Genomic DNA, 72,089 nt, shown 5'->3' with positions numbered 1-72,089 from the left:
CGTAGATCATAAAGTATGAAAAAGTTCCACATTTTTTTTTAAATTGATAAACTCATGTGGTCCTTTTCATGTGTCAACCTTGGCCATGTCACCCTAATGCTCATGTTGACCTTTTCCAGGTGTTGACCTAATGCATGTCCTAAGAACCGTATCCTGGGTCTGACAGTGTATTGGTAATGGTTATACATGCTCAGTGGCACTGGGCCTTGATCATTTTTAGTCCCAGGATTTGGATTTTGACCCTTAATCTTACCCTCAGTATATTATCACCTCTTACTCTCTTACTCTGTTATACTCCACCGTTTTGTCCTCAGCATCCCACCTTCTTTTACAGGTTGATGTCACATCTGTACAGAACACTATGGCACATTGTTGTGATGTATCACGTTCCAGCCTCTTACTCAGATGGTAAATCTCAAGAGTTGGACCTCGGTGGGATTTTGGTAAATGGAGATGTACTTATAGGGGGAGTTATTCCTCTTCACATTGACAAACAATACCCAATGGTTAACTTTCAGGAGAAGCCCCCACCGGACGTCTGCACAATGTAAGTTATACAGTAAGGAAGGATAATGTACATACACTACCTATGCATCGGAAATACAAGATTTACTTGTAGAAGTTGGTTTGGGATCAAAATCGTTTGCGGTAATGAGAACTTAATACAGTGTTTTCTTATTTTGTTTGTTAACAACACCTATAGTATTTCATATCTAGCTGTCTAGCTAAAAAAGTAAAAGAAGTTAACTTTAATGAACTTTGTGTTCTTCAGAGAGTCCTTAGACAGTCCAGTATAACTCGTTTTTGTTTGTTTGTTATGTGGAGATGTATTAAGCTTTATAGAGATATAATGTTGATTAAGTTGTCCAAAGAAACCAATCAGCATCTAACTGCCATTTCAAAGAGTGTGCTAGATTATTTACTTACGTTGACTGGTTACTTTGGGCAACTTCTCCACTTTTTCCAAGGTTTGATACATATCCACCAGTAAGTCAACAGTCTAATGGCACTAAGCAGTTGCTTAGTAGATGTCATTGATTACATCTATCCAGTTTTTCCAGCAGAGGAACATTCCCAAATCCTCATTCATTTTTGGTGTTAACAAGTGAACAGACAAGTATTGGGGATCAAACACTGGGGTTTATGTATCAAGCAGTGAAAAGAGTGGAGAAATGGACCAGAGGACTAGTTGCCCATAGCAGCCAATCAGCTCCAAGGTAGCATTTTTCAAGTATGTCCTATAAAATGATAGGTAGGAGCTGATTAGTTGTTATGGGCAACTTCTCCACCGATCCTCTTCTCCACTCTTTTCACTGCTTGACTCTGTACATCAACTCCACGGTTCTCTGCCTGGGAGACATCTTCCCAGTTTCCACCCATAACAGTCTGGTTGATTCCGTCCTTTCTCAATTTCAGGTTCCGCTTTGAACACTACCAGCAGTTCCAGGCCATGAGGTTTGCAGTAGATGAGATCAATAGCAGCCCTGACCTCCTCCCAAATACCACCCTGGGATTCTATGCTTATGATTCATGTGCTGTCCTGCAGAGGGAGATTGAGGGCACTCTGTGGATGCTCACGGGCCTTAATAAAGCCATACCCAATTACTGCTGTCTTCAGAGTCCACCTCTGACTGCCATCATCGGTCACTCATCATCCACTTACTCCATCCTTATGGCTCATATTCTGGGATTGTACAGATACCCACAGGTGAGGTTTAGTGGGCACTGTCCACGGTGCTGAAAGTCAGAACCATTCAGCACCTGTTCTCCTACTGTCTTCAACAGAAACATGGAACCACAACCGAGATCTCTATGCTGTTACAGATACAGTATGTGGACAGTGACATCATTTTGTGACATATACAGTTCAGAACTTTTAATCATAGAATAGGAAGAGGGTGTGGTATGTAAGGTCGATGGTAATCAAGTCGACAGTGTATAGGTCGCTCACAATTGGTCGGCAGGGATGCTAGGTCGACAGGGTCTGTAGATCGACATGTTCTAGGTTGACAGGTCAAAAGGTCAACATGATTTTTTATGATTTTTTGGTGTCGTTTTTTCTCCGTACAGTGACCGGGAACCCCAATTAGTGCACTGTGTCCCCTCGCATGGCTCGCTACGCTCACCATGCTTTGGGCGCTCTCACGTATTTGTGACGAGATGCAGACCCACACAGAGGCGCGTGTGCGACCGCCATTAGCCGCATCCATCGAGTATTATAAATTGTTTATTTTTATTTAAATTAGAGTTGTGCGTAGAGTGTCATGTTTTGGTTCTAAGTTCATCCTCATGTTTTGGTTTGCAAAGCCGCCCTCACACGTTTTAATTTTGGCTTTGGATCTGGGTTGTTTTTTTTTTAAATGGTAAAAAAAACAACTAAAATTGTTTCATTTTTTGCAATCCAAAACCTGAAATTATGATTTAAAATCTGAATACCGAACCATGGGAAGAGTAGAACCGCAACTCTGTTCTGTCCGGATCTCCTCAGGAGATCAGAATTGCAACTTGTTTCTTTTCGGATTCACAAACTTTAAGTGGGTTTCGGATTCCTGGAGAACCGAACCGCACATCTCTAATTTAAATCCAACCTTATGGCGAATGCATTATTCACTCATTTAAGCAAATGTCAGCAAAGTTTCTTTGTGCTTATGACCTGGCTTGGTGTTAAAGTATCTGGGTGTAAGAACATCTGGTGGAAACTTGGCGCACACACTTACTTCTGGTGCAAAGCATCCTTAGATGTCCCCGACTCAGTGTATGGGCGTGAATACAATCCATTTTATTTGAGGCCGAACCAACCTCACCCTCTTTTCTAAGTAGAAATATTTCAGGTAATCTTCCTGTGGGTCACAGTAAGCAAATGCAGCTATTATGTCCTACAAGCAGGGGTGGATGTCCATATGGCCCAAAGGGAAGAGCCCCGGTGGGCCATCGGCCATGCAGGGCCTGTTTTGTTTGTTAACATGTGAGGGGTGGTGCTACTGCCGTAGTTACACAGTATATCTGTAGTGCTGCCCGTGTGATGCCACGTCTACAAATTTTTCCAGGGCCAGTTTCAGTTCCCAATCCGCCCCTGCCTACAAGAGATCCTGCCACTTTATCAGCACCATTAATAAGCTCTTGATAGAGATGAGCTTTTATTGTTGCAGAGTGAGACACAGGGCTACAGCGGGCACTATTTCAGGGGCGATCCATGCATTCGCTTAGAGGTATCGGTATTGAGTTTCGCACCATACTCTGAATTGGGACCCATTTTGTCACTGTCTGTTGCACTCTGAGAACCCTCCACGTATGCAGAATATCTGTGCAGCTGCACATGGATCCGTCAGGCATTCCACCTCCGTCCGCATGCTGCGATCGAGCATGAAAGTCTGCCTACTGTATGTGCCCACGATACTCCCATTACACTACTACTGACTGCAACAGATCTGGGCGTTTGCAAGGTCCACGCCCAGTCACCACCCAGGTATGCCCATTTCACGGATAGTGTGGTCCGTGAAGGACGGATTATCCGTATGCACTAGTGAATGCCATCCATGTGATTTGCTGCATGCAGAGTTGCTGATTTATTTATTTGGTACGTGCGCAGTACGTATGATGAAAGATACAGTACATCAAGGGCTGCCAAGAGAAATCCTGGGCCCCGGTACAATAATGTCCTGTGGCCCCCTGCCCCCACTGGAGGGGGTGTGACCACAGCATGTTGAGGGAATGGCCACTCCTCTTTGGGGGCGTGTCTAGCACATCAGAAGCACCCACTTACAGGAGCCATGGCATGCCTCCCAGCCAGGGCAGTAGAGAGCCTGGCTGGGCTCCGGTGCTTTTCAGGGGGCAAGGTCTAATCAAAAGAGGCATGGACCTGGGCCCTCACTGGGCCCCTCTATCAGACCCCAGGTAATTTGTACCCTCCCTCTCTCGACGCCACTGAGTACATCCACATTGTCATCTGACTCCAACTCAGAATCCTCCTTTTATAAGTCTATTATACTCCATGTACTATTGGTAGCGGTTTATATGTGGTGGTACTTAAGGGTACACAGTGCCGGCACTTTTTATTTTTTTTAGTATCATTTTTAATTCTTATAACAAAGGTCCTAATCCAGACCTGATCACTGGCCTGCTAATTTTGCTGTCCTGCGATGAGATAGTCGCCGCCCAAGGGGAGTGTAAATTCGCCCGTGCAAGTGTGCGATTACATGTGTACGCCGTGCAAAAAATGTCCCTCAGTCAGCGGACAGCTGCAAATCCATTTGCACCACACTGACCATCTAATGGTTTTGCCACTGTGTGCAGTGTGTGCGCAGCCCAGGACTTACTCCTACAGTGCGATGAGAACAGGCTGATCGGGGCTGGAGCTGACGTCACACACCCTCCCTGAAAACGCTTGGGCACGCCTGCGTTTTCCCTGACACTCCCAGAAAACGGGCAGTTACCACTGCCAAACGGCCTCTTCCTGTCAATCAGTATGCGAATTGCTGTGCGATTGAAATTTTTGCACCAGCCTATCGCTGTTTGGGAATGCCTGTTGTTGTTTGGCGATGAGCGTGTGCATATCGGTGCATATTCATGCGTAGTCAATCGATAATTGCCCGTTGTGCACAGCAGCGATCAGGTCTGGATTGGGCCCAAAATCCCCAAAACAGAGAGAAACTATTGAAATCATTTCAGAAAATAATAAAATACAGGAAAACTCTTTGCGCTTATGCAGAGCGTGGAAGTTGCTACAAATCGTCTATCACCATGTACCTTTAGGTGAGCACCGGAACCTTTAGGTGAGCACCGGAACCTTTAGGTGAGCACCGGTGCCTTTAGGTGAGCACCGGTGCCTTTAGGTGAGCACAGGTGCCTTTAGGTGAGCACAGGCGCCTTTAGGTGAGCACCAGCACCTTTAGGTGAGCACTGACGCCTTTAGATGAGCACCAGCACCTTTAGGTGAGCACTGACGCCTTTAGGTGAGCACCGGCACCTTTTCTCTGAGTACCAGCACATTGCCACATAATTAAAACAAGCAGTTAAAGTGTGTGTGTGTGTGTGTGTGTGTGTGTGTGTGTGTGTGTGTGTGTGTGTGTGTGTGTGTGTGTGTGTGTGTGTGTGTGTGGGTGTTAAGGGTTAGATCTTTTGTGTGACTATGGTAATATTTTTGGCTTTTTTCCTCCATCATGTGCACTCCTGGCTTGCAGAATTATCTTCTAAGAACTGAGCATGCGCATATATTCTGCAGTGCGTTAAGTTGTTCACCAAAGTTGCGCCAACCTTTATTATGTAATGGCTTAATAAATGATGACCACCTCATACAATAATAAATATTGCCCCTATCATCATTTTTTTTTTTTTTTAAACACCAACAATTAATATTTGGCCTAATTTATAATGGGTGTAGTGCGTGCGGTGCTCCCAGGGGGCCCGGATCCAGAGGGGCCCACACAGCACAGCCTGCTCCCATGTTTAATCACTTATCTCTCCAAAGTCTCAGGTCGGTGCCAAAGCGGGGGAAATCACACAGAAAATGGTGCGGCTGCCATTTTTTCGGTGATTCACGCAGGCGCAGTATAGATTTGCCTCCGGGAACATGGCGGGTGCCATGTTTTCGGAGACCTGCACGGCACCGCAGAGAGATAGGGGTCTACACAGAGTATGCATATGGGCTCCATCCTCTCTTAAAACGTCACTGACACTAATGCACTAATATATGTAGGGGGTCATTCCGAGTTGATCGCTCGCTAGCAGTTTTTAGCAGCCGTGCAAACGCATAGTCGCCGCCCGCAGGGGAGTGTATTTTTGCTTTGCAGGAGTGCGAACGCCTGTACAGCAGTGCGCCTGCAAAGACATTTTGTGCAGAACAAGATCAGCCCTGTAGTTACTTATTCTGTGCGATGATTGCTGCGACGAGTGACACGGTAATGACGTCAGATACCCGCCCAGCAAACACCCGGCCACGCCTGCGTTTTTCCAAACACTCCCAGAAAACTGTCAGTTGACACCCAGAAACGCCCTCTTTCTGTCAATCTCCTTGCGTTCGGCTGTGCGATTGGAATCGTCGCTAGAACCAGTGCAAAACCACAAAGGACTTTGTACCCGTACGACATGCGTGCGCATTTCGGCGCATGCGCAGACTAGCCGTTTTTTTCACTGATCGCTACGCAGCGAACAATGGCAGCTAGCGATCAACTCTGAATGACCCCCTTAATAAGCAGATAATGTGCAAAAAATATGCAAATGCAAAAAAAATAAATTAGCCTTAATAGGAAAAAAATAAAACACAATGGCCCCCACAAGGAAAAAAGCACTTCGGCCCCCGACAGGTACACATTGGCCCCCCACATAAATAAATAAAACAAGTTGGCCCCAGACAGGAAAGTAAAACACTGGCTCCCGATAGGAGAAAAAAACAAAACACACTGTATATTATACCAGCTGCTGAGATGACCTACATATATAGGGGGTCATTCCGAGTTGTTCGCTCGGTAAAAATCTTCGCATCGCAGCGATTTTCCGCTTAATGCGCATGCGCAATGTCCGCACTGCGACTGCGCCAAGTAAATTTGCTATGCACTTAGGAATTTTACTCACGGCATTTTCATCGTTCTGGCGATCGTAATGTGATTGACAGGAAATGGGTGTTACTGGGCGGAAACAGGCCGTTTTATGGGCGTGTGGGAAAAAACGCTACCGTTTCCGGAAAAAACGCAGGAGTGGCTGGAGAAACGGGGGAGTGTCTGGGCGAACGCTGGGTGTGTTTGTGACGTCAAACCAGGAACGACAAGCAGTGAAATGATCGCAGATGCCGAGTAAGTCTGAAGCTACTCAGAAACTGCTACGAGGTGTGTAATCGCAATATTGCGAATACATCGTTCGCAATTTTAAGATGCTAAGATTCACTCCCAGTAGGCGGCGGCTTAGCATGAGCAAATCTGCTAAAATTCACTTGCGAGCGAACAACTCGGAATGACCCCCATAATACCAGTACAGGTGCCCATCACATTACATTGCCCAGGGAGCACCATTATATATTATATTGGCTGTGCATCCTGTCACATTACACCAGTATACTGGTGCCACTTGCAATATAGCAGCAAAGATGCCGATTATTTTACACAAACGTGGCTCCTAATAAAAATTTATCATGTTATATCATTACAGTACTGTGCAAAAGTATTAGGCAGGTGTGGGGAAAATGCAGCAGAGTAAGAATGCTTTAAAAAGTAGAAGTGTTAATAGTTTATTTTTATCAATTAACAAAATGCAAAGTGAATGAACAGCGGATAAATCTAAATCAAATCAATATTTGGTGTGATCACCCTTTGCCCTCTAAATAGCATCAATTGTTCTAGGTACACTTGCACAAAGTCAGGGATTTTGTAGCATAATAGGCAGGTGTATGATTATCCAATTATACCAACCAGGTGATAATGATCATCATTTTCATTTGTAGGTTAAAGCACAGGGCCTACTTCAGCATGGATGTACGATCCATTACATGCAGGGGGAACGCAGCTATGCATTCACATGTTTAGGGTAGCCCACCATGTGCGAATCGGAGCCTCAAAAAATTGATATGTCTGAGGAATAAAGGTTAGAGCTGGTTGCACCTGTGGTAACCAAGAACCTTGACGCGTTTCTCGGCCTATACTGCTGACCGTTTCTTCAGAAGAACTGATCATCATACATATCAATTATTGAGGCTCCGAGTCGCACCAGTAAGGGAACCCCGACAGACAATGCGGTTTGCTGCATGTTACAATGCACCCTAGCCGCTGCCTCCCCGGCTTAGTGCAGCTAAGTCTGATCAGCCATCCAGTCTGTGGACACACGGCTGGATAAACATCTTCTGAGAATGAGCTATAAAATAACCACTACCGGCACATTCACGGAGTGTCCGCTATCTAGCGGGGGGACCCCTACCCACTGTGGGTAAGATAACCTGCACGATTTGCCACACAAGTGGTTTCACCTAATATGGATGCCTCCAATTTGTGATTTCAAAATTGCTTATCAGTTCAAGACTATATATGATCTCACGTTTGCTACTAAGCTTATTTCACCGCTATACTCTAGCAGACAAGTGTTGCATATTAATCATTATATTTTTGAGAGCATTACGCTGTTTTCTAATTACAGCCCGAGAAAACCTATATTCTATTTTATGGTAATTTTATAACTGTATCTACTATATGCTGTTTAATGTTTTAATGTTTTAAAAAGTAAATTTAACATAATATTCTATATCGGCGCTCCCACTATTCTTCTTTATCTTTCTCCCACTCTTCTTCTTTATCTTTTTCACACAGGGGCTAGACCGCCCCATTATGGTGATCAGCTTTTAGAGTCTAGTAGGTCTGATTCATTTATTTCAGCGCCAGTTTTTATTCATTCATTAACTGAAACAGAAACAGCTGTGTAGGAGGCTTAAAACTGGGTGATGAACAGCCAAATTGCTACAAAGGTGAGGTTGTGGAAGACAGTTTCATGTCACAGGTCATACACCATGGCAAGACTGAGCACAGCAACAAGACACAAGTGGCAGCTGCTGCTATGCTGGGGCTGGCATTGAGCCCTCCGTTACACTGCAGACAGTGGGACTCTGGGAGTGAGGGCAGGTCCACGTAATGTCATGACACCACATCGTGGTTGCACGGTGCTCCTATAAGAATGTTTCCAGAGGTAAGGTAACAGAGCTAAGAGCCAGTGTTAGTGATAATAATACTGGTCTGAGCCTCTGCAAAACATTTAGCTAGAAGCCAACCTTTGTGATGGACCATGGATGGTCAGGACTTTGTGGGGCCTGTAGCAGGCCCCTTGAGACCCACCAGGCCTTAGACGGGTGCTTTGGCAGGCTTGTGGGAAATCCATGCCTGGCTAAAACATGCAGCTGTGGTCGCGGATCCTTCAATTATCAACCATCTGATGGTCGCAGAGAATGGCCGTGGGAACTGAGACCTGGGCACCATGTTTTCAGCTTGTGGGATCACAGTTGTAGGCTGAGGAATGCCCTGAAAATGGTCTCGACATGCCCGCATTTCTGTCGCCAATCCCTGTAACTACCCCCCAAATGGTCCCCGACTGTCAATCACTTTGCGAGGAAATCCTCACTGCTTGCGGCATCGCTAAGGTACCTTGGCGTGTGCGCAGTGCCTCGATAATTGTTCAACCCTGTAAATATCGGCATTGCGTCGATATCTGAAGCAGGACCTTTGCCTCTTTAATACAATGAGCAAATATCGTCGCTTTCTTAATAAAATTAACCATTAATGTCTCCTCCTAACATAATAACAAAATAATATTACCCCTATAAGACAATTATTAATGACATCTGACTGGGTGTGGTTCATAGGATCGACCACAGTTAGGTCGACAATCTTTAGGTCAACCACTATTGTTCGACAGTAACTAGATCGACAAGGATGATAGGTTGACAGAGTCTCTAGGTCGACATGGCCTAGGTTGACAGTTCAAAAGGTCGACATGAGTTTTTTATGTGTTTTTATTGTCGTTTTCTCTGTACAGTGACCGGAAACCCCAATTAGTGCACCTTGTCCCCTCACATGGCTCGCTTCGCTCGCCATACTTCGGGCAAGTTGCCTCGCTGCACTCGGCACAGGTTACTATTCACAATCGTAGTCCGCGTGGATCGTTAAGTATGAAAAAGTTCAAAAAAAGAAAAAAAATGAAAAATTAATGTTGACCTTTTGACCTGTCGACGTAGAACATGTCGACCGAGAGACCCTGTTGACCTAGAAATCCTGTTGACCTAGTTACTGTCGACCAATACTGGTCAACCTTATTACTTTCAACCTAGAGACCGGATCCCCATCTGACTACCTATTCAATACATAATGATTGCCACTCATTATAAGGGGATTCGGTCGAAGGTCGACACTGTCTAGGTCGACAATGTTTAGGTCGACCACTATTGGTTGACAGTCACTAGGTCGACATGGCTCCTAGTCGCCATGGTTCCTAGGTCGACATGTTCTAGGTCGACAGGTCAAAAGGTCGACATGACTATTTCACTTTTTTTTTTCTTTTTTTTTCTTTTTCATACTTAACGATCCACGTGGCCTATGATTGGAACGGTAATCTGTGCCCAAAGCATGGTGAGCAAAGCGAGCCATGCGAGGGGACACGGTGCACTAATTCGACTTCCCGGTCACTGTACGGAGAAAACGACACCAAAAAAATATGAAAAACTCCTGTCGACCTTTTGAACTGTCGACCTAGACCATGACGACCTAGAACCCCTGTCGACTTTCCAACCCTGTTGACCTAGTGCCCGTCGACCTATAGTGGTCGACTGAAACATTGTCGACCTAGAACCTGTCGATGCAATGATCCACACCCCATTATAAGTGCGTGATGATTGCTCTCCTCCTGATTGGATAGATTGCTCATAGGCTTTTTGAGATACTGTATCTCGTTGACACCTTATGTTTTTTTGCAATCAAATTAGTGACGGTTTTCTAGGAGTTTGCAAAACCATCAATTGATATATGTGGTGCTTTCTATGTCATGTGCAAAAAAATTGGGACAGCAATGTGCTATTTTCAATAGCCCCAGAGAACCTACCAAAAAAAAGAAAAAAAAGCGATTTTCCAAAACCAACACGTAGTTAATTTACATCCCATAGTGGGCCTAATACAGGTCCCGATGCTAAGTAGTGATGTGCACCGGACATTTTTCGGGTTTTGTGTTTTGGTTTTGGATTCGGTTCCGCGGCCGTGTTTTGGATTCGGACGCGTTTTGGCAAAACCTCACCGAAAAATTTTTGTCGGATTCGGGTGTGTTTTGGATTCGGGTGTTTTTTTTCAAAAACCCCTAAAAAACAGCTTAAATCATAGAATTCGGGGGTCATTTTGATCCCATAGTATTATTAACCTCAATTACCATAATTTCCACTCATTTCCAGTCTATTCTGAACACCTCACACCTCACAATATTATTTTTAGTCCTACAATTTGCACCGAGGTCGCTGGATGGCTAAGCTAAGCGACCCAAGTGGCCGACACAAACACCTGGCCCATCTAGGAGTGGCACTGCAGTGTCATGTAGGATGGCCGATTTAAAAAAATAGTCCCCAAACAGCACATGATGCAAAGAAAAAAAGAGGCGCACCAAGGTGGCTGTTTGACTAAGCTAAGCGACACAAGTGGCCGACACAAACACCTGGCCCATCTAGGAGTGGCACTGCAGTGTCAATCAAGACAGGATGGCACTTCCAAAAAATTGTCCCCAAACAGCACATGATGCAAAGAAAAAAGAGGTGCAAGATGGAATTGTCCTTGGGCCCTCCCACCCACCCTTATGTTGTATAAACAGGTCATGCACACTTTAACGAACCCATCATTTCAGCGACAGGGTCTGCCACACGACTGTGACTGAAATGACTGGTTGGTTTGGGCCCTCACCAAAAAAGAAGCAATCAATCTCTCCTTGCACAAACTGGCTCTACAGAGGCAAGATGTCCACCTCATCATCATCCTCCGATTCCTCACCCCTTTCACTGTGTACATCCCCCTCCTCACAGATTATTAATTCGTCCCCACTGGAATCCACCATCTCAGGTCCCCGTGTACTTTCTGGAGGCAATTGCTGCTGGTGAATGTCTCCACGGAGGAATTGATTATAATTCATTTTGATGAACATCATCTTCTCCACATTTTCTGGAAGTAACCTCGTACGCCGATTGCTGACAAGGTGAGCGGCTGCACTAAACACTCTTTCGGAGTACACACTGGAGGGAGGGCAACTTAGGTAGAATAAAGCCAGTTTGTGCAAGGGCCTCCAAATTGCCTCTTTTTTCCTGCCAGTATACGTACGTCTGACGTGCCTACTTGGATGCGGTCACTCATATAATCCTCCACCATTCTTTCAATGGTGAGAGAATCATATGCAGTGACAGTAGACGACATGTCAGTAATCGTTGGCAGGTCCTTCAGTCCGGACCAGATGTCAGCAGTGGCACTCGCTCCAGACTGCCCTGCATCACTGCCAGCGGGTGGGCTAGGAATTCTTAGCCTTTTCCTCTCACCCCCAGTTGCGGGAGAATGTGAAGGAGGAGATGTTGATGGGTCACGTTCCGCTTGACTTGACAATTTTCTCACCAGCAGGTCTTTGAACCTCTGCAGACTTGTGTCTGCCGGAAAGAGAGATACAACGTAGGTTTTAAATCTAGGATCGAGCACGGTGGCCAAAATGTAGTGCTCTGATTTCAACAGATTGACCACCCGTGAATCCTGGTTAAGCGAATTAAGGGCTCCATCCACAAGTCCCACATGCCTAGCGGAATCGCTCTGTTTTAGCTCCTCCTTCAATCTCTCCAGCTTCTTCTGCAAAAGCCTGATGAGGGGAATGACCTGACTCAGGCTGGCAGTGTCTGAACTGACTTCACGTGTGGCAAGTTCAAAGGGTTGCAGAACCTTGCACAACGTTGAAATCATTCTCCACTGTGCTTGAGTCAGGTGCATTCCCCCTCCTTTGCCTATATCGTGGGCAGATGTATAGGCTTGAATGGCCTTTTGCTGCTCCTCCATCCTCTGAAGCATATAGAGGGTTGAATTCCACCTCGTTACCACCTCTTGCTTCAGATGATGGCAGGAAAGGTTCAGGAATGTTTGGTGGAGCTCCAGTCTTCAGTACGCGGTGCCTGAATGCCGAAAGTGGCCTGCAATTCTTCGGGCCACCGACAGCATCTCTTGCACGCCCCTGTCGTTTTTTAAATAATTCTGCACCACCAAATTCAAGATATGTGCAAAACATGGGACGTGATGGAATTTGCCCAGATGTAATGCACGCACAATATTGCTGGCGTTGTCCGATGTCACAAATCCCCAGGAGAGTCCAATTGGGGTAAGCCATTCTGCGATGATCTTCCTCAGTTGCCGTAAGAGGTTGTCAGCTGTGTGCCTATTCTGGAAAGCGGTGATACAAAGTGTAGCCTGCCTAGGAACGAGTTGGCGTTTGCGAGATGCTGCTACTGGTGCCGCCGCTGCTGTTCTTGCTGCGGGAGGCAATACATCTACCCAGTGGGCTGTCACAGTCATATAGTCCTGAGTCTGCCCTGCTCCACTTGTCCACATGTCTGTGGTTAAGTGGACATTGGGTACAACTGCATTTTTTAGGACACTGGTGAGTCTTTTTCTGAGGTCTGTGTACATTTTCGGTATCGCCTGCCTAGAGAAATGGAACCTAGATGGTATTTGGTACCGGGGACACAGTACCTCAATCAAGTCTATAGTTGCCTCTGAATTAACGATGGATACCGGAACCACGTTTCTCACCGCCCAGGCTGCCAAGGCCTGAGTTATCTGCTTTGCAGCAGGATGACTGCTGTGATATTTCATCTTCCTCGCAAAGGACTGTTGGACAGTCAATTGCTTACTGGAAGTAGTACAAGTGGTCTTCCGACTTCCCCTCTTGGATGACGATCGACTCCCAGCAGCAACAACAGCAGCGCCAGCAGCAGTAGGCGTTACACTCAAGGATGCATCGGAGGAATCCCAGGCAGGAGAGGACTCGTCAGACTTGACAGTGACATGGCCTGCAGGACTATTGGCTTTCCTGGGTAAGGAGGAAATTGACACTGAGGGAGTTGGTGGTGTGGTTTGCAGGAGCTTGGTTACAAGAGGAAGGGATTTAGTGGTCAGTGGACTGCTTCCGCTGTCACCCAAAGTTTTTGAACTTGTCACTGACTTATGATGAATGCGCTGCAGGTGACGTATAAGGGAGGATGTTCCGAGGTGGTTAACGTCCTTACCCCTACTTATTACAGCTTGACAAAGGCAACACACGGCTTGACACCTGTTGTCCGCATTTGTGTTGAAATAATTCCACACCGAAGAGCTGATTTTTTTTGTATTTTGACCAGGCATGTCAATGGCCATATTCCTCCCACGGACAACAGGTGTCTCCCCGGGTGCCTGACTTAAACAAACCACCTCACCATCAGAATCCTCCTTGTCAATTTCCTCCCCAGCGCCAGCAACACCCATATCCTCATCCTGGTGTACTTCAACAGTGACATCTTCAATTTGACTATCAGGAACTGGACTGCGGGTGCTCCTTCCAGCACTTGCAGGGGGCGTGCAAATGGTGAAAGGCGCAAGCTCTTCCCGTCCAGTGTTGGGAAGGTCAGGCATCGCAACCGACACAATTGGACTCTCCTTGGGGATTTGTGATTTAGAAGAACGCACAGTTCTTTGCTGTGCTTTTGCCAGCTTAAGTCTTTTCTTTTTTCTAGCGAGAGGATGAGTGCTTCCATCCTCATGTGAAGCTGAACCACTAGCCATGAACATAGGCCAGGGCCTCAGCCGTGAAGCTGAACCACTAGCCATGAACATAGGCAAGGGCCTCAGCCGTTCCTTGCCACTCCGTGACGTAAATGGCATATTGGCAAGTTTACGCTTCTCCTCAGACGCTTTTAATTTTGATTTTTGGGTCATTTTACTGAACTTTTGTGTTTTGGATTTTACATGCTCTCTACTATGACATTGGGCATCGGCCTTGGCAGACGACGTTGATGGCATTTCATCATCTCTGCCATGACTAGTGGCAGCAGCTTCAGCACGAGGTGGAAGTGGATCTTGATCTTTCCCTTTAACCTCCACATTTTTGTTCTCCATTTTTTAATGTGTGGAATTATATGCCAGTATCAATAGCAATGGCCTACTACTATATTTACTGCGCAAAACTAAAATGCACCACAGGTATACAATGTAGATGGATAGTATACTTAATGGATGACGAGTGACGACACAGAGGTAGGTACAGCAGTGGCCTACCGTACTGCTATATATAGTATACTGGTGGACACTGTCAGCAAACTGCAAAACTAAAATGCACCACAGGTATAGAATGTAGATGGATAGTATACTTAATGGATGACGAGTGACGACACAGAGGTAGGTACAGCAGTGGCCTACCGTACTGCTATATATAGTATACTGGTGGACACTGTCAGCAAACTGCAAAACTAAAATGCACCACAGGTATAGAATGTAGATGGATAGTATACTTAATGGATGACGAGTGACGACACAGACGTAGGTACAGCAGTGGCCTACCGTACTGCTATATATAGTATACTGGTGGACACTGTGTCAGCAAACTGCAAAACTAAAATGCACCACAGGTATAGAATGTAGATGGATAGTATACTTAATGGATGACGACACAGAGGTAGGTACAGCAGTGCACTCTGCACTGTACTCCTCCTATATAATATTAATTATACTGGTGGTCCCCAGTCCCCACAATAAAGCAGCACACTGAGCACAGATATGGAGTGTTTTTCTTCAGGCAGACAACGTATACTGGTGGTCACTGTCAGCAAAACTCTGCACTGTACTCCTGCTATAGCTGCTCCCCAGTCCCCACAATTAAGCAGTGTGAGCACTCAGCACAGATATATTATGCAGCACACTGAGCATAGATATGGTATGGAGCGTTTTTTTCAGGCAGAGAACGGATAAAAACTGCTGGTCATTTATCAGCAAAACTCTGCACTGTACTCCTAACAGCTGCTCACCAATCCTCCCCACAATTAAGCAATAAACCAATCAACTTCTACAATAAACGGAGAAGACGCCAGTCACGTCCTCTCCCTATCATCTCCAATGCACGAGTGAGAAAATGGCGGCGATGCGCGGCTGCTTATATAGAATCCGAATCTCGTGAGAATCCGACAGCGGGATGATGATGTTCGGGCGCGCACGGGTTAGCCGAGCAAGGCGGGAAGGTTCTAACCTGCCTCGGACCCGTGTATACAAGGTGAAGTTCGGGGGGGTTCGGTTTCCGAGAAACCGAACCCACTCATCACTAATGCTAAGTGACTACAGTTACAATGTACAGATGTTGGATACATTACACATTGCACATGTGCAGTAAGGGTTCTGTGTCGTTGGGCGCATTAGGGCTGCAGGCATCAGTTGATTGTCAGTCTGTGTCCGTTTGGTGGGAGTGCCAAGGTCTGAGTCACCATCTTCTGATGGAGATTTCCTGGCCTGAGCGATGGAGCTGCGGCAGCCGGTCTGCGTAACCTCATGGGCTACACAGAAATGGATTGGCAATAATTACTAGAGATGTGCACCGGACACTTTTCGGGTTTTGTGTTTTGGTTTTGGATTCGGTTCCGCGGTTGTGTTTTGGATTCGGACGCTTTTTGGTAAAATCTCCATTTCGAATTTTTGTCGGATTCGAATGCGTTTTGGATTGAGGTGTTTTTTTAAAAAAAACTCAAAAACAGCTTAAATCATAGAATTTGGGGGTAATTTTGATCCTATAGTATTATTAACCTCAATAACCATAATTTCCACTCATTTCCAGTCTATTCTGAACACCTCACACCTCACAATATTATTTTTAGTCCTAAAATTTGCACCGAGGTCGCTGGATGACTAAGCTAAGCGACACAAGTGGCCGACACAAACACCTGGCCCATCTAGGAGTGGCACTGCAGTGTCACGCAGGATGGCCCTTCAAAAAATAGTCCCCAAACAGCACATGATGCAAAGATAAATAAAAGAAAAAGAGGTGCAAGATGGAATTGTCCTTGGGCCCTCCCACCCACCCTTATGTTGTATAAACAGGACATGCACACTTTAACAAACCCATGATTTTAGCGACAGGGTCTGCCACACGACTGTGGCTGAAATGACTGGTTGGTTTGGGCCCCACCAAAAAAGAAGCAATCAATCTCTCCTTGCACAAACTGGCTCTACAGAGGCAAGATGTTCACCTCATCCTCATCCCCCAATTCCTCACCCCTTTCACAGTGTACATCTTCCTCCCCACAGAGTATTAATTCATCCCCACTTGAATCCACCATCACAGGTCCCTGTGTACTTTCTGGAGGCAATTGCTGGTAAATGTCTCCACGGAGGAATTTATTATAATTCATTTTGATGATCATCTTCTCCACATTTTCTGGAAGTAACCTCCTATGCCGATCGCTGACAAGGTGACCGTCTGCACTAAACACTCTTTCGGAGTACACACTGGAGAGGGGGCAACTTAGGTAAAATAAAGCCAGTTTGTGCAAGGGCCTCCAAATTGCCTCTTTTTCCTGCCAGTATACGTACGGACTGTCTGACATGCCTACAGTGATGCTGTCACTCATATAATCCTCCACCATTCTTTCAATGGTGACAGAATCATATGCAGTGACCGTAGACGACATGTCAGTAATCATTGGCAGGTCCTTCAGTTCATGAAGTGTTTACTGCCGCTCCAGTCTTCGGCACGCGGTGGCTGAATGACGAAAGTGGCCCGCAATTTTTCTGGCCACCGACAGCATCTCCTGCACGCCCCTGTAATTTTTCAGAAAATTCTGAACCACCAAATTAATTGTATGTGCAAAACATGGGACGTGCTGGAATTTGCCCACATGTAATGCACGCACAATATTGGTGGCGTTGTCCGATATCACAAATCCCCAGGAGAATCCAATTGGGGTAAGCCAATCTGCGATGATGTTCCTCAGTTTCCGTAAGAGGTTGTCAGCATTGTGCCTCTTATGGAAAGCGGTGATACAAAGCGTAGCCTGCCTAGGAAGGAGTTGGCGTTTGCGAGATGCTGCTACTGGTGCCGCCGCTGTTGTTGCTGTGGGAGGCAATACATCTACCCAGTGGGCTGTCACAGTCATATAGTCCTTAGTCTACCCTGCTCCCCTTGTTCACATGTCCGTGGTTAAGTGCGTGGTTAACTGCATTTTTTAGGACACTGGTGACTCTTTTTCTGATGTCTGTGTACATTCTCGGTATCGCCTGCCTAGAGAAGTGGAACCTAGATGGTATTTGGTACCGGGGACACACTACCTCAAGCAATTCTCTAAGTCCCTGTGAACTAACGGTGGATACCGGATGCACGTCTAACACCAACATAGTTGTCAAGGCCTGAGTTATCCGCTTTGCAACAGGATGACTGCTGTGATATTTCATCTTCCTCGCAAAGGACTGTTGGACAGTCAATTGCTTACTGGAAGTAGTACAAGTGGTCTTCCAACTTCCCCTCTGGGATGACAATTGACTCCCAGCAGCAACAACAGCAGCGCCAGCAGCAGTAGGCGATACACTCAAAGATGCATCGGAGGAATCCCAGGCAGGAGAGGACTCGTCAGACTTGCCAGTGACATGGCCTGCAGGACTATTGGCGTTCCTGTCTAAGGAGGAAATTGACATTGAGGGAGTTGGTGGTGTGGTTTGCAGGAGCTTGGGTACAAGAGGAAGAAGGGATTTAGTTGTCAGTGGACTGCTTCCGCTGTCACACAAAGTTTTTGAACTTGTCAATGACTTCTGATGAATGCGCTCCAGGTGATGTATAAGGGAGGATGTTCCTTGGTTGTTAATGTCCTTACCCCTACTTATTACAGCTTGACAAAGGCAACACACGGCTTGACACCTGTTGTCCGCATTTCTGTTGAAATAATTCCACACCGAAGAGGTGATTTTTTTTTTTGTATTTTGACCAGGCATGCCAATGGCCTTAATCATCCCACGGACAACAGGTGTCTCCCCGGGTGCCTGACTTAAACAAACCACCTCACCATCAGAATCCTCCTCGGCAATTTCCTCCTCAGCGCCAGCAACACCCATATCCTCATCCTGATGTACTTCAACAGTGAGATCTTCAATTGGAATATCGGGAACTGGACTGTGGGTGCTCCTTCCAGCACTTGCAGGGGGCGTGCAAGTGGTGGAAGGAGCCACCTCTTCCCGGCCAGTGTTGGGAAGGTCAGGCATCACACCCGCTGACACATTTGGACTCTACTTGGGGATTTGTGATTTAGAACGCACAATTCTTTACTGTGCTTTTGCCAGCTTAACTATTTTCATTTTTCTAGCGGGAGGATGAGTGCTTCCATCGTCATGTGAAGCTGAACCACTAGTCATGAGGAACATAGGAGAGGGCCTTAGCCATTCCTTGCCACTCCGTGTCGTAAATGGCATATTGGCAAGTTTACGCTTCTCCTCAGACTACTTTAATTTCGATTTTTGGGTCATTTTACTGAACTTTTGCTTTTTGGATTTTACATGCTCTCTACTATGACATTGGGCATCGGCCTTGGCAGACGACGTTGATGGCATTTCATCGTCTCTGCCATGACTAGTGGCAGCAGCTTCAGCACTAGGTGGAAGTGGATCTTGATCTTTCCCTATTTTACCCTCCACATTTTTGTTCTCCATTTTTTAATGTCTGGAATTATATGCCAGTAATATATCTAGAATTAGACGGCGGTAATGTCTGGAATTAGATACCACTAGATAGATACCAGATACCACTGTGACTGGAATGATGATGGCCTATGCACAGTGACAGGACACTACCACAGCACCCTACAGCAGCAAGATGTAGCACAAGACGCTGGACTAGTATATTAGTAATGTACTGTAGTATTACTGAGCACCACAATGCAGCACAAGACAATGAGCAGTGGTACTGAGCACTGATGATGATACTACTGAGAACTGACACTGAGCAGCAAGATGCAGCAAAAGACACTGGACTAGTATATTAGTAATGTACTGTAGTATTACTGAGCACCACAATGCAGCACAAGACAATGAGCAGTGGTACTGAGCACTGATGATGATACTACTGAGAACTGACACTGAGCAGCAAGATGCAGCACAAGACACTGGACTAGTATATTAGTAATGTACTGTAGTATTACTGAGCACCACAATGCAGCACAAGACAATGAGCAGTGGTACTGAGCACTGATGAGGATACTAGAACTGACACTGAGCAGCAATATGCAGCACAAGACACTGGACTAGTATATTAGTAATGTACTGTAGTATTACTGAGCACCACAATGCAGCACAAGCCAATGAGCAGTGATACTGAGCACCGATGATACTACTGAGAACTGACACTGAGCAGCAAGATGCAGCACAAGACACTGGACTAGTATATTAGTAATGTACTGTAGTATTACTGAGCACCACAATGCAGCACAAGACAATGAGCAGTGATACTGAGCACTGATGAGGATACAAGAACTGACACTGAGCAGTAATATGCAGCACAAGAGAGACACACTACTAGTATTACTGAGCAGCAGTAAGTAAACACTGATACTGAGCACTGATATTGAGATCTGCCACTGAGAGAACGTAGCCACGTCCTCTCTGCTCTCTCTACAATGCACGAGTGAAAATGGCGGCGACGCGCGGCTCTTTATATTGAATCCGAATCTCGCGAGAATCCGACAGCGGGATGATGACGTTTTCCCTCGTTCGGGTTTTCCGAGTCAGGCGGGAACAACCGAGCCTGCCTCGGACCCGTGTAAACCACGTGGAGTTCGGGGGGGTTCGGTTCTCTGAGAACCGAACCCGCTCATCTCTAATAATTACTGACCAATCAAAGACATGGGGCCTAATTCAGACCTGATCGTAAAAGTAAAATCTTTCTCTAATGGGCAAAAGCATGTGCAGTGCAGGTGTGGCAGATGTAACATGTGCAGAGAGAGTTAGATTTGGGTGGGTTATATTGTTTCTGTGCAGGGTAAATACTGGCTGCTTTATTTTTACACTGTAATTTAGATTTCAGTTTGAACATACCCCACCCAAATCGAACTCTCTCTGCACATGTTACATCTACCCCACCTGCACTGCACAGGGTTTTGCCTATTAGAGAAAAATTTTGCTGTTGCGATCAGGTCTGAATTAGGCTCATTATACTGTACACCTCCTGCTTGGTACCCACTAATGCATCTGCTCAAAGATCCCAAATGACACAGTACATTGGGTAGTGATGAGCGGGTTCGGTTCCTCGGAATCCGAACCCCCCCGTACTTCACCCATTTTACACGGTTCCGAGGCAGACTCGGATCCTCCCGCCTTGCTCGGTTAACCCGAGCGCGCCCGAACGTCATCATCCCGCGGTCGGATTCTCGCGAGATTCGTATTCTATATAAGGAGCCGCGCGTCGCCGCCATTTTTCACTCGTGCATTGGAGATGATCGTGAGAGGACGTGGCTGGCGTCCTCTCAGTTTCTATGTTCAGTGTGCTGCAAATATCTGTGCTCAGTGTGCTGCAAATATCTATGTTCTCTGCCTGAAAAACGCTCCATATCTGTGCTCAGTGTGCTGCAGATATATGTGCTCAGTGTGCTAATTGCTTTATTGTGGGGACTGGGGACCAGCAGTATTATATAGTAAGGAGGACAGTGCAGAGTTTTGCTGACCAGTGATCACCAGTATTATACGTTCTCTGCCTGAAAAACGCTCCATATCTGTGCTCAGTGTGCTGCAAATATCTGTGCTCACACTGCTTTATTGTGGGGACTGGGGAGGACCACCAGTATTATATAGGAGGAGTACAGTGCAGAGTTTTGATGACCAGTGACCACCAGTATTATACGTTCTCTGCCTGAAAAACGCTCCATATCTGTGCTCAGTGTGCTGCATATATCCATACTTGCCTACCCTCCCGGAATGGCCGGGAGGCTCCCGCAAAACGGGTGACCCTCCCGGCCCCCCGGAAAAGCAGGCAAGTCTCCCGATTTACGGGAGTCACCCCCTGCCCGCCGCCCACTTAACGAGTAAAGTGGGCGGTCTGGGCAGGCGATGACGCGATTCTTGTTGAATCGCGTCATCGTAACCACGCCCCCTGCTGTATAATGCCGGTAATCGCGGCATTACACAGTGGGGGTGTGGCTTAAATAACGCGTTCCATAAGCCACGCCCCGTTCCGCCTCCGGCCGCCCCCCTTGCGCGTCATCTGACTGCCAGCCCCCCCCCGCTGAGCCGACGGGCTGCTCTCTCCCGGAGAGAGCAGCCCAGAAGTCGGCAAGTATGCATATATCTGTGCTCACACTGCTTTATTGTGGGGACTGGGGACCAGGAGTATTATATAGAAGGAGTACAGTGCAGAGTTTTGCTGACCAGTGACCACCAGTATTATACGTTCTCTGCCTGAAAAACGCTCCATATCTGTGCTCAGTGTGCTGCAAATATCTGTGCTCACACTGCTTTATTGTGGGGACTGGGGACCACCAGTATTATATAGGAGGAGTACAGTGCAGAGTTTTGCTGACCAGTGACCAGTGACCGCCAGTATTATACGTTCTCTGCCTGAAAAACGCTCCATATCTGTGCTCAGTGTGATGCAATTATCTGTGCCCACACTGCTTTATTGTGGGGACTGTGGACCAGCAGTATTATATAGGAGGAGTACAGTGCAGAGTTTTGCTGACCAGTGACCACCAGTATTAAACGTTCTCTGCCTTAAAAATGCTCCATATCTGTGCTGCATTGTAGTATATATAGTAGGAGTACAGTGCATAATTTTGCTGACAACCAGTATATAATATATAGCAGTACGGTACAGTAGGCCACTGCTCTACCTACCTCTGTGTCGTCAATTATACTATCCATCCATACCTGTGGTGCATTTAAGTTTTGTACAGTATATATATAGTAGGAGGACAGTGCATAATTTTGCTGACCACCTGTATATAATATATAGCAGTACGGTACAGTAGGCCACTGCTCTACCTACCTCTGTGTCGTCAAGTATACTATCCATCCATACCTGTGGTGCATTTAAGTTGTGCGCAGTATATATATAGTAGTAGGACAGTGCATAATTTTGCTGACCACCAGTATATAATATATAGCAGTACGGTACAGTAGGCCACTGCTCTACCTACCTCTGTGTCGTCAAGTATACTATCCATCCATACCTGTGGTGCATTTAAGTTGTGCGCAGTATATATAGTAGTAGGCCATTGCTATTGATATATTACTGGCATATAATTCTACACATTAAAAAATGGAGAACAAAAATGTGAAGGGTAAAATAGGGAAAGATCAAGATCCACTTCCACCTCGTGCTGAAGCTGCTGCCACTAGTCATGGCCCAGACGATGAAATGCCATCAACGTCGTTTGCCAAGGCCGATGCCCAATGTCATAGTAGAGAGCATGTAAAATCCAAAAAACAAAAGTTCATTAAAATGACCCAAAAATCTAAATTAAAATCGTCTGAGGAGAAGCGTAAACTTGCCAATATGCCATTTACGACACGGAGTGGCAAGGAACGGCTGAGGCCCTCTCCTATGTTCTAGTGGGTCAGCTTCACATGAGGATGGAAGCACTCATCCTCCCACTATAAAAATGAAAAGACTTAAGCTGGCAAAAGCACAGCAAAGAACTGTGCGTTCTTCTAAATCACAAATCCCGAAGGAGAGTCCAATTGTGTCGGTTGCGATGCCTGACCTTCCCAACACTGCCACCATTTGCACGCCCCCTGCAAGTGCTGGAAGGAGCACCCGCAGTCCAGTTCCTGATAGTCAAATTGAAGATGTCACTGTTGAAGTACACCAGGATGAGGATATGGGTGTTGCTAGCGCTGGGGAGGAAATTGACAAGGAGGATTCTGATGGTGAGGTGGTTTGTTTAAGTCAGGCACCCGGGGAGACAACTGTTGTCCGTGGGATGATTAAGGCCATTGACATGCCTGGTCAAAATACAAAAAAAATCACCTCTTCGGTGTGGAATTATTTCAACACAAATGCGGACAACTGGTGTCAAGCAGTGTGTTGCCTTTGTCAAGCTGTAATAAGTAGGGGTAAGGACGTTAACCACCTTGGAACATCCTCCCTTATACGTCACCTGGACCGCATTCATCAGAAGTCAGTGACAAGTTCAAAAACTTTGGGTGACAGCGGAAGCAGTCCACTGACAACTAAATCCCTTCCTCTTGTAACCAAGCTCCTGCAAACCACACCACCAACTCCCTCAGTGTCAATTTCCTCCTTACACAGGAAAGCCAATAGTCCTGCAGGCCATGTCACTGGCAAGTCTGACAAGTCCTTTCCTGCCTGGGATTCCTCCGATGCATCCTTGAGTGTAATGCCTACTGCTGCTGGCGCTGCTGTTGTTGCTGCTGGGAGTCGATCATCATCCCAGAGGGGAAGTCGGAAGACCACTACTTCCAGTAAGCAATTGACTGTCCAACAGTCCTTTGCGAGGAAGATGAATTATCACAGCAGTCATCCTGCTGCAAAGCGGATAACTCAGGCCTTGGCAGCCTGGGTGGTGAGAAACGTGTTTCCGGTATCCACCGTTAATTCACAGGGAGCTAGAGAATTGATTGAGGTACTGTGTCCCCGGTACCAAATACCATCTAGGTTCCATTTCTCTAGGCAGGCGATACCGAAAATGTACACAGACGTCAGAAAAAGAGTCACCAGTGTCCTAAAAAATGCAGTTGTACCTAATGTCCACTTAACCACGGACAAGTGGAGCAGGGCAGACTCAGGACTATATGACTGTGACAGCCCACTGGGTAGATGTATTGCCTCCCGCAGCAAGAACAGCAGCGGTGGCACCAGTAGCAGCATCTCGCAAACGCCAACTCGTTCCTAGGCAGGTTACGCTTTGTATCACCGCTTTCCATAAGAGGCACACAGCTGACAACCTCTTACGGAAACTGAGGAACATCATCGCAGAATGGCTTACCCCAATTGGACTCTCCTGAGGATTTGTGACATCGGACAACGCCACCAATATTGTGCGTGCATTACATGTGGGCAAATTCCAGCACGTCCCATGTTTTGCACATACATTGAATTTGGTGGTGCAGAATTATTTAAAAAACGACAGGGGCGTGCAAGAGATGCTGTCGGTGGCCCGAAGAATTGCGGGCCACTTTCGGCATTCAGCCACCGCGTGCTGAAGACTTGAGCACCAGCAAACACTCCTGAACCTGCCCTGCCATCATCTGAAGCAAGAGGTGGTAACGAGGTGGAATTCAACCCTCTATATGCTTCAGAGGATGGAGGAGCAGCAAAAGGCCATTCAAACCTATACAGCTACCTACGATATAGGCAAAGGAGGGGGAATGCACCTGACTCAAGCGCAGTGGAGAATGATTTCAACGTTGTGCAAGGTTCTGCAACCCTTTGAACTTGCCACACGTGAAGTCAGTTCAGACACTGCCAGCCTGAGTCAGGTCATTCCCCTCATCAGGCTTTTGCAGAAGAAGCTGGAGAGATTGAAGGAGGAGCTAAAACAGAGCGATTCCGCTAGGCATGTGGGACTTGTGGATGGAGCCCTTAATTCGCTTAACCAGGATTCACGGGTGGTCAATCTGTTGAAATCAGAGCACTACATTTTGGCCACCGTGCTCGATCCTAGATTTAAAACCTACGTTGTATCTCTTTCCGGCAGACACAAGTCTGCAGAGGTTCAAAGACCTGCTGGTGAGAAAATTGTCAAGTCAAGCGGAACGTGACCCGTCAACAGCTCCTCCTTCATTCTCCCGCAACTGGGGCTGCGAGGAAAAGGCTAAGAATTCCGAGCCCACCCGCTGGCGGTGATGCAGGGCAGTCTGGAGCGAGTGCTGACATCTGGTCCGGACTGAAGGACCTGCCAACAATTACTGACATGTCGTCTACTGTCACTGCATATGATTCTGTCACCATTGAAAGAATGGTGGAGGATTATATGAGTGACCGCATCCAAGTAGGCACGTCAGACAGTCCGTACGTATACTGGCAGGAAAAAGAGGCAATTTGGAGGCCCTTGTACAAACTGGCTTTATTTTACCTAAGTTGCCCCCCCTCCAGTGTGTACTCCGAAAGAGTGTTTAGTGCAGCCGCTCACCTTGTCAGCAATCGGCGTACGAGGTTTCTTCCAGAAAATGTGGAGAAGATGATGTTCATCAAAATGAATTATAATCGATTCCTCCGTGGAGACATTCACCAGCAGCAATTGCCTCCACAAAGTACACAGGGACCTGAGATGGTGGATTCCAGTGGGGACGAATTAATAATCTGTGAGGAGGGGGATGTACACAGTGAAAGGGGTGAGGAATCGGAGGATGAGGAGGAGGTGGACATCTTGCCTCTGTAGAGCCAGTTTGTGCAAGGAGAGATTGATTGCTTCTTTTTTGGTGGGGGCCCAAACCAACCAGTCATTTCAGTCACAGTCATGTGGCAGACCCTGTGGCTGAAATGATGGGTTTGTTCAAGTGTGCATGTCCTGTTTATACGACATAAGGGTGGGTGGGAGGGCCCAAGGACAATTCCATCTTGCACCTCTTTTTTCTTTCATTTTTCTTTGCATCATGTGCTGTTTGGGGACTATTTTTTGAAGTGCCATCCTGTCTGACACTGCAGTGCCACTCCTAGATGGGCCAGGTGTTTGTGTCGGCCACTTGGGTCGCTTAGCTTAGTCATCCAGCGACCTCGGTGCAAATTTTAGGACTAAAAATAATATTGTGAGGTGTGAGGGGTTCAGAACAGACTGGAAATGAGTGGAAATGATGTTTATTGAGGTTAATAATACTATGGGATCAAAATGACCCCCAAATTCTATGATTTAAGCTGTTTTTGAGGGTTTTTTGTAAAAAAAACACCCGAATCCGACAAAAACTTTTCAGGGAGTTTTTGCCAAAACGCGTCCGAATCCAAAACACGTCCGCGGAACCGAATCCAAAACCAAAACACAAAAGCCGAAAAATTTCCGGTGCACATCACTAACATTGGGGTGGTCTTCTACCTAAAGTGGCTAAACACTTTCAAAACATACATAAATAACAAAATTTCAAAGAAACTTGAAAACCACAAGCATAAAATAGGTAAATATAAACATGAAAAAGGTAAACTGAAGTATGAAGTGGGGGTTTCTATATTTAAATATTGTTATGTTCATTTTGGCCATTATGTATTTATTTAAACACAAGTTTAATGTCTGTTTTTGCCAAGTCTTGTTCTATTACTGTTGTTCCAATTGTAAAGCGCAACAGAATATGCTGCACTATATAAGAAACTGTTAAATAAAATCATTAAACTTTTTATTTATTTATTGTTTTTTTTTTAAACCCTTCTACCCAACAGATCAGCTACTTCTCAACCAGCTCCCTTCTGAGTGATAGGACACAATTTCCTTCCTTCTTCAGGACTGTTCCAAGTGATGCTTTCCAGTCCCAGGGGCTAGCAGAAATGGTGAACCATTTTGGATGGACATGGGTAGGTCTTGTTGCTTCTGACACTGATTATGGCCAAGAGGGCATCAAGGTGATTAAACAGGAGATTGCGAGGTCTGGCGCCTGTGTGGCCTTTACAGAATATATAACAAGTGTGCTGTCCTACAAGAACATCCGTGACATTGCTAAGGTCATCAAGATCTCAACTGCTAAAGTTGTGGTAGCTTTCTCTACCGACATCTACCTCATCCCGTTATTCGAAGAGATGATGGCACAAAAAGTAACTGGAAAAATCTTTGTAGCTAGTGAAGCTTGGTCCGTCTCCAATGTACTCTCAGTAGATAAATATTCTCCACTTCTATCTGGCACTCTCGGTTTTGCTTACCACAGCTCAAAGATCCCTGGCTTCCAAGAATATCTCAACAGCATTAATCCATACCAAACCCCTGGCAGTAAGTGGTCCAAGATCTTCTGGGAAGAGGCATTTGAATGCACATTCCTTCCACAAAACAACTTCTCTGACACAGTGAATGAAATGAGCATTTGTAGAGGAGACGAGGACCTAATGAGCATCCATAATCTCTATAATGATGTGTCAAGTCTAAGAACCTCTTATAATGTTTACACGGCTGTATATGTCATTGCAAAGGCTCTTGATGACCTGAGATACTGCAAGTACTTGGATGGTTCTCTTCCTGGTGGGAAATGTACGGGTTTATGGAGATTTAAACCATGTCAGGTACAGTTTTATGTTGTCTTAAAAATTGAGATTTTTTTTTTTTTATTAAATAATACTTTAAGCCATTGGTTCCAAACTCCAGTCCTTAAGCACCCCCAACAGGTCATGTTTTGTGGATGTTTTTTATCATAAACAAGTGAGTATATCTATTTTGCTCTGTCAATCATTATTCCACATGATTCCACAGACAGAAATCCCAAAAACATGACCAGTTGAGGGTTCTTGAGAATTGACGTTGAGAGCCACTTCTTTAGGCAAAACTGTATGAGTCAGGGCATTGGGTACCTGTGGAAGTAGTGGTCTGTAAAGATCTTTTTGAGTTTTGATGCAACAGAGATGTTCATCCCATTTTTCTGTCAATGGGGCACCATGTATTCTAAATTCCGTAATCAGACAGTTTTGTTTATTATAGAGATCCATAACACATAGATTAAGATTAGTTTGAGATCTAAAACCCAAAGGTGTCTGCCGTGGCAGGATGTTTACTATAGCCGGTGATCTCAGGAGGAAAATGGCAGAAAATTCTCAAAACTCTACCGATAATGAGACTTGTGCACACGTAAATTGTTTTCTGTTATTATAAGATACATTATCAATTTTTGATACATTTGTGTGAGAAAATACCTAAACATCTAATGGATTTTGTTGCAATGTTTAAGACATAGCCCTGGAGAGACATGGAAACTAAAGAGCCACCATTTCCCTGCGCTTTCCCCAGCTACTGCACTATTTTAGGAAAGTACGAGTGACACTGAGGAACAAAAGAGAAGTTTTCTTTGATGAGAATGGGAACCCACCGGCGACGTATGATGTTGTCAACTGGCAGAGGAGACCAGATGGTTCGATGACCCAAGTGAAAGTCGGAAGCTATGACACTGTGGCATCCTCTGGAGATATTTTTACCATCAACTCAAGTTCACTGTGGTGGGAACATGGCGCCCAGGAGGTAAATGTAATCATGTTGTCATCCAGAGGAAGAAAGAACAAATTCCTCTCCCACAGTGTAACCCTAAACCTGCCCACCCAAAATGTAACACTAACATTCCCATAGCCTATTCTTACCTTTTCCCCTAGTGCCTAACCCTAACCCTCTCCACCCACAGCCTATCCCTAGCCCTCCCCTTCTCCAGCCTAACCCTCTCCTCTTACAGCCTAATCCTAACCCTTCCCTTCCCAAAGCCTAACCCTAACCCTCCCTTCCCCAGCATAACCCTAACTTCTTTTCTCACAGCCTATCCCTAACCCACCCCTCCTACAGTATAACCCTAACACTCCCCTCCTGCTGCCTAACTCTAACCTTCCTCCTAGTGCCTAACCCTAACCCTCTCCTCCCACAGCCTAACCCTAACCCTCCCTCCAGCAGCATAACCCTAACCCTCCCATCCTGCAGCCTAAACCTCCCCTATTACAGCCTAAACATAACCCTCCCTTACCGCAGATTAACCCTATCCCGCCCTTCCCACAGCTTAACCCTAACCCTCCCACCAGCAGCATAACCCTAACGCTCCCCTCCTGCAGTCTAACCCTAACCCTCCCCTCTCACAGCCTAACCCTCCCTACCCACAGCCTAACCCTAACCCTCCCCTCCGACAGCCTAACCCTCCCTTTCCACAGCCTAACCCTCCCTACCCACAGCTGAACCCTAACCCTCCCCTCCTGCAGCCTAACCCTAACCCTCTCTCTACCACAGCCTAACCACAACCATCCCCTCTCACAGCCTGGTGCAAAATACAAACTGTTGATAATTACTGCCCATTTTTGATCTGCATAATTGTGTATTTAAGAACAGTAGTTTCTCTGTGACTTATAACAACCCCAATCAGATCTTTACTGGTATCTTCACATATATTCGTTAGCTTTTTGATTTCCTACCAGGTTCCCATTTCCACTTGTAGTGAGAGCTGTCCCACAGGATTCAGAAAGGCCGCTCGTAGAGGTAAACCTATTTGCTGCTTTGAATGTGTCTCTTGTCCTCAAGGAGAGATCTCTAACCAAACTGGTGAGAAGATTAATAAATAACTAATGCTTGATGTTTAGAAAACCGTATTGAATGTGTTTACACTTTTCCTTGATCCTTCAGATTCCATAGACTGTTTCAAATGTCCTTGGGATATGTGGCCCAATGCTCAGAAGGACAGATGTTTAGAAAAACCTATTGAGTTTCTGTCTTATGATGAACCATTGGGGATCATTTTGGTGGCTATAAGTGTTTCGTCCTCTTCGATCCCAATATCCATCTTTAAACTTTTCATTCACTACAAGTCTACGCCGATTGTCAGAGCAAATAACTATACGTTGAGCTGTATTCTGTTGGTGTCCTTGTCATTATGCTTCCTATGCTCTTTGGTCTTCATTGGTTACCCTCAGCCTGAGAAGTGTCTCCTGCGTCAGGCAGCATTCGGAATGGTGTTTACCATTTGCGTCTCCTGTGTATTAGCCAAAACCATCATGGTAGTTTTTGCCTTCATGGCCACCAGACCGGGAAGCAGCCTAAAAAGATGGACCACACCTCAAGTGTCCTACATGATCATCCTATTCTGCTCACTCCTACAATTCCTTTTGTGCGTCAGTTGGATTGTTGCTGCCCCTCCTTTTCAACAGAATAACACTGAAACCCAACCTGGAATTATTGTGGTTGAATGTAATGAAAACTCCCGCACTGCTTTCTGGAGTATGTTGGGGTTCCTTGGTCTGTTGGCCTCCATCAGCTTCATTGTTGCCTTCTTGGCCAGAAGACTACCTGATAGCTTTAATGAGGCCAAGTTCATCACCTTCAGCATGCTGGCCTTCCTCACTGTCTGGGTGTCCTACATCCCGGCCTCTCTCAGCTCACAGGGAAAGTATACAGTGGCCATGGAGATATTCGCTATCCTGTCATCGAGCTGGGCCCTTGTCACCTGCATGTTTCTGCCTAAGTGTTTTATCATAGTGTTCCGACCTAACAAGAACTCCAAAGAAAATCTCTTGGGTACGAAAAAAGAGACTTCAATAGAAACCAAGCAATAGAATGGGAAAATGACAACTGAGCATGATAATAATAAAATTAACAGAAAAAAGAAAACATGTATAACATTAATTCTAATGTGTATAGTACCAAAAATATGTATCCCCTGGGACAGGGGCATAATGTGTTGCTTGGAGTCCCACCCACATTTGACGTTCTCTCTTTGCTACCACCTGAATAAGCCTTAATAGGGCTCAAAGAAGGTTCCATATGGGAATTTCATGTTTATTGAAAGACAAATAGATAGACATTCAGTATGGTGAGGTTACCGCCATTTCATTTTATTTGTTCATATATAAAAATGAAAGTTACAGTCTGATCTTCATCATTTATTTATATGACAACATAGCGCCAGACTGTACAGTCGAAAGGGCAGACAATAAAACATGAATGCAGTTAGGGTAAAATCAACATAGTGTAAGAATAATACATGAACATAAGAATCATGCAATGAAGGGTAATAATGAGCACAAAATTAGCTGCAGTATTCATCATGGATTGGAGAGAGGTGGATTGGTGTTACTGTAGGTCAACTGTAAATCAGAACCTTTGTGTTCCTCTTCTGAGTTTTGAATGTGCCTTTTTCTGAAATTTTCAAACCTATTCTTAAATCGAGAAGATGATATGTAAGACGTTACAGATGATGAAAGACCTTGGTGGGTATTCACTTTGCGCTGGCTTTCTAGATCAGCAAGAGGACAGGATCTTACCAGTATGTTTGGTCTATGTGAATATAGATTTTCTTTTATTTCATCACAATCTTTTGATATTATTATGATGTTGTCTTAATGCTTGAAGGAACGTTTGTTATAGGAGAGTGTATTTGGAGGCCCCTAGCTCACATTTTCTTCTTACATGACCTTTACTACTAATACTTTAGCCAGTTCTGGACAAAGGTACCAAATAATGGGTTTAGTAACCTCAGGGAGGAAGGGTCCGGTATGAATGGTCGACCATGTTATGGTCGACAGTCATTAGGTCGACCACTATTGGTTGACATTGACATGGTCGACATGGACACATGGTCGACACATGAAAGGTCGACACATGAAAAGGTCGACATGATTTTTATAACTTTTTTGTGTCGTTTTTGGCGTAAATTGACTGGGAACCCCAATTAGTGCACCGCGTCCCCTCGCATGGCTCGCTTCGCTCGCCATGCTTCGGGCATGGTGCCTTCGCTACGCTACCGCTTCGCTCGGCACAGATTACCGTTCCAATCGTAGTCCACGTGGATCGTAAAGTATGAAAAAGTTCCCCAAAAGAAAAAAAGTTAAAAAACTCATGTCGACCTTTTCATGTGTCGACCTTTCATGTGTCGACCATTTTTATGTGTCAACCATGTGTCGATGTCGACCATATCAATGTCAACCAATAGTGGTCGACCTAATGACTGTCGACCATAACATGGTCGACCATGTGAACGGATACCAGGGAGGAGGTACGCGCTGTTCTTTGTACCTCTCCTTCACAGAGGTATAAAGTATTTCACCTCTATTTACTGTATAATCATGACTTGTGTATTACATATATATATTTCACTCTCTCTGATGAGGTCCCTGTTGATGAAATGCATCAGTTCACTTTGATACTCTAGGATCACTTAACAGCAGTTCTGTCTTTCATTGATACAGATTGGTGGACCATTACAACAAATTGATGAGCAAATATATAATTTTAATTGTCATTTTTTTATTTACAATAAGTGCAACAAGGGTTCCACAACATGGTATATTGGGAGGAAACATAACAATTTACACAAGTACAGAGACAGACCAATTTAGACAAGCATATAACTTTACAAATATGCATGATTAAATAATTACAGATCTCAGCTTACATATTTATATCTCATTACAATAGGGTTTGGGCCCAGCACACAAAAGCTATAATTTTAAAGAAATCACCAGTGATGGTTCCAGAGGTGGGGCTGCAGCACAGTCCACAATTCAAATAGGGGAGCCACACCAACTGCCAGTGAGTTCCATCCGGTGATGTTAGGTGGCAGTTGGAGTACCTCTCCTATTTGAAATTCAGAGGTTGGAGAGTTAGTAATGGCATGTCTAATTGGGTGCTGGTGGGCATTTCAGAGGTATTGGGGTGTCCCAGGAGAAATACTGAAGGTGAGAGTAAGTGATCAGTCAGAAGGAGGTGATCATTGGCAGAGTGAGATAGGTTAGAGGTAGTATGAATCATAATTAGGCTGGAGATTTAGGGAGTAACAAAAGTTGAGTGAGGAGAGACAAAAGTGACAGAATAAAGGGGAAAGAGTAAAAGTTAGGCTGCCATATACTCTACCAAACTCTATTGCAGACTGAAGTGATACAATGGGTTCTTCCAAGAAGCAGCTATCTGACCGATTGCAGAAATTATGACAAAATTATTATGAATTGTGCTTGGAGAAGTTTGAAATAGGGAGAGGGTGAATAATGTACTTTGGGGCGTGCAGGACCTGAAGGTTAAGAATTTGGGAGGCCAGATTCTGTATACTATATGATTTCCCTTCAAAATGACTGTAGTTTGGCTCAGCTCCTCCAGACATACAAAAGACCCAAGATGACTACTTTTCCTCCAACACGTATCCAAGGGACAAGCATAGATTCCATAGAGCTCAGTGGAGACATAGCACCAGCGATACAGCAATTTCTAAGTGTTTTCTTTAATGGAGACATAAATAAAAGATTTTTAAATCCCATCAAAGATGTCAGTCTAGTCTTCCTGATCAAGTCAGATACCAAATTGGTTTGGAAGGGAAGAAGATCATTGTAGACTTTTGGATGAGTGACAAGGAAGACAAAGATGGTCAATTTCAGAGACTAGTCTGCACCAAAGGCAAAGTTCTATTGAATTAAATAAGTTTCTAATCTAAAGGAACTGGTGGAACTGTTCTCTAGTGAACCCCTGTTGAGCAAAGATCTTGGCTTTTGGGAGAGTAATCATTAATAGAAGCCTGCCTTAGACCAAACTGATGATATGTGAGCAAAGAGGTCTAAAGGAAATGCTGGGATACACCACCAATTTTCCACAAAGCCACAAACAGAAATTAAATCTTGCATTTTACAACAGATTCCAAAAAACCCCATAAGTGATTCTAGGAGCTCAAGGCAGATTGGTTGACTCTTATCCTCTGCCCCTTTCTCTACATGCCCCCAACCCTTTATATCCTTAGAAATAAGGAATGATCATGTAGGATCAGACCCACTAGTGAGTTTAGGGAAGAAAGCAATGCCTGCTAGCGCCATCGTTGTGAATGCCCTAGAATGACCGCCTCTATAAATCTCCAGCACAAAGGAGGTACGGTATTGCTCCCTGGTGTTACCTGCCAAAATCTCTTAGAAAGTGTTCCCATTCATTCCAAGCAGCCAGGTAGGACTGTTGAGTAGACTGTGGCATGCATTGCCAGTCCCTCAATGCTGGCTTGATTATATCTGCCACACAGAATGAGAACAAGGTAAGCCATGCAGACTAACCCCTGGGCACTCTAAAGCTTGCCACTGATAATGAGACAAGCATACACAATACAGTTTTTTACATCGGGAACATGCTAAGCCAAGAAACTGATGTTAGCTTTCAGGCAATACAGGAGAAGGTGCCACAAAAGACGCAATGCAAGCGATTATGCAGACTTCTGATTACTTTGTTGATTACTTGAAACACTCCTACTGTAAGTTATTGTACCAGAAAAAAATGCTCCTGCATGAAGGTGTTGCATCACAAGCTCTACTGCAACCATATTTTAAAAGAGTTTGACTAGTAGCAGATTAGCGGTCAGCATGGAAAAGTGCCAAGTTGTAGGCCATAGCTCCGCAAACCATGTCCCATCCAGATACGCCCCTAAACATAGAGACTCTGAAGTGTCAGTAAACAACTGCAAACAAGGGAAGGTGGTCAGGGGACTTGCCCATTCCTGGACCCCATCAAAGTCCCACAAGAATGACAACCATAAAGTGAAATGGACCAGTAAATCTGCCTATAGAAAACTTTACCTTTAGTTTCATCACTTTGACCGCTGGGTACAACCAGTCTGACTTAAGGTTCCAAGAAGTCATCACCATATCTCTGATGGAATCCTAAGTATCTTGATAAATCCCAACCTCAAAAATCTAGCTTTGGCATGATTGGGATAATGCAGCAACCAAGTCAATACCAAAACACAAATGGGGGATTGAACCATACAGAGAACCCTTTCTGGTGTCCTTTCCAGAGGAAGGCGAAGCAGAAGCAATCTTGGGGCAGTCTTTGGCCACATGACCAATACTACAGCCAGAGCAAGAGTGTTGAAAATGACCCCCTGAACACCGCTTGTAAGTGCTACTATTGAAAGTAAAAGATTTCACCTTTTGAAGAATGGCAAGCAGAACTTTGAGGGGGCAGCCCAACCAGGAGGAAAGATGGCCTGTGGAGCATCATTGATCATTGACTGAAGAGAAGCAGTAACATCTTCTGTGATTCTAGAATCTACAGTAATTGCTTCAGGAAAGAGCTTTGGGAGGCTACAGGAATGCAGGTAGTCATTGATCTTCTGTTCAAGATTGGGATTGGAGAGGAGCAAGAAAAGGAATTCAATTATTTTAGGATCAAATCTGGGTGATAGAGGGCTCGTGTTAAAGCATTACAGATAAATGGGATGGCCTTTGCTGAAGCCATGTAGCCAATAGTGAGCTTGCTTTATCTTTCTTCTCATAGAAAGACTGTTGGGTCCATGTAAGGAATTTAGAAGCTTTTCTTGTCCCAGATGGATGAGATCTCTTTTACATAATATGTAGTGCAGTTACCTGGAAAGGACCAGGTCCCAGTTTAGGAGTCTTGTAGAAAATGAAAATATAATATGTATTTCTATTTTAAAAAATGTGGGTGTATTGTGAAACATGGACTATCATTAAATATTTTTGTACAAGAACTGAGACCCATTTACTTTATGGTAGAAATTTACTAAGGTCCCGATTTGGTTCGAGATTGCATTTTCGTATGAAAATTTACGGAAATTTACTAAACACAAATCTCGGCAGTGATGGGCCAATTCGTATTGAGATACACTGCCGTCCACACAAATACGAATCAATAGACCATGGGTCATACACGGTTGTTTGTTCACATACACCTCATAAAACACGGGAATTTATTAAGAATTTTATTCTCAATCACTGCCGACAATAGCCAAACACTGCAGGAAAAGCATGGAATTCCTACAGAAATAGAACTTTCAAATAGACCTTCGTGTTTGGAGAATCCTACACGGATCAGTGAGATTCATGCATGCTTCTCTATTTAAAAATGTAGTAAAGAGTTAAAAATTAAAATAAAATTGCGTAGGGTCTCCCCTCCTAAGCAGGGGTGACTAGTTGAGTTGGTAATGCAACGGCGGCAGGGACCTATATAATTGTGTCCCCCGGCTGCGGAATTATCTCCTTGACTAGTAGAGCCTGGTGCTGGTTTCAAAAATACGCGGGACCACTACGTCCTTTTTGCCCCCTGTATTTTAACAACCAGGACCGGTTTAAAGAGCCCGGGGCTGGTTATGTTCAGGAGGGGGGACCCCACGCAATTTTTTAACATTTTTTTAACTATTTAAATCCTTTACACATTGAAGCCTCACTGATCCGGTCGGGCTTCATTGTGTTATGTCCGGCAGTGTTTTACTAATCTCCCCCGTAAAACACTGCCCGACAATACGAATTACATCAACATCGGTGAACTCAAATTGAAAAAACACGGTAGTTTAGAAAGTTACTGTGTTTTTTTTCCAAAAAGTTGCAATCTCAAATGGCCGATGTCAGCCGAGATTGATCTCGACTGAAATCGGCTGCAATACGAATTTTAGTAAATTTGCCCCTATGACTTTACAAACGGTAATACAGCTTTTTTGTGACAGGGGTGATGTATTTAAGTAGCGGCACAGAGTTTTACCAGCATAATGAGACACTTTTTCTTACTTTGTTTTCTTTTTTGCATGTTGAACATTATGTTTGTGATTAACAAGTGTGGGCCTAATTCAGATATGTGCATAAGGGATGCAGTTAATTTACCAGCAGGCGGAATCCCGGCTCACGGGAGCTATTCCCACTCCTGAGTGTCCACGGCACCCATAGAGTGGGAAAAGAACCTGTGGCGAGCGCAGCTTCTAGCATCTCGACCGTCGGAAAGACATACTGAACCCGTACGTAAAAAACAACGTTTACGTACATCTCAGATTATATTGTTATTAGTGATGAGCGGGTTCGGTTTCCAAGAAACCGAACCCCCCCGAACTTCACCCTTTTTACACGGGTCCGAGCCATACTCGGATTCTCCCGTATGGCTCGGTTAACCCGAGCGCGCCCGAACGTCATCATCCCGCTGTCGGATTCTCGCGAGATTCGGATTCTCTATAAGCAGCCGCGCGTCGCCGCCATTTTCACACGTGCATTGAGATTGATAGGGAGAGGACGTGGCTGGCGTCCTCTACGTTTATAATTGTAGAAGAGACAGTTGATTGCTTGTTTTATTACTAATTGTGGGGAGGATTGGGGAGCAGCTGTTAGGACTCGGAGTAGAGTGCAGAGTTTTGCTGATAGTGACCACCGGTTTTTTTTTATCCGTTCTCTGCCTGAAAAAAACGCTCCATACCATATCTGTGCTCAGTGTGCTGCATGATATATCTGTGCTGAGTGCTCACACTGCTTAATTGTGGGGACTGGGGAGCAGCTATAGCAGGAGTACAGTGCACAGTTTTGCTGACAGTGACCACCAGTATACGTTTGTCTGCCTGAAAAACACTCCTGTGGTGGCTTTTTTTTATACTAGTTTAGCAGTCTGCTGACAGTGTCCACCAGGTCCATTATACTGTATATAGCAGTACGGTAGGCCACTGCTGTACCTACCTCTGTGTCGTCAGTCACTCGTTATCCATTAATAATAATAATAAGTATACTATCCATCCATCTACATTGTATACCTGTGGTGGCTTTTTTTCTTTATACTAGTTTAGCAGTTTGCTGACAGTGTCCACCAGGTCCATTTATTATACTGTATATAGCAGTACGGTAGGCCACTGCTGTACCTACCTCTGTGTCGTCACTCGTCGTCCATAAGTATACTATCCATCCATCTACATTGCATACCTGTGGTGCCTTTTTTTCTTTATACTAGTTTAGCAGTTTGCTGACAGTGTCCACCAGGTCCATTTATTATACTGTATATAGCAGTACGGCAGGCCACTGCTGTACCTATCTCTGTGCCGTCACTCGTCATCCATAAGTATACTATCCATCCATCTACATTGTATACCTGTGGTGCCTTTTTTTCTTTATACTAGTAGTACTAGTTTAGCAGTCTGCTGACAGTGTCCACCAGGTCCATTATACTGTATATAGCAGTACGGTAGGCCACTGCTGTACCTACCTCTGTGTCGTCAGTCACTCGTCATCCATTAATAATAATAAGTATACTATCCATCCATCTACATTGTATACCTGTGGTGGCTTTTCTTCTTTATACTAGTTTAGCAGTTTGCTGACAGTGTCCACCAGGTCCATTTATTATACTGTATATAGCAGTACGGTAGGCCACTGCTGTACCTACCTCTGTGTCGTCAGTCACTCGTCATCCATTAATAATAATAAGTATACTATCCATCCATCTACATTGTATACCTGTGGTGGCTTTTCTTCTTTATACTAGTTTAGCAGTTTGCTGACAGTGTCCACCAGGTCCATTTATTATACTGTATATAGCAGTACGGTAGGCCACTGCTGTACCTACCTCTGTGTCATCACTCGTCGTCCATAAGTATACTATCCATCCATCTACATTGTATAACTGGTGCCTTTTTTTCTTTATACTAGTAGTACTAGTTTAGCAGTCTGCTGACAGTGTCCACCAGGTCCATTATACTGTATATAGCAGTACGGTAGGCCACTGCTGTACCTACCTCTGTGTCGTCACTCGTCGTCCATAAGTATACTACCATCCATTTACATTGTATACCTGTGGTGGCTTTTTTTTTTATACTAGTAGTACTAGTTTAGCAGTCTGCTGACAGTGTCCACCAGGTCCATTATACTGTATATAGCAGTACGGTAGGCCACTGCTGTACCTACCTCTGTGTCGTCAGTCACTCGTCATCCATTAATAATAATAAGTATACTATCCATCCATCTACATTGTATACCTGTGGTGGCTTTTTTTCTTTATACTAGTTTAGCAGTTTGCTGACAGTGTCCACCAGGTCCATTTATTATACTGTATATAGCAGTACGGTAGGCCACTGCTGTACCTACCTCTGTGTCGTCACTCGTCGTCCATAAGTATACTATCCATCCATCTACATTGTATACCTGTGGTGCCTTTTTTTCTTTATACTAGTTTAGCAGTCTGCTGACAGTGTCCACCAGGTCCATTATACTGTATATAGCAGTACGGTAGGCCACTGCTGTACCTACCTCTGTGTCGTCACTCGTCGTCCATAAGTATACTATCCATCCATCTACATTGTATACCTGTGGTGCCTTTTAGTTGTGCACATTAAAATATGGAGAACAAAAATGTGGAGGTTAAAAAAATAGGGAAAGATCAAGATCCACTTCCACCTCGTGCTGAAGCTGCTGCCACTAGTCATGGCCGAGACGATGAAATGCCATCAACGTCGTCTGCCAAGGCCGATGCCCAATGTCATAGTACAGAGCATGTAAAATCCAAAACACAAAAGATCAGTAAAATGACCCAAAAATCAAAATTAAAAGCGTCTGAGGAGAAGCGTAAACTTGCCAATATGCCATTTACGACACGGAGTGGCAAGGAACTCCTGAGGCCCTGGCCTATGTTCATGGCTAGTGGTTCAGCTTCACATGAGGATGGAAGCACTCATCCTCTCGCTAGAAAAAAGAAAAGACTTAAGCTGGCAAAAGCACAGCAAAGAACTGTGCGTTCTTTGAAATCACAAATCCCCAAGGAGAGTCCAATTGTGTCGGTTGCGATGCCTGACCTTCCCAATACTGGACGGGAAGAGCTTGCGCCTTCCACCATTTGCACGCCCCCTGCAAGTGCTGGAAGGAGCACCCGCAGTCCAGTTCCTGATAGTCAAATTGAAGATGTCAGTGTTGAAGTACACCAGGATGAGGATATGGGTGTTGCTGGCGCTGGGGAGGAAATTGACAAGGAGGATTCTGATGGTGAGGTGGTTTGTTTAAGTCAGGCACCCGGGGAGACGCCTGTTGTCCGTGGGAGGAATATGGCCATTGACATGCCTGGTCAAAATACAAAAAAAATCAGCTCTTCGGTGTGGAATTATTTCAACACAAATGCGGTCAACAGGTGTCAAGCCGTGTGTTGCCTTTGTCAAGCTGTAATAAGTAGGGGTAAGGACGTTAACCACCTCGGAACATCCTCCCTTATACGTCACCTGCAGCGCATTCATCATAAGTCAGTGACAAGTTCAAAAACTTTGGGCGACAGCGGAAGCAGTCCACTGACCAGTAAATCCCTTCCTCTTGTAACCAAGCTCCTGCAAACCACACCACCAACTCCCTCAGTGTCAATTTCCTCCTTACCCAGGAAAGCCAATAGTCCTGCAGGCCATGTCACTGGCAAGTCTGACGAGTCCTCTCCTGCCTGGGATTCCTCCGATGCATCCTTGAGTGTAACGCCTACTGCTGCTGGCGCTGCTGTTGTTGCTGCTGGGAGTCGATCGTCATCCCAGAGGGGAAGTCGGAAGACCACTTGTACTACTTCCAGTAAGCAATTGACTGTCCAACAGTCCTTTGCGAGGAAGATGAAATATCACAGCAGTCATCCTGCTGCAAAGCGGATAACTGAGGCCTTGGCAGCCTGGGCGGTGAGAAACGTGGTTCCGGTATCCATCCTTAATTCAGAGCCAACTATAGACTTGATTGAGGTACTGTGTCCCCGGTACCAAATACCATCTAGGTTCCATTTCTCTAGGCAGGCGATACCGAAAATGTACACAGACCTCAGAAAAAGACTCACCAGTGTCCTAAAAAATGCAGTTGTACCCAATGTCCACTTAACCACGGACATGTGGACAAGTGGAGCAGGGCAGACTCAGGACTATATGACAGTGACAGCCCACTGGGTAGATTTATTGCCTCCCGCTGCAAGAACAGCAGCGGCGGCACCAGTAGCAGCATCTCGCAAACGCCAACTCGTTCCTAGGCAGGCTACGCTTTGTATCACCGCTTTCCAGAATAGGCACACAGCTGACAACCTCTTACGGCAACTGAGGAAGATCATCGCAGAATGGCTTACCCCAATTGGACTCTCCTGGGGATTTGTGACATCGGACAACGCCAGCAATATTGTGCGTGCATTACATCTGGGCAAATTCCAGCACGTCCCATGTTTTGCACATACCTTGAATTTGGTTGGGCAGAATTATTTAAAAAACGACAGGGGCGTGCAAGAGATGCTGTCGGTGGCCCGAAGAATTGCGGGCCACTTTCGGCGTTCAGGCACCGCGTACAGAAGACTGGAGCACCACCAAAAATACCTGAACCTGCCCTGCCATCATCTGAAGCAAGAGGTGGTAACGAGGTGGAATTCAACCCTCTATATGCTTCAGAGGATGGAGGAGCAGCAAAAGGCCATACAAGCCTATACATCTGGCCACGATATAGGCAAAGGAGGTGGAATGCACCTGTCTCAAGCGCAGTGGAGAATGATTTCAACGTTGTGCAAGGTTCTGCAACCCTTTGAACTTGCCACACGTGAAGTCAGTTCAGACACTGCCAGCCTGAGTCAGGTCATTCCCCTCATCAGGCTTTTGCAGAAGAAGCTGGAGACATTGAAGGAGGAGCTAAAACAGAGCGATTCCGCTAGGCATGTGGGACTTGTGGATGGAGCCCTTCATTCGCTTAACCAGGATTCACGGGTGGTCAATCTGTTGAAATCAGAGCACTACATTTTGGCCACCGTGCTCGATCCTAGATTTAAAACCTACGTTGTATCTCTCTTTCCGGCAGACACAAGTCTGCAGAGGTTCAAAGACCTGCTTGTGAGAAAATTGTCAAGTCAAGCGGAACGTGACCCGTCACCATCTCCTCCTTCACATTCTCCCGCAACTGAGGGTGCGAGGAAAAAGCTAAGAATTCCGAGCCCACCCGCTGGCGGTGATGCAGGGCAGTCTGGAACGAGTGCTGACATCTGGTCCGGACTGAAGGACCTGGCAACGATTACTGACATGTCGTCTACTGTCACTGCATATGATTCTCTCACCATTGAAAGAATGGTGGAGGATTATATGAGTGACCGCATCCAAGTAGGCACGTCAGACAGTCCGTACGTATACTGGCAGGAAAAAGAGGCAATTTGGAGGCCCTTGCAGAAACTGGCTTTATTCTACCTAAGTTGCCCTCCCTCCAGTGTGTACTCCGAAAGAGTGTTTAGTGCAGCCGCTCACCTTGTCAGCAATCGGCGTACGAGGTTACTTCCAGAAAATGTGGAGAAGATGATGTTCATTAAAATGAATTATAATCAATTCCTCCGTGGAGACATTCACCAGCAGCAATTGCCTCCAGAAAGTACACGGGGACCTGAGATGGTGGATTCCAGTGAGGACGAATTAATAATCTGTGAGGAGGGGGATGTACACAGTGAAAGGAGTGATGAATCGGAGGATGAGGAGAAGGTGGACATCTTGCCTCTGTAGAGCCAGTTTGTGCAAGGAGAGATTGATTGCTTCTTTTTTGGTGGGGGCCCAAACCAACCAGTCATTTCAGTCACAGTCGTGTGGCAGACCCTGTCACTGAAATGATGGGTTCGTTAAAGTGTGCATGTCCTGTTTATACAACATAAGGGTGGGTGGGAGGGCCCAAGGACAATTCCATCTTGCACCTCTTTTTTCTTTCATTTTTCTTTGCATCATGTGCTGTTTGGGGAGTATTTTTTTGAAGGGCCATCCTGCGTGACACTGCAGTGCCACTCCTAGATGGGCCAGGTGTTTGTGTCGGCCACTTGTGTCGCTTAGCTTAGTCACACAGCGACCTTGGTGCGCCTCTTTTTTTCTTTGCGTCATGTGCTGTTTGGGGAGTAGTTTTTGGAAGGGCCATCCTGCGTGACACTGCAGTGCCACTCCTAGATGGGCCAGGTGTTTGTGTCGGCCACTTGGGTCGCTTAGCTTAGTCACACAGCTACCTCATTGCGCCTCTTTTTTTCTTTGCATCATGTGCTGTTTGGGGACAATTTTTTTGAAGGGCCATCCTGTCTGACACTGCAGTGCCACTCCTAGATGGGCCAGGTGTTTGTGTCGGCCACTTGGGTCGCTTAGCTTAGCCATCCAGCAACCTCGATGCAAATTTTAGGACTAAAAATAATATTGTGAGATGTGAGGTGTTCAGAATAGACTGAAAATGAGTGGAAATTATGGTTATTGAGGTTAATAATACTATGGGATCAAAATGACCCCCAAATTCTATGATTTAAGCTGTTTTTGAGGGTTTTTTGAAAAAAACACCGAATCCAAAACACACCCGAATCCGACAAAAAATTTTCGGTGAGGTTTTGCCAAAACGCGTCCGAATCCAAAACACGGCCGCGGAACCGAACCCAAAACCAAAACACAAAACCTGAAAAATTTCCGGTGCACATCACTAATTGTTATATATATTTTTATTATATTATTGTGGGGGGGGGGGGGGGGGGGGGTGTTTCCCTCCAAAAGTCAATTTTTCTGTTTTGCAGCTGCAAAATGAGATGATAATATAATATGACTATAAGAAAATTACATATAACGCTTAATTCCCAGTAGATTTATTATAATTATGATCATTTACTGCAGATAATATGATTCACATTGTAATTCTCTCAGGCACAATTGCTGTTATAAAACCCCAATCAGGCAGACTGACGGAACTTGTGATGTGACATTGTGTGTGTGAGTGAGACGTGTACACAATCCTCCTGTATATATGAGTATATGTGACAGAGACTGAGGTTGCTGAATGTTGCTGCACGTGAGATTACCTTCTCACACTATATCCTGCACAGATAAGTTATCTCTAGGTGATTGAGGTCTTACATTTGCTAACAAAACAGTCACAGTCTTCTCACTTCTTTACTTAGGAAGACCTGACCTGCGCAACATGTGACTTCAATATACTGAGGATAATTTTCTGGTTTGAAGCTTTTAATACCAAGGAGGCAATTTATAACAGTAGCGTTTTGTGTACATGTATGTGATAACATCAGTCTGGGATGACAGACTGAGGGAGGTCTTCTCCTGTGTGTGACACTGACAGACTGAGGGAGGTCTTCTCCTGTGTGTGACACTGACAGACTGAATGACGTCTTCTCCTATGTGTGATGCACTAACAAACTGAGGGAAGTCTTCTCCTGTGTGTGATACACTGACAGACTGAGGGAGGTCTTCTCCTGACCTGTGTGACACTGACAGACTGAGGGAGGTCTTCTCCAATGTATGACACTGAGGGAGTTCTTCTCCTGCTTGTGACACTGACAGACTGAAGGAGGTCTTCTCCTGTGTGTGACACTGATAGACTGAGGGAGGTCTTTTCCTATGTGTGATACACTGACACACTGAGGGAGGTCTTCTCCTGTGTGTGACACTGATAGACCGAGGGAGGTCTTCTCCAATGTATGACACTGAGGGAGTTCTTCTCCTGCTTGTGACACTGACAGACTGAAGGAGGTCTTCTCCTGTGTGTGACACTGATAGACTGAGGGAGGTCTTCTCCTGTGTGTGATACACTAACACACTGAGGGAGGTCTTCTCCTGTGTGTGACACTGATAGACTGAGGGAGGTCTTCTCAGGTGTGTGACACTGACAGACTGAGGGAGGTCTTCTCCAATGTATGACACTGAGGGAGTTCTTCTCCTGCTTGTGACACTGACAGACTGAAGGAGGTCTTCTCCTGTGTGTGATACACTGACAGACTGAGGGAGGTATTCTCCTGTGTGTGACACTGATAGACTGAGGGAGGTCTTCTCCTGTGTGTGATACACTGACACACTGAGGGAGGTCTTCTCCTGTGTGTGACACTGATAGACTGAGGGAGGTCTTCTCCTGACCTGTGTGACACTGACAGACTGAGGGAGGTCTTCTCCAATGTATGACACTGAGGGAGTTCTTCTCCTGCTTGTGACACTGACAGACTGATGGAGGTCTTCTCCTGTGTGTGGCACTGAGGGAGGTCTTCTCCTGTGTATGACACTGATAGACTGAGGGAGGTCTTCTCCTGTGTGTGACACTGATAGACTGAGGGAGGTCTTCTCCTGTGTGTGACACTGATAGACTAAGGGAGGTCTTCTCCTGTGTGTGACACTGACAGACTGAGGGAGGTCTTCTCCTGTGTGTAATACACTAACAGACTAAGGGAGGTTTTATGTCTGACATTGTATGACTGTAGCAGATCTTTGTGTGAGACACTATGACACTGAGATACCCCAGTGTGATGCATTAGGCCTTCCATGCTCTCTATGGTGAAGATGTTTCTTAGCTGTAAGCCAATGATCTGGCGATATAAAATAAATTGCATGTTGCTGAATACAATTGCCGTACAAGTGTGTGCCGGCTTCAAGTCAATACATGGCTGCCATCTTCCCAGTGGGGAAATCAGTGGGTACCTGAATCATCCCGGAGATCTGGTGATCGGTGGCACCTTCCCAGTCCACGTGGGCAGAAGCTACACCGAAACTCATTTCACTAGCAAACCAGAGGACATTAAATGCCAGCTGTAAGTATCTAAGGCCCAGATTTATCAAGCCTTGGAGAGTGATAAATTGCACGGTGATAAAGTACCAACCAATCAGCTCCTAACTGTCATTTTTCAAACACATGTAACATGACAGTTAAGAGCTGGTTGGTTGGTTGGTTGGTTGGTTGGTTGGTTGGTTGGTTGGTTGGTTGGTTGGTACTTTGGTGTCTATTTACTAAGACTTGGATGGAGATAAAGTGGATGGAGATAAAGTACTAGACAATCAGTTCCTAACTGACATGTGACATGGTAGTTAGGAGCCGATTGGCTGGGACTTTATCTCCGGCGACTTTATCTCCATCCAAGGCTTAGTAAATAGACCCCTTTATCACCATGCAATTTATCACTCTCCAAGGCTTGATAAATCTTGGCATAAACCTGTAAAAATTAATTGCACAGGAGCAAGTCGACCTGAAATACCCTGGTTTATTTGTCATGAGTCCCTTGCTGTCCATTATAATAAGTGACTGGCTGACTGTATACAAAGTCTAGAGGGAACGTACAGTAGGTCTGTGTGTGTCCGACTCCTGGAGTGTTCCCAGTCATTCTGCTGCAGGTGGACAGCGCCCTCCTTATCCCTTATACGCTCTCTTGATAAGTATATAAAGGGCCTGATTATGAGTCGCATACAGCTCGGGATGCACCGCGTGGATGTTAGCAATCTGTACATGCGCCCTAGCGAGCATACGCATCTCTGCGTACCTCCAGGCGATTCTGACAGATCTCTGCCATTTTCCTCCACCATAAGTGAAGCGGATGTTTCTGAGCGTCAACTGTGCGGCAACTGGGAGGACACGTGTTAGAGAAGTGACCTGTGGAACATCTCATAACTGCCAACAGTCTCAGGATTCTCAGGACAGCCCCAATACAAAAGGGTGTTGCCTCATTTAAAACTGGAGAGGGCACTGTTTGGGCGTAGTATGTTTTGCCGGAGGTCGGGCTCCCAGCATACCGGCGCGGGATCCCAACCGCCGGCATGCCGACAGCGGGGCAAGCGCAAATGAGCCCCTTGTGGGCACGGTGGCACGCTACATGCGCCACGCTATTTATTCTCCCTCCAGGGGGGGCATGGACCCCCAAGAGGGAGAATAGTTGTCGGTATGCCGGGTGTCGGGATTCCGGCGCCGGTATGCTGGGCACCGGGAGCCCAACAGCCGGCATACTGAATACCACCCCACTGTTTAGGTGTCATGCTTTGGGCAGACAAGGCTGTGGCTTAGGTGGATCAGCCATGGCCTAATTATTTCACACTTTCCGATAGGGAATGATGACGTGGACAGCCCCTGTACAAGAACCTAACATGTGATTCTGAAGACCTAACAATGTATGTCTGGGTGATATATGGAATGCCGACGGTCGGTCACATGACCAACCGCGGTATCCCAACTTTTAGAATGCCCACAGGGAACAGGGTAATTAATTTACCCCTCCCCTGACCCTATCCTAAACCTAATAGCTGAGTAGAACCAGTTTTTTATTTTAAACCTGCACGGAGCTTAGCCCCACCTCCAGTTTTTTTATTAGCCCGCGGTCCAGACAGCACCTGCAAAAGGGGGCTATTGAGTGGTGCAAACCATCGGTGGTTCACCATAAATAGTTTAAGTGCCATTGATGGTTTTTGCAGATGGCAACATCAATGGTTACCAGCGATGGGCAGCCCGTCGATGGCCATCCCTAAAATGAGTTTTAAGGGCACGCTTGAAGGCTAGGAGGATGGATGAAAGTCTAATGGAGTGAGGGAGGTTAGGAATGGACCTGGAGAAAATCCTGCATTCGAGAGTGGGACCTGGTGATCAGGGTGGAGGTCAGGTGGCCATCATTAGCTGAGCGAAGATGGCAGGAGGGAGTGTGTAAGGAAATGAGGCTGGAGATATAGGTAGGTACAACGAGGGGTAGAGCTTTGTGGGTGAGAGACAGTGGCACATTTTCTTCGTGAGGCACGTGCCTAGGGGCGGCACTTGTTTGTAGGTGGCACTTGGAGGCCTGTGTTGGTACTGTCAGCCCAAAAAGTACCAGTAACTGCAAAATAATTTCACTGTACTGTACCATATGCCATCTGAATGGAGTGTGCGGGGGGGTGAGACATACATACTGCCCCTGTAAGCTGTCCTACTTAGCAAATATGTGTACATAATTAAAATGTCAGCGTGGCTTTTTTTTAATTATTCTATTTATTTGGCTATCAACAAATGAGGACTTATAACCAGCCAATAAAAATTGTACAATTAGGCAGGCGGGGGGAGGCCATTACTGTTGTACCTAAATCCCTTAAATCTGCCGATATCGGGGCCCATTTATCAAATACTATTTGTGGCTATGTCCCCCGAAAACACCCGTTTTGGGAGGTTAGCCGCAAATACTAGGAATCTCCTGAATGTATAAAGGAGGTATAGCAGCAGGTATCTCCGATACCTGCTGTGATCCTTCCAGTTCCGCCAGCAGCCACATCTCCCATAGGTTTCCATGGGGGAGGCGATGCTGCCCGATGTAGCCTCTCCGGGTCTAGATGCATCATCGTTGGAAAGTGATAAAATGAAGAGTGAAAACGCACCAGCCAATCAGCTCCTAACTGCGATTTCAAACACAGCCTGTAACATGGCAGTTAGGAGCTGATTGGCTGGCACTATCTCTTTCTCCATTTTATCACTCTCCAAGCGATGATGCATCTAGATACCGAATTGTTCCCCACAGCTACCACAAACTTTTGATTGCGGTAGCCCATTGTAGCCTACTGTATGAGCTACAGATCGGAGAAAGTAGATCAGGCTGAGCTCTGGCTGAGTCCCCCGGGAACCCTCCGCCGCATATTGCAAATCGATCCTGGGTGGTAAGATCAAAAGATCAGTTCAATACGAGATCCGTGATAAAGTGGGCCCCGTAGTGAGCCAAGGTAGTAGTGACTGGCAGCGAGGGGGTAGCAGAGGTAGGGTGAGGAGAGAGGGAAATGAGGTGGGCAGTAGAGATGAGGACAGATTGGAGAGGGGCAAGGTGGGAGATAGTAAGGGTGGAGAGAAGCAGATTACAGATATCAGGATGGGAAGTTATGAGGGCATGAATGAGAGTAAGACTAGGTTCTAGAGTAAGGAAACGCCTGATTCTGGAAATGTTACAAAGATGGAAACAGAAGGATTGTGAAAGGGACCGGTCGTGGGGGGAGGGAATATATAAATTACACATTGCATTTCTTCTGTACTCCCCTAGGCTTGAATTTCAAAATTACCAGAGCCTGCAGGCCCTTATATTCGCGGTGGAAGAGATCAACAATACTCCTGACCTTCTCCCAAACATCACCCTGGGATTCCAGATCTTTGACACCTGTACAGTCTTGAGACGGGCAGCAGAGGGCACCCTGTGGATGTTATCTGGAGGACAAGAGCAGGTCCCAAATTATCGCTGTGGAAGAGACGGGTCCCTTGCTGGTATCGTTGGTGATTCTGGGTCCACCCGTTCCATACTCATGGCCCAAATACTGGGCCTTTATAGGCACCCACAGGTAACAGACCGTAAGCCAACTCCTGCTTCATATGCTGTATGTGGGACATTGGTGGGCAACATGACCACGTATGTAAAGGCATAGGCAGAGATTTGCTGACTGCATTACAAAGGGTGAAGAAAACTGCAGTGAACACATGCCAAAACTTTTATCCAGTGAGAAAATCCTCAGACAATGAGCCTGATGGATGTTTGTAAGTAAACATGGTTTTGCCCATTAGAGAACAAATGTGCTGCTGTGATCAGGTCTGAATTAGTGAATTAGGCCCTTCGTTTTTATATTCAGAATACGGGACGCCTTACTAACAAATATAGGGCCTAATTCAGAACTGATTGCTTCTCTGCACATTTGCAGAGGTTTGCAATCAGATACAGGCTGATCGGGGCCGGAGCTGACGTCACACACCTTCCCTGAAAACGCTTGAGAACGCCTGCGTTTTTCCTGACACTGCCAGAAAACGGCCAGTTTCCACCCCCAAATGTCCGATTCCTGTCAATCAACCTGCGCTCGCCTAGCTACATAAAAAGACGCTGATGTAATTTGCAGTTTGGCCTAGTGCATGCGCACTATGATCCGTACACATGCGCAGTCGATCGGTGATCGGCCGCCTTCCGAATTCACACAACAGCGATCGGGTCTGAATTAGGCCCATAGATTTACCAAGTACGCTGCTATAGTGTAAATGTATGGGTTTTGCCTCCTTTTAATATACAAGTATTTAAGTTACAATCATTGTGCACCACATAATTAGAAAGGGGTATGTTTATTATAAAGGCTGAAAAAACATTGCCCCGTCCCTATGTATTCTTTTGCACCAAACCGTATTACCGACTCTCTGGTTATCCCAGTATGAGATTACTCTCAGTGAAGTCTGTGGATCCACTAGGCCATACTGTACGTAATTAGTTTTCTCAACTAGAAACCAGTCCCCCCCCGATGCAAAAGGAGGAACTCCATTCTGCACTGATGCAGAACGGATTTCAATTATTTAGAATGGGGGAGACAGCGGGCGGACCGTAGGTTTGTGATGTGACAAAGCCAGGTGACGGACATCTGGCTGTGGTCACATTACATATGTTAGTGCTAGGCAAGTGGTTTGTTGATTAAATAATTTTTATGATCATGTATTTATTGACAATGCTTTTATTTGCCTCCAGATCAGTTACTTTTCCACCAGCCCACTCCTCAGCAATCGGAACATGTTCCCATCTTTCTTCCGTACTGTACCTAGTGACACCTATCAGTCCCGAGGCCTGGCTGAGCTAATACTGCACTTCGGGTGGACCTGGGTGGGGTTACTAGCAACCGATAATGACTACGGTCAACTTGGCATTCAGGTGGTAAAACAAGAATTGATCAAAGCTGGGGCTTGTGTGGCTTTTGTTGGGACTATTTTGACTGGTCATCCCAACCGGAATGCTCCTCACATTGTAACGATAATCAAGGGTTCAACGGCCAAGGTTGTGGTGATATTGTCCTCCGATTCTGATTTTATGCCGGTGGTTGAAGAGCTGGCAAATCAAAATGTGACCGGAAAAATATGGATAGCCAGTGAATCATGGTCAACCTCTACCCTTCTTTCAAATGAAAAGTTCCAACAGGTCTTGGTGGGTACAATCGGATTTGCTGTTCATGGTGGGCAGATGCCAGGGTTTGTAGAGCACCTCAATGGGCTACTCCCCTCAACGTCTCCCAATGATCCTTTTATAAGGGAGTTTTGGGGGCAGACTTTTTCTTGCAATTGGGATAACCTCCATAATTTAGATACCTGGATGAAGAACAAAACAATTCCTTTCTGTACAGAGGAAGAAACGTTAGAGGGCGCAATCACAAATGTAGACTTTAGAATCACTTTTAGTGTCTACACCTCAATTTATACTTTTGCATGGGCCTTACAGAACTTGCTCCAGTGCACACCAAGGTCTGGACCATTCCATCACGGCACCTGCGCCAACATCTCATCGTTGCATCCTTGGCAAGTAAGCAAATCCTCTTTTATTTACTTGCGCTTTTTGACGGGATCTTTTGAATGACTCATTCTCTGTATTCCTTTTCAGCTTCTTCGCTATATCAAAACTGTGAATTTTCAGACCAAAGACAAGACGCGTGTATTTTTTAACGATGAAGGAGAACCCCAAGCCGTCTACGACATTGTGAACTGGCAGATAAGGGCCACGAACACTTTGCAGCAGGTTGTCGTTGGAACTTATGACTTGAGCTCATCAAATGGGTATGCCTTAAGCATTGACAGTGCTGCCATTGTATGGACCACCGGTGTTAAAAAGGTAAGAACAGGAGCGGAACTGTCGTGGGTAGAAGCGGTGCAGTGGCTACTCGGACCCACATCCGAGGCTTCATAGGACATAGAGATAATGGGGCCAATTCAGACCTGATCTCTAGGCTGCGATTTCTCACAGCCTGCGATCAGGTCTGAACTGCGCATGCATATGCACCGCAATACGCCAGCGCGTCGGACGACTGCACCGGGCATCAGTACATATCGACAGGATGGTGCAAAAAAAGCGATTGCACGGGCGATTGCAAGGAGATTGACAGGAAGAGGGCGTGTGTGGGCGGCAACTGACCGTTTGTAGGAGTGTCCGGTAAAACGCAGGAGTGAACAGGTGTTTTGAAGGAAGGTTTCTGACGTCAGCTCCAGGCCCCAATCATCGCAGCGGCTGAGTAAGTTCTGGGCAGTGCAGAGACTACACAAACTGATGTTTGTGCAGGTCTTCAATGAATGCAATCGCACACCTGTACAAAGGTAATACCCTCCCCCTGTATGCGGCGACTACCTGATCACAGGGATGCAAAAGACGCACCCTAGCGATCAGGTCTAATTACCCCCAAAAATAGACAGTGTAGAGACAAAAAATTAATACATGTAAAGCAGAGCAAGAGAGAGGGAGGGGGGAGGGGGGGGGGGCTTATTCAGAGTTGTTAGCAAACCAAAAAAGCACACTAACAGGCAAAAGCATGCTGCACTGCAGGTGGGGCAGATATAACATGTGCAGAGAGATTTAGATTTGGGTGGGGTGTGTTCAAACTGAAATCTAAAAATCAGTGTAAAAATAAAGCAGCCAGTATTTACCCTGCACAGAAACAATATAACCCACCCAAATATAAGTAAGTCTGCACATGTTACATTTGCCCCACTTGCAGTGCAACAGGGTTTTGCCCATTTGTGTGCGTTTTTGGTTTGCTAACAAACCTGAATAACCCCCAGAGTGTATATCTGTGTCTTCAATAGGCAGTGTCGTCTTTACGTTTTGGCTCATTGGGCAATTTCCCAAGGGATCCACAATTCTAGGGGCCCACAAAATCAGCAAGGCACTCAGATAGCAAACCCCAGATCAGTGGATGCGGGAAGGGAGAGAGGACACCAGGGACACAATGCCAGGAGGGAGAGACAGGATGCGGGGAGGGGGAAGGAGACATCTACAGCAGGGCTGTGATTGCTGGGCAATCAGTTTTACTGGAGCTGGAGGAGATGTGGCATCAATTTCCCGCACTCAGCAACGGCTTTGTAGAAGTGATGCTGGTGACGGGAGTGGGAAGATCTGAGCTGCGGGGCAGAGAACAGAAGCTGGGCTGTGGGTCAGAGGACATCGCAGTGCAGCTGGGGAGAGGACAGAAGCCAGGCTGTGGTAGAGGATCCACAGGAGGCGCAGGTGCAGACGCTGCGGGCAGGAGTAGAGACACAGGCAAATGCTGTGGGCAGGGACCCCCGAGATTCTAAGGGCACATAACTGATTCCCCCACACACAGAACATCTGCCACCACAGAGCCCCACTCTCCTCCGGGGGTAGGGGCCCCAGTGTATTGCTTGCCCAGGGCCCTAAAGTATTGTACTGTTGAGAAGGCCCTTCCAATAGGTCTTATGTGTAAAAGAACATATGTTATTTATCTCACTTAGGTTCCTCAATCAAAGTGCAGCCCAAATTGTCCCTCAGGATTTAGGAAGATGTCTCTCCCAGCAAACCCCAGCTGCTGCTATGAGTGTGTTCCATGCCCACAGGGAGAGATCTCAGATAAAATAGGTAATACTGTATAAACATTTCTGCCAAATTGTTTATTTATTTCTTAAATTCCTTGTACGTCCCTTATGAAGATTCTGACAACAACGTTCTTTTGTAGACTCAGTGAAATGCCAATATTGTTCCTGGAACATGTGGCCCAATCTCCTGCAGAACATGTGCATACCAAGGACCATTGAGTTTCTTTCCTATAATGAAGCTATGGGTATTAACTTGGCAACCATTACCCCATTATCTTCTCTCATCCCGATTATCATTCTGGGACTTTTCATCCACTATAGGACTACACCCATAGTCCGAGCTAATAACTGGTCTCTCAGCTGTCTTCTCCTGCTATCGTTATGCTTGTGCTTCCTTTGTTCATTAGCCTTTATAGGATACCCACAGCCAGAGAAGTGCCTGTTGCGCCAGGTGGCATTCGGTCTGGCCTTCTCTCTCTGCATTTCTTGTGTTCTGGCCAAGACGATCACAGTTGTCATTGCCTTCAAGGCCACCAGGCCGGGGACTACACTAAGGAGATGGACAGGTGCAAAAGTGTCCTACTCAGTTATTGTGATTTGTTTTCTCATTCAAGTATCTATTTGTGTGACGTGGCTTTCTTGCTCACCTCCGTTCCCTGAATATAATAATCAAACGGAGTCCGGGGTCATCATTCTGAGCTGCAATGAGGGTTCTCCTCTTGCCTTCTGGACTATGTTGGGTTATCTTGGTCTCTTGGCCACCATCAGTTTCATTGTTGCATTCTTGGCCAGAAGACTACCTGACAGCTTCAATGAGGCCAAGTTCATCACTTTCAGCATGTTGGTCTTCCTCAGCGTCTGGTTGTCCTTCATTCCAGCCTTCCTCAGCTCACGTGGCAAGTATACCGCAGCCATGGAGATCTTTGCCATCTTGTCCTCCAGCTGGGCGGTGTTGGTTTGTATATTCTTCCCAAAATGCTTTGTCATACTATTTCGGCCGGAAATGAATTCTAGAAACAACCTGATGAGGAAAGACCGTAGTCGTAATTAGAAAGTCCAGACTGTCCAGTACGAAAACATATTACTTCCACCAGAGACAAATTACTTAACCATTCTTCATGGCCTGTGTCAAACATGTACCAACAAATAAAAACCTAAACAAAGATAAAGTATCACTGTCAATGATATAATGTATAATGCATGAAGGAGCCTATTCATAAGAAGGTGGAAAAGAGGATTTATTTCAGATAATACTTTATAAAGTAAATAGAAAACAGAATATTTGATAAAGCAAAACCTGGAAGTATTTAACCATGTTTTGTAGATTATACCAATATTTGTATTTATATTGGTTCTATCCAGATAAGTTTCTGTCTGAATTGTTATCTCATCCTCTCATCTCCTCCACTTAACACCACTGGTATACAGTATATATTCAGGAAGGTGCCAAAATGACGTAAAGGACAGTTACAGTTGTTCAGTCAAATGTACAGCAGAAACCTCGTTCTTGGAGATTTCATTGTTCTCAATATGATGTGATAAAATTAAAAGTAATGTAATGTTGGGAAGCTGTTAAGCTGCCCGACGGCTGGGATGCCAACGGTCAATGGCCCTCATTCCAAGTTGATCGCTGCTACGGATTTTCGCAGCACAGCGATCATGGCAGAACGGGGCTAATCTGCACATGCGTAGGCACCGCAATGCGCACGTGTGTCATACGGGTACAATGAGCGACGTGGTTTTGCACAGGTTCTATCGACGCTTTCAGTCGCGGTGCCGGACGCAAGGAGATTCACAGGAAGAGGGAGTTTCTGGGTGGCAACTGACCGTTTTCTGGGAGTGTTTGGAAAAAAGCAGGCGTGGCCGGGCGTTTTCTGGGCGGGTATCTGACGTAAATACCGCTTCACTCGTCGCAGGAATCATTGCACAGAATAAGTAACTACAGGGCTGGTCTTGTTCTGCACAAAATGTCTTTGCAGGCTCTCCGCTGCACAGGCGTTCGCACTCCTACTATGCTAAAATACACTCCCCCGTGTGTGCGGCGACTATGCGTTTGCACTGCTGCTAAAAGTAGCTAGCGAGCTATCAACTCGGAATGAGGGCCAATATACCAACTCCGGTATCCAGAAGGACGCTGCAACCTCGGCGTCTAGATACCGACACCGCATGGGATCCCAGCTTTACAATATCGACAGCCGGAATCCCGAACGTCCATCCAGCGGGACGTGCTGGCATCCTGCTGCGGGGGGGAAGGTTAGGTTTAGGCAGGAAAAGGGGGGTTAGGGTTAGGGTGCAGGGCCGGGAAGATTATAGTTAGGAACCGGGGAGGGAGGGTTAGGGTGCAGGGCCGGGAAGATTAGGGTTAGGAACCGGGGAGGGATGGTTAGGGTGCAGGGCCGGGAAGATTAGGGTTAGGAACATGGGAGGGAGGGTTAGGGTGCAGGGCCGGGAAGATTAGGGTTAGGAACTGGGGAGGGAAGGTTAGGGTGCAGGGCCGGGAAGATTAGGGTTAGGAACCGGGGATGGAACTGGAAGGTTAGGGTGCAGGGCCGGGAAGATTAGGGTTAGGAACCGGGGAGGGAGGGTTAGGGTGCAGGGCCGGGAAGATTAGGGTTAGGAACCGGGGAGGGAAGGTTAGGGTACAGGGCCGGGAAGATTAGGGTTAGGAACCGGGAAGGGAGGGTTAGGGTGCAGGGCCGGGAAGATTAGGGTTAGGAACCGGAGAGGGATGGTTAGGGTGCAGGGCCGGGAAGATTAGGGTTAGGAACCGGGGAGGGAGGGTTAGGGTGCAGGGCCGGGAAGATTAGGGTTAGGAACCGGGGAGGGAAGGTTAGGGTGCAGGGCTGGGAAGATTAGGGTTAGGAACCGGGGAGGGAGGGTTAGGGTGCAGGGCCGGGAAGATTAGCGTTAGGAACCGGGGAGGGAGGGTTAGGGTGCAGGGCCGGGAAGATTAGGGTTAGGAACCGGGGAGGGAAGGTTAGGGTGCAGGGCCGGGAAGATTAGGGTTAGGAACCGGGGAGGGAAGGTTAGGGTGCAGGGCCGGGAAGATTAAGGTTAGGAACCGGGGAGGGAGGGTTAAGGTTAGGCACATAGAAAAGGAAGGTTAGGGTTAGGCATCAAGCGGGCAGGGTTAGGTTTAGGCATCTGGGAAGGGAGGGTTAGGGTTAGGTACCCCCTGGCAGGGTTAGGTTCAGGCACCCCCAGGGAGGGTTAGGTTTAGGCACCCACAAGGGAGGGTTAGGGTAGGGGGCAGAGGAGGGTTAGGGTACTTTTGAGGGGGCTGTCGGGATTCTGATGGACGGGATACCGCTGTCAGTATCCTGACCGTCAGCATCCCATCCATCAGGAAATCATACTGTACCTGTAATGTCCAGTCAGACTATCAGGAACTGCAGAACAACTAATTATTATACAGTATATAGGGCCTGTTTCATGTTTGTAATTAAAGCAAAAAAAAAAAAAGCAAGTTACTTTGCGTCTGGAACAAACCATGCTTCCATGGAAGGGGAGCAAACACAGTTATATTGTTTCTGTGCAGGGTAAATACTGGCTACTTTTGCATGTAGACCCCAAATGTTAGACAGCTTTATTTTTACACTGCAATTTAGATTTCCATTTGAACACACCCCACCCCGGGATGCGGTCAAGATCCCGCTGGACGGATCCCATCCGGCGGGATTTCGTCATGATCGCCCCACCCCAATCTAACGCTCTCTGCACATGTTACATCTACCCCACCTGCAGGGCAACATGGTTTTCCTTAGTTGCTTGCTTTTTTGCTTTACTTACAAACATGAATTAGTCCTATTATGTCATACAGTTGCATGCACACCCATGGTACAATACATGTTTCTCTGGATCTCTAAGTATACCCCTGCCAGGTACATACAGATGTGTCCCAATGCACATTTGCTCAGTAGCCCCTCTCTGCGTTCCAGGACCCGAATGACTTGACCGGGCAAAGTGTCTTTTCTCACTTAAAATATACCTCTTATTTTCTCAACTAATACAACTGGATGTACTGAGTAATAGAGCAGAGATGGCCATCAGTGGGTGAAACCATCGATGGTTCCACTGTGGTTGGATTTATATACCATCGAGGTTAACCACCAATGGTACCATCGATGGTGACCAGCAATGGTTAACCCACTGATAGACATCCCTATAGTATGCTACTCCTCTCAAAGCATCTCAGTCATGCTGGTGTTACGAGCCACTCCGGCGGCTCATATCTAGTCCCGGTCAGTGCCAGGCAACAGGGACGCCGTGCGGCCGCGAGGGGGTTGCAGGCCGCCGGAGGGAACGTGCAGGGCAACAGCTGCATGGAATGTTTAATCTGGAGGGGGCATGTCCCAGCGAAACTCTGGATTGGCTCTGATCCCCTATATCTCCCAGACAATCCTGCCTAGCCTTGCCGGTTATAGTCCTGTGTTACTGCGGGAGCCTTTGTCGCTCTGTGTTGTAATCCAGATCTTCCTGGCCCCTTTGTCTACTCCAGTCTATCCTGCTAACCTGGTCTGTCAGTCGATATCCTGTTGTCCGCGCTTCAGCCAACCCTGCAAACCGGGTCTGTCATATATACAGTATATCCTGCTAGTCCACGTTGCATCTAATCCTGCAACCTAGGGGGATGCAGTCAATTTACCTACAATCAAAATCCCGGCGGTCAAAATCCCGACAGCAATTGGCCGACGGTCAAAATCCCGACAAGGTCAAAATCCCGACATGGACAAAATACTGACATTTAAAATACAGACAAGTTAGAAATACTGACATGTAAAATGCCGACATGAGTTTTTCATGATTTTTTTCATTAAAAATGACTTGTTCATACTTTACCATCCTAGTGGACCTGGAGGGGGAATCTAATAGTGTGCCGAGCGCAGCGAGCCATGCGAGGGGACGCGGTACACTTATATGCTGCCCATGTCGACATATGTCGACATACACACACACACAAAACCAAATGAAAAACACATGTCGGTATTTTGACCTGTCGGCATTTTACATTTTGGTATTTTGACCTTGACGGTATTTTAAATGTCGGTATTTTGTCCATGTCGGGATTTTGACCTTGTCGGGATTTTGATCGTCGGTCAATTGCTGTCGGGATTTCGACCATCGGGATTTTGATTGGAGGTATTTCATACCGATCCCAACCCAGGATGGTTAGCTATCATCCCACAAGGTCACATGTCAGTCTGTCCTGTGAATCTGGTCTGTCATCAAACATCCTGCAAGGTTAGCATCAGTCAATCCTGCATGCCTGGTCAGTCCGCTCACATCTCTCAAGACCAAGCTTCGGCCAATCCTGCATTCCTGACCTGTCAGCTGCTATCCTGCAAGCATAGCCAGACACTTTTTCTTATTTTCTTTACTTTTTTTTATTATTATTATTATTATTATTATTATTATTATTATTATTTTATTTTTATTTTTTGCATATTAAACTTTATTTATGTTCGTTATTAACCACTGTGGGCCTAATTCTGATATGTATGTAACACCAACGTTTACGTACATCTCAGATTATATTGTTATATATATTTTTATTATATTATTGGGATTTCCCCCCCCCCCCCCCAAAAAAAGTCCATAATTTTGTCGTTCTACAGCCGCACAATGAGATGATAATATAATATGACTATAAGAAGATGACATATATCGCCTAATTCCTGGTAGATTTATTATAATTATGATCATTTACTGCAGATAATATAATTCACCTTGTAATTCTCTCAGGCACAATTGCTGTTATAAAACCCCAATCAGGCAGACTGACGGAACTTGTGATGTGACATTGTGTGTGTGAGTGAGACGTGTACACAATCCTCCTGTATATATGAGTATATGTGACAGAGACTGAGGTTGCGGAATGTGAGATTACCTTCTCACACTATATCCTGCACAGATACCGGTATCGCTAGGTGATTGAGGTCTTTCTCTTGCTGGCAAAACCAGAACAGTCTTCTCACTTCTTTACATAGGAAGACCTGACTAGCGCAACATGTGACTTCAATATACTGAGGATAATTATCTTGTTTGAAGCTTTAATACCATGGATGCAATTTAAAACAGTAGCGTTTTCTGTGCATGTATGTGATAACAGCAGTCTGGGATGACAATCATTTGAAACTCTGGAGGTATTGTTTTGTCTGAGGGAGGTCTTCTCCTGGGTGTGACACTGACAGAGTGAGGGAGGTCTTCTCCTGGGTGTGACACTGACAGTCTGAGGGAGGTCTTCTCCTGTGTGCTACACTGACAAACCGGGGGAGGTCATCTCCTGTGTGTGCTACACTGACACACTGGGGAAGGGCTTCTCCTGTGTGTGCTACACTGACACACTGGGGAAGGGCTTCTCCTGTGTGTGATACACTGACAGAGTGAGGGAGGTCTTCTCGTGTGTTTGACAATGACAGACTGAGGAAAGTTTTCTCCTGTGTGTGACACTGACAGACTGAGGGAGGTCTTCTCCTGTGTGTGACAGTGAAAGACTGAGGGAGGTCTTCTCCTGTGTGTGACAGTGAAAGACTGAGGGAGGTCTTCTCCTGTGTGTGACACTGACAGACTGAGGGAGGCAGAGCCGGCCCTAACCAATATGATGCCCTAGGCAAGATTTTGGCTGATGCCCCCTAGCACCACCGCTGGTCCTGCCTCTGACCTTGCACCTCTTTCCCAGCACCATCACCCCTCACCCATAGCAGTCCTTGTACCCCCTATATTTTAAATAGGAACAGTTTGCACATTTGACGCACAGCCCAAAAAGGGGCATCTTCTTGCTGGGAAGGGGCATGGCCACACAATAGTAATCCCAATTCCAATTACGCCACATAGTACTGCAACTTTATTCCCATTTTATCATGCGATAGTGTCCATAATTCATATTACAGCCCACAGTAGTATCACTTTATCTTATAAACGTTACTCCTCACAGTAGAGCCCCTTATTCACATTACATCACACTGAATTGCTCCTTATTCACATTACACCACACCTTATTGCTCTTTATTCACATTAGACGACACAGTAGTGCCCTTTCAATTTGCAATGCCACATAGTAGAGCACCTTATACACATAATGCCACACATTAGTAATGCATTTATACACAATTCCACACAGTAATGCCCCTTACACATATGAGACACATTAATGTCCTTATAAACATAATGCACCTTACACATTATGACAACCTTTATTAATGCCCTTTTACACATAATTTCCCTTACATATATGCCGCACATTATTAATGCCCTTATACACATAATGACACACATAGTGCCCCCTACACATTTGCTGCACATTATTAGTGCCCCTATACACATAATGACACACATACAGTAGTACCCTGTTACACATATGCCGCACATTATTAATGCCCTTATACACATAATGACACACATAGTGGCCCTTTACACATATGTTGCACATTATTAATGCATTTTTACATGACACACATAATGCTCCTTACACATATTCTGAACACTACTACACAACCAACCCACTCACATGCACACAGCACTCACACTTCCACTAACACTGTGACCTCTGCCTCTGCTTGAATACAGATGTGTCCTCACAAATCTTGCATCAATGCTAACGTCGGGCACTTTTTTTTTATGAAAATGCATCTTATTTGCATTGCTATGTGGCTAGGATGCACAAGCAGCTTCTGCTGATTAAACTGATATGCTGCATGCCAATATACTGTGTGAGACTGTGGCTGTGTCTGCATATGAAATGCTACATACAGAATATAGGCATGCCACATATCATTTTAATCAGCAGAAGCTGATGATGCCCCTAGGCATATCAAATGCCCTAGGCAATTGCCTAGTTTGCCTATGCCTATGGCCGGCTCTGGAGGGAGGTCATCTCCTGTGTGTGCTACACTGACAAACTGGGGAAGGTCTTCTCCTGTGTGTGATACACTGACAGAGTGAGGGAGGTCTTCTCCTGTGTGTGATACACTGACAGAGTGAGGGAGGTCTTCTGTGTGTGACAATGACAGACTGAGGGAGGTCTTTTCCCGTGTGTGACATTGACAGACTGAGGGATGTCTTCTCCTATGTGTGACACTGACGGACTGAGGGAAGTCTTCTCCTGTGTGTGACACTGACAGTCTGTGGGAAGTCTTCTCCTGTGTGTGACAATGACAGACTGTGGAAGGTCTTCTCCTGTGTGTGATACACTGACAGACTGAGGGAGGTCTTTTTCTGTAGGTAATACACTGACAGACTGAGGGAGCTCATCTCCTGTGTGTGACACTGACAGACTGAGGGAGGTCTTCTGTGTGTGACACTTACAGACTGAGGGAGATCTTTGTGCGTGCGTGCGTGCGTGCGTGTGTGTGTGTGACAATGTCAGACTGAGGGAGGTCTTCTCCTGTGTGGGACACAGACAGACTGAGGGAGGTCTTCTCCTGTGTGGGACACTGACAGACTGAGGGAGGTCTTCTCCTGTGTGTGACACTGACATACTGGGGGAGGTGTTCTCCTGTGTGGGACACTGACAAACTGAGGGAGGTCTTCTCCTGTGTGGGACACTGACAGACTGAGGGAGGTCTTCTCCTTTATGTGACACTGCCAGACTGAGGGAGGTCTTCTCCTGTGTGTGACACTGACAGACTGAGGGAGGTCTTCTCCTGTGTGTGACAGTGAAAGACTGAGGGAAGTTTTAGGTCTGACATTTTATGACTGTAACAGATCTTTGTGTGAGACACTTTGACACTGAGATACCCCAGTGTGACACATTAGGCTACACATGCTTTCTATGGTGAAGATGCTTCTTAGCTATAAACCAATAATCTGGCGATATAAAATAAGTTACATGTTGCTCTGTGAGGTTTCCTTGCTGAATACAATTGCTGTACAAGTGTGTTCCGGCTTCAAGTCAATACATGGCTGCCATCTTCCCAGTGGGGATATCAGTGGTTACCTGAATCAACCCGGTGATCTGGTGATAGGTGGCACCTTCCCGGTTCATGTGGACAGAAGCTACACTGAAACCCATTTCACTAGCAAACCAGAGGACATTAAATGCAAGCGGTAAGTATCTAAACTTGTAAAAAGGAATTGGTCAGTGGCAAGCAGGCCTGAAATCCCCTGGTTTATTTGTCCTGACACCTTCTCTGTCCATTAGAATACTGCAGGTATTTGCCAGTTAAACTGCGGGTGACTGGCAGGCTGAGGCGACTGACCGTATGCAAAGTCTAGAGCAGTGGTTGCCATACAGTATGCCTAGGCACCCTGGGGTGCCGCGAGGCTCTTGCAGGGGTGCCTTGTGTTGGTGATCCAGGACGAATCAAATTATTTATGGTCAAAGTGATAGTCAAAACCAGTGCTAGTTGCTGCCAATCATAAAACGTGACCATTCAGAAGCACAACTGTACACCACACATAACTGACCATAAGGACAAACCTCACAACATGACCCATTCCAGGAGGGACAAAATGCTCTGTTCCTGGACTTCCGTCTTAATGTACTATTGTCATCACTTGCGTTAAACTCGTTAATTGATAAGAAAGGTGTTTCAACACAGGTGATGGCAATCATACATTAATAGGAAAGTCCAGGAACAGAGCATTTGGTCCCTCCTGGGATGGGTCATGTTGGGAGGTATATAAGGATGACAGGTAGGCACAATTGACTTATTTTAACTTTTTTTTTTTGCCAATTTTATCAATTAAAAAACGTTTATCCTTGGAGTGCCGTGAAAAAGAAATGCTGATACTCTAGGGTGCCGTGATTCAAGAAAGTTTGGGAACCACTGGTCAAGAAGGAAACCACTGTACTGTAGGTCTGTGTGTGCCCTAGTCCAGGAGTGTTCCTAGTCAGCTGGAGTGATGAGTGTTAGAGTTTTGTACTTTAAGGGGTCTATTCATGAAGCAGTGAAAAGCGTGGAGAAGGGAGCCAGTGGAGAAGTTTCCCATCGCAACCAATCAGCAATGAAGTAACATTTATAATTTGCATACTATACAGTTGTACGGAGCAGCTTATTGGTTGCCATGGGCAACTTCTCCACTGGCTCACTTCTCCATACTCTTCACTGCTTCATGAAGAGACCCCTAAGTAAGTGAAAGAAGTTTCAATAGCAGTCTGAATGGCATAGGAAGCCAGTGTAGTGACTGCAGGGGTACAGCAAGGAGAGAGGGAAATGAGGCTGGCAGCAGAGATGAGGATAGACTGGAGGGGGGCAATGTGGGAGCTAAGACGGCCAAGAAGGAGCAGAAGGAGGAGGAGGGGGGGGGGGGAGATGATGAAGGCATGAATAGGAGTCAGAGTAGGTTCAATGGTAAGGAAGGGCCTGATTCTGGAAATGTTACAAAGATGGAAATAGCAGGATTGTGAAAGGGACTGGACGTTGGGAGAGAAGGAATGGGAATATATAAATGATACATTGCATATCCTTTGTACTCCACTAGGTTTGAATTTCAATTCTATCAGACCCTGCAGGCCCTTATATTCGCGGTGGAAGAGATCAATAATACTCCTGACCTTCTCCCCAACATCACCCTGGGATTCCAGATCTTTGACACCTGTACAGTCTTGAGACGGGCAGCAGAAGGCACCCTGTGGATGTTATCTGGAGGACAAGAGAAGGTCCCAAATTATCATTGTGGAAGAGACGGGTCCCTTGTTGGTATCGTTGGTGATTCTACGTCCACACGATCCATTCTCATGGCCCAAATACTGGGCCTTTATAGATACCCACAGGTAACAGACCATAAGCCAACTCCTGCTTCATCTGATGTATGGGGGACATTGGTGGGCAACATGACATTTCCCCGGGGATCTCACAACTGACCCCATACCAGACAGGAGAACCAGGCATTCCTGTTGCACCAGCTTAAAGTGTTCATGCAGCCTAAGCCTTATGATCTATAGATCAGCAACATAAACAGTGAAGCTACTGAGGTGACATCACTGCGCAGTCATGTGTTAAACTTCTACTTAGACGTGATCACTGAGATGAGGATGTAGGGGAACTTGCAGTACAGTACATGCCACATTTTAATTTGCAAAAAAATACGTATGTTTAATAAAATAATAAATGACAATTGACAAAAATTATTAACCACTTGCTTGTGGCCCCAGTGGGCAGCTGCCAGAAGACAATCTTCCAGCAGCTGCCAATAACAAACCTCCCAGCATCTATGCATACCTGGACCCTCCACCACATGGTGGCTGTACAGAGGAGAAGCCACCGGGGAAATGTGTCCACACAAATATTTTTCAAGATCAGGAAAAATATACTAGGAATGGTCATTGTCTATACGCCAATGGCAGCGCCCATTTTCAGGATAACGTCAGAGCAACTGGCCCAGGCAACGCTGGCCGCCCCGTCCCTCCCACCAAACGCGTTCACACAGCATGCACAGTTTCCTAACTATCCCAACTTTCAGGAAACTGCGCTTATGACTGCTTCTGCGATACAAGCTAAATTAGGCCATATGTGTCAGTAATAGACAGTGTTGCTGTATAATAAAAGGGCTCCTCATTAGCATTTATTGATGCTACAAATAGGGGGCGCATTACTGACAAAAATTGTTTTTACCAAATATGCTGCAATTGTGTATATTAATAGTTTCTGCCTCCTTTTAGATATAACAAGTATTAAAGTAACGATCATGGGGTTTATTCAGATGTGGCTGGAGGTGTGACATCATGCTCAAAGTACCAATTACCAGTACTTTGCGCATGCACAGGACCCGCTCTGCGTGGGCGTGAACATCCCGGGGGCGGGGCGACAACAGACTATCAGTGACTGACAGTCTGCTGCCGTCTGGGGGTTAGGGAGGGGGTGGCGACAGCCTCCGTTTGTGAAAACGGAGACGTGTTGCCAGTGGTGCCGAGAGAGGGGGAGACAGGGTACAAATTACCTGGGCCCAGGTCTGATGGAGGTGCCCAGTGGGGGCCCAGGTATCTCCCCCCACCTTACCTGGAATCTGCAGCTGCAGCCTTTCCTCTCAGCCCAGCACACACTGCTGTGTGCTGGCCTGCAGTGTGGCCAGAAAAGAGCTTAAAATACATTTTTTTCTGTATTTTTTTCTAAGGGTGCATGGCCACACCTCCTGTGATTAGGACATGCCCCCTGAAAAGTACCTGGGCCCGGCCAGGCTCTCTACTGCCCCGGCTGGAAGGCATGCCATGCTCCTGTGAGTATGTGCTTCACATGTGCTAGACACGCCCCCAAAGAGGTGTGACCATGCCCCCAGCATGCTTTGGTCACACCCCCTCCAGGGTGGGCCCCAGGAAATTATTGTACTGGGGCCCAGGATTTCTCTTGGCAACCCTGCGTGTTGCTGCCATTTAGGGAGAGGGAAGAGACCAGGGATCTTTGTCATAGGACGGACATTTGTTGGCCTCCGCTACGGGCGGCTTGCGCATCCCCATGGGTGCCGCAAGCCGCCCAATGGTGAGTGAGTGATCTGATCCATCCTAGAATGCAGCACGGATCACTACTGCAGCAGGAGGTGTCAGCTTGTAATAGACGCCTCCTGCTGCATCACCCTACAGCACTATCATTGCTGTTTCCAAGGAAGTGATAGCACCTCCAACCACACCTGAATTAGCTCCCATGTGCATCACATCGTTAGAAAGGTTTATGCACTTCACGCTGCAGGCATCACTGTCTGTCTTACAGCTTGACAGGTGCAGTCGCAGATGGCAGCAACAGCAGGATAGCAAAGTGGGGAGAGTGCTTCTCCAGCCCGACACCACCCTGCAATGCATTCCCTTGCTGAGCACATAGCTCTGGCCCTGAGGAGATTACTCTCATTGAAATGTGGATCCACCAGTTCATACATAATTCTGAGTATTCATAACTGTTACCTGTAAATGTAAATGTATAGGTTTCATGTAAAGAGTCATCCCTATTGGACATGTGCTAAAATAATGATTAAATAATTGTCATTATAATGTATTTATTGACAATGCTTTTATTTGCCTCCAGATCAGTTACTTTTCCACCAGCCCACTCCTCAGCAATCGGAACTTGTTCCCTTCTTTCTTCCGCACTGTACCTAGTGACGCCTATCAGTCCCGAGGCCTGGCTGAGCTAATACTGCACTTCGGGTGGACATGGGTGGGGTTAATAGCAACTGATAATGACTACGGTCAACTTGGCATCCAGGTGGTAAAACAAGAACTGATCAAAGCTGGAGCTTGCGTGGCTTTTGTTGGGACTATTTTGACTGGTCAGCCCAACCGGAATGCTCCTCACATTGTAACGATAATTAAGGGTTCAACAGCCAAGGTTGTGGTAGTGTTGTCCTCAGCTCCTGATTTCATGCCAGTAGTAGAAGAGCTCTTAAATCAAAATGTGACCAGAAAAGTATGGATAGCCAGTGAATCATGGTCAACCTCTACCCTTCTTTCAAATGAAAAGTTCCAACAGGTCTTGGTGGGTACAATCGGTTTTGCTCTTCATGGTGGGCAGATGCCAGGGTTTGTAGAGCACCTCAAAGGGTTACACCCCTCAAAGTCTTCCAGTGATCCCTTCATAATGGAGTTTTGGGGGCAAACTTTTTCTTGCAATTGGGATAACCTCCATAATTTAGATAACTGGATGGAGAACAAAACAATTCCTTTCTGTACAGAGGAAGAAACGTTAGAGGGCGCAATCAAAAATGTAGACTTTAGACTCACTTTTAGTGTGTACACCTCAGTTTACACTTTTGCATGGGCCTTACAAAACTTGCTACGATGCACACCAAGGTCTGGACCATTCCATCACGGCACCTGCGCCAACATCTCATCTTTGCATCCTTGGCAAGTAAGCAAGTCCTCTTTTATTTACTGTACTTGCGCTTTTTGACGGGATCTTTTGAATGACTCATTCTCTGTATTCGTTTTCAGCTTCTTCACTATGTCAAAACTGTGAATTTTCAGACCAAAGACAAGACGCATGTATTTTTTAACGATGAAGGAGATCCTCAAGTCATCTATGACATTGTGAACTGGCAGATAAGGGCCATGAACACTTTGCAGCAGGTTGTCATTGGAAGTTATGACTTGAGATACTCAGATCGAAAGGCCTTCAACATTGACAGTGCTGCCATTGTATGGACCATTGGTGATAAAAAGGTACGAACAGGTGCGGAACTGTCATGTGTAGAAGCAGTAGAAGAGGTGCAGTGGCTTCCGGGCCATGCATCTGAGGCCTCCACTCCCTTCTGAGACAGACGCTCTATTTAGATTTAGATAGAAAGTGTACAGACATAAATATATATATATATATGTTTTGCACACATGTGTACAGCGGGGCAAGACAGGAGGTTGGTACAGTATGTCAACCAAACATATCACCTCTGCAGCCATGCCCAAAAGCTGAAAAAATATCAGCAATAGAATCGGGAAAGAACCAAATGAATCACCTACTCAATGACGACCAAATGTATTAGTTCCCTCAGTGCACTGCACCCCACAACACTGACTGGCATCCTCCTTGCCCCCCCCTCCCATGTACCAGTGCATGCCTCCTTTGCGCTGGTACATGGGGGGGGGCAAGTGTTTCCACTCTTCTAAAAATATAAATGTTCCAACATAACAGGGGGAGCCCTATTATTATGTGCCCCATTACCTATGTGTGCCTCTGCCTCCCCCCCATTACCCAGGTGTGGCGCTGACCCTCACATCACCTGCTCTGGGGCATGATGACAGAGACGATTCCATGTGTTGATGATTTTGTTTGCCAATTAGCCAATTAACATGATAGCGAGTTGATTCATAGCCTATGTTACTCAGAGGATCTCAGGGAGCATTTCAGTGAAGACCCGATCAAAATCGGTTCAGTAGTTCTTGAGTTTATTGCACACATACATACAAATGACAATTTTATATACTGTATATACGATAGATAGATAGATAGATAGATAGATAGATAGATAGATAGATAGATAGAGTATATATGTGTCTCCAGCATGTCCTATTTGTAAAAGTATATGCTTTAGTTATCTCACTTAGGTTCCTCAATCAAAGTGCAGCCCAAATTGTCCCTCAGGATTTAGGAAGATGTCTCTCCCAGGGAACCCCAGCTGCTGCTATGAGTGTGTTCCATGCCCACAGGGAGAGATCTCGGATAAAACAGGTAATACTGTATAAACACTTCTGCCAATTTGTTTATTTTATTTATTAAATTCCATGTACGTCCCTTGTAAAGGTTCTGATGACAACGTTCTTTTGTAGATTCTGTGAAATGCCTGGAATGTCCCTGGGATATGTGGCCCAATCTCCTGCAGAATATGTGCGTACCAAGGACCATTGAGTTTCTTTCCTATAATGAAGCTATGGGTATTAACCTGGCAACCATTGCCCCATTATCTTCTCTCGTCCCGATGGTCATTCTGGGACTTTTCATCCACTATAGGACTACACCCGTAGTCCGAGCTAATAACTGGTCTCTCAGCTGTCTTCTCCTGCTATCATTATGCTTGTGCTTCCTTTGTTCTTTGGCCTTTATAGGATACCCACAGCCAGAGAAGTGCCTGTTGCGCCAGGTGGCATTCGGTCTGGCCTTCTCTCTCTGCATTTCTTGTGTTCTAGCTAAGACGATCACAGTAGTCATTGCCTTCAAAGCCACCAGGCCGGGGACTACACTACGGAAATGGACAGGCGCAAAAGTGTCCTACTTGGTTATTGTGATTTGTGTTCTCATTCAAGTATCTATCTGTGTGACGTGGCTTTCTTGCTCATCTCCGTTCCCTGAATATAATAATCAAGCGCAGTCCGGGGTTATCATTCTAAGCTGCAATGAGGGTTCTCCTCTTGCCTTCTGGACTATGCTGGGGTATCTTGGCCTCTTGGCCACCATTAGTTTCTTTGTTGCCTTCTTGGCCAGAAGACTACCTGACAGCTTCAATGAGGCCAAGTTCATCACTTTCAGCATGTTGGTCTTCCTCAGCGTCTGGTTGTCCTTCATCCCAGCCTTCCTCAGCTCAAGTGGCAAGTATACCTCAGCCATGGAAATATTTGCCATCTTGTCCTCCAGCTGGGCGGTGTTGGTTTGTATATTCTTCCCAAAATGCTTTGTCATACTATTTCGGCCGGACATGAACTCTAGAAACAACCTAATGAGGAAAGAGCCAAGACCGTACTTGTAAATAGAAAGTCCAGACTGTCCAGCACAAAAACGTATTACTTCCGCCAGAGGCAAATTACTTCACCGTTCTTCATTGCCTGCGTCAAACATGTTCCAGCAAATAAAAACCTAAACAAAGACAAAGTTTTACTGTCAGTGGTTTAATACAATACAATGCATAAAGGAGCCTATTCATAAGAATGTGGAAAAGAGGATTATATTTGATACAGCAAAATCTGGAAGTACAGTATTTAACCATATTTTGTAGAGTTGTTATTTCATCTTCTGATCTACTCCACCTGATACCACTGGTATATATGCTCAGGGTGTGCCAAAATGACGTAAAGCAGTGCCGAAACTAGACATTTTAGTGCTGTATGCAAGAAACAGCATTGGCTCCTGCCCCCCCCCCCCCCCCTCCCATACTTAAAATAGGGCCAGTTTGTGCAATAGGCGCGCAACAAAAGTATAGGGGAGGGGCTTAATGGGGAAGGGATGTGACCACAAAATAATACCATTTTATATTATGATGTACAGCAGTCTCCATTATTCAAACTACGCCGCACAGTGGCTCCACTTACACACATTACGCCAGGTAGAACCCCTCTCACACATTACGCCATGTAGAGCCCCCTTTACACATTATGCCAGGTAGTGCCCCTGTCACATGTTACTCCAAGTAGAGCCCCATTTTACAAATTACTCCAAGTAGAGCCCCTTTTACACATTATGTCAAGTAGAGCCTGTCTCACACATTACGCCAGGTAGATCCCCATTTTGTGAAAGAACTAAAGAAAAAAAATATAGACAGCGCTTGCAGACTTCTTATTAAAATAGTAAATGTATTAATTTGCTTTATCTCAATGATAGTTCTCCAAAAGTACCATTATAGCACCAAGATATAAAATAATAATAAAAAATCCTTCACTTGCCTCTACAACTAATTTGCATGCAAAAAAAAAAACTAAAACCACATTGACATATATTTATAATTCATAATACATCAAAAAAACTTTTTTTCTCCCAATGCTCTGCTCCATACATTCACTAAACTAAACCTCTGAGTGCACAAAAGATACAACAATTGAAAAAGATCACAGTGTTTCACTTAGTAGCTACAAAGCTGCAACAGCTGAGTCCGTTGTTCAGTCCCTTTACTCAGTTTAATGTTGTATCCTTTCCTCAATGATTTAATCATAAGGCAGATGTCACAGGGGCACTGAATCAGAGGGAATGTGTATATAGTAAAACTTACTTTCAATAGCACACAGTGCATGTAACATTCAGCAGCTTTTTAGCTCCTTTTAAGTTGATGCTGATTTGTCTGTAGCAGAAATAAATTAGTTATGTAGAATACTTGGAGTGGTAGAATTAAAGAATATCATCACGGATTTTATAAAACATGGCCATGTTGTAATTAATTACCACTACGCCTTCAGGGTTCCGTTTTAGCAGTCCTCCCGGCTCTGGTGCCAATTAACCTTTTAAGACGAGCCTTATCCGGAGAAACGTCCAAATTACCTCCTGAAACTAGGCGCAAGTGGTGTGTCAAGTTGTAGCTGACAGGTAAGGTACAGAGACGCGTTTCACTGCCTACTGGCATTGGCAGCTTCCTCAGTCTGATGTTTGTCATCTGCCGCTCTGCTCCTTTTTATCCCCAGGATCTCTCCAGTGCGCCGGCGCACCTTTCATGCGCTCCACACCTCATTTAACAGTGATGTTCATGAGCTTATCAGTTGCCCAGCTGTGTGTAGCTCAATCAATTCACATCCCATCAGCAGCGGCTGTTCATACTCCGTTGATCTCACACAGCCATTTGCCTCAGTTGTTTAGACAAATAATGCTATCGGACTCAGCGGGCTCAGTACTCATTAGTACCATATAGAGCAGGGCTGGCCAAACCGGTCCTCGAGATCTACCAACAGGTCACATTTTCCAGACCTCCTAGCTGGTGCACAGGTGTAATCACTACTAATTAAGATGTGCTGCATTTATTCCTAACTGACAATTCTACAGATCTCCAGGAGGCCTGGAAAACATGAACTGTTGGTAGATCTCGAGGACCGGTTTGGCCAGCCCTGATATAGAGTTATAGACACATAATATGATATACCGCAACCTTTTATCTAGGAGCAGAGCAACATTTAACTAAAATTACATTTAAGAAAAGCCACAATGCTTTCCAAAGAAACATATACATGCCATAATATATAAAGCTCTTAGAGTTTCCTATTTTTATACCATAAATTCCGATTACATAATTCTTATTCCTTATCTAGATAAACAGATGGATATATAGATCAGGTTGTAGCTTGCATGGATATATGTATTAAAACCATCTAAAAAGGGGCAATGGTTATATTCAATCTATTAACTCCATTAACCTATTAAATCCGGGATCCTACACAAAAGAGTATATATATATATATATATATATATATATATATATATATACAAACAAATATAGAAAACCACAGCACTCGCCACCCCAGAAGCGGGGTGCAGTGTCTGCACTCACCACTCATAGGGGTGGGGTGCATGCAGCCCATGGCCACCTACCCAAATACATACAAAATAGAGAATTCAGCACTCACCATAGCAAGCTCACTTGTCCTCACTACATCAATAAATAAATGATGGGGGTTTAGTTGGTGAATTGGCCAATGCACGGAAGCCTGCATACCGATTTTCAAGGTACCCCACCTTCATGCAGGTACTACACTATCACAAAGCCTAAAGAATTAAAACCTGGCAACTGTATCACATATAATATAACTGCAAATATGCCCACTAGGTTTAATGTATGCCTGCCACATATCTAGTGGCTTTTAAAAGGCATACTAGTCACCTGACACAGCCGATAAATTACTAAATACATACAAAATAGAGAATAGAGCTTGCTATGGTGAGTGCTGAATTCTCTATTTTGTATGTATTTGGGTAGGTGGCCATGGGCTGCATGCACCCCACCCTATGAGTGGTGAGTGCAGACACTGCACCCCGCTTCTGGGGTGGCGAGTGCTGTGGTTTTCTATATTTGTTTGTATATTATGGGGTTAATCTTTGGTTAACTCTTATTAACCATGGTCACAGGCCTTTTCATGCACCCCTGTGTAATCTTAATTGTTCTAAACCTGTGTC

At 45.7% G+C, this 72,089-nt stretch overlaps 3 protein-coding genes and 1 long non-coding RNA gene across 4 annotated transcripts in view; all 4 read left to right on the top strand.

Moving 5' to 3' along the window:
* The window catches only part of LOC134934782 (uncharacterized), a 22,085-nt gene extending 20,393 nt beyond the window's left edge, over window positions 1-1,692 (top strand). Inside the window, exons 3-4 of the long non-coding RNA XR_010179804.1 lie at window positions 335-547; window positions 1,417-1,692. This is a non-coding gene — a long non-coding RNA (uncharacterized LOC134934782). The remainder of the gene's footprint in view (window positions 1-334; window positions 548-1,416) is intronic.
* A 24,902-nt stretch (window positions 1,693-26,594) lies between these two features.
* On the top strand, window positions 26,595-30,757 carry LOC134934164 (extracellular calcium-sensing receptor-like). The gene is made up of 5 exons (XM_063929660.1): window positions 26,595-26,603; window positions 26,842-27,669; window positions 28,388-28,615; window positions 29,545-29,668; window positions 29,750-30,757. The coding sequence occupies exons 1-5, from the start codon at window positions 26,595-26,597 to the stop codon at window positions 30,673-30,675; spliced, it is 2,115 nt and encodes a 704-aa protein (XP_063785730.1). The 3' UTR covers window positions 30,676-30,757.
* A 2,472-nt stretch (window positions 30,758-33,229) lies between these two features.
* LOC134934162 (extracellular calcium-sensing receptor-like) lies at window positions 33,230-53,920 on the top strand. Its single transcript, XM_063929659.1, has 6 exons — window positions 33,230-33,399; window positions 48,581-48,872; window positions 50,030-50,851; window positions 50,930-51,157; window positions 52,789-52,912; window positions 53,010-53,920. Exons 1-6 carry the CDS (start codon window positions 33,230-33,232, stop codon window positions 53,918-53,920), a joined length of 2,547 nt encoding a protein of 848 aa, XP_063785729.1.
* A 7,710-nt stretch (window positions 53,921-61,630) lies between these two features.
* LOC134934161 (extracellular calcium-sensing receptor-like) lies at window positions 61,631-68,970 on the top strand. Its single transcript, XM_063929658.1, has 9 exons — window positions 61,631-61,914; window positions 63,292-63,583; window positions 63,755-63,846; window positions 63,965-64,194; window positions 64,472-64,524; window positions 65,823-66,644; window positions 66,728-66,955; window positions 67,835-67,958; window positions 68,057-68,970. The coding sequence occupies exons 1-9, from the start codon at window positions 61,631-61,633 to the stop codon at window positions 68,968-68,970; spliced, it is 3,039 nt and encodes a 1,012-aa protein (XP_063785728.1).
* The last annotated feature ends 3,119 nt before the right edge of the window (window positions 68,971-72,089 follow it).

Source organism: Pseudophryne corroboree, chromosome 6 (assembly GCF_028390025.1).
Source record: "Pseudophryne corroboree isolate aPseCor3 chromosome 6, aPseCor3.hap2, whole genome shotgun sequence".
Lineage (NCBI taxonomy): Eukaryota > Metazoa > Chordata > Amphibia > Anura > Myobatrachidae > Pseudophryne > Pseudophryne corroboree.
Note: the sequence above shows the minus strand (reverse complement) of the source record. Positions and strands in the feature narration are given on the sequence as shown.

Coding starts and splice junctions, on each gene's coding strand:
- LOC134934164 (XM_063929660.1), top strand. Junction 27,670..28,387: donor GGAGATTTAAACCATGTCAG/GTACAGTTTTAT, acceptor CGCTTTCCCCAG/CTACTGCACTATTTTAGGAA. Junction 29,669..29,749: donor AGAGATCTCTAACCAAACTG/GTGAGAAGATTA, acceptor TTGATCCTTCAG/ATTCCATAGACTGTTTCAAA.
- LOC134934162 (XM_063929659.1), top strand. CDS start 33,230: ATGACTACTTTTCCTCCAACACGTATCCAAGGGACAAGCATAGATTCC. Junction 48,873..50,029: donor GCCTTTATAGGCACCCACAG/GTAACAGACCGT, acceptor ATTTGCCTCCAG/ATCAGTTACTTTTCCACCAG. Junction 51,158..52,788: donor GGACCACCGGTGTTAAAAAG/GTAAGAACAGGA, acceptor TATCTCACTTAG/GTTCCTCAATCAAAGTGCAG.
- LOC134934161 (XM_063929658.1), top strand. CDS start 61,631: ATGCTTTCTATGGTGAAGATGCTTCTTAGCTATAAACCAATAATCTGG. Junction 63,584..63,754: donor GCCTTTATAGATACCCACAG/GTAACAGACCAT, acceptor TATGATCTATAG/ATCAGCAACATAAACAGTGA. Junction 63,847..63,964: donor GTGATCACTGAGATGAGGAT/GTAGGGGAACTT, acceptor TTGTGGCCCCAG/TGGGCAGCTGCCAGAAGACA.